This window comes from Lepeophtheirus salmonis, chromosome 10 (assembly GCF_016086655.4).
Source record: "Lepeophtheirus salmonis chromosome 10, UVic_Lsal_1.4, whole genome shotgun sequence".
Classification (NCBI taxonomy): Eukaryota; Metazoa; Arthropoda; class Copepoda; order Siphonostomatoida; family Caligidae; genus Lepeophtheirus; species Lepeophtheirus salmonis.
In genome coordinates this window covers 7611865-7683953 of record NC_052140.2, presented here as the reverse complement: position 1 = coordinate 7683953, position 72089 = coordinate 7611865, and the positions used below count along the sequence as shown (strand labels likewise).

The 72089-nt window shown below is 32.5% G+C and overlaps 5 protein-coding genes across 6 annotated transcripts; 1 reads left to right on the top strand and 4 right to left on the bottom strand.

Annotated features, from left to right (window-relative positions):
* Positions 1-3037: 3037 nt before the first annotated feature.
* On the bottom strand, positions 3038-4920 carry LOC121125315 (Golgi to ER traffic protein 4 homolog A). Its single transcript, XM_040720478.2, has 7 exons — positions 4874-4920; positions 4547-4822; positions 4322-4495; positions 4126-4269; positions 3838-4047; positions 3646-3768; positions 3038-3580 (listed from the first exon to the last, which is right to left on the bottom strand). The coding sequence occupies exons 2-7, from the start codon at positions 4660-4662 to the stop codon at positions 3364-3366; spliced, it is 984 nt and encodes a 327-aa protein (XP_040576412.1). The 5' UTR covers positions 4663-4822; positions 4874-4920; the 3' UTR covers positions 3038-3363.
* A 1352-nt stretch (positions 4921-6272) lies between these two features.
* On the top strand, positions 6273-8047 carry eIF2gamma (eukaryotic translation initiation factor 2 subunit gamma). Its single transcript, XM_040720287.2, has 2 exons — positions 6273-6941; positions 6997-8047. Exons 1-2 carry the CDS (start codon positions 6479-6481, stop codon positions 7926-7928), a joined length of 1395 nt encoding a protein of 464 aa, XP_040576221.1. The 5' UTR covers positions 6273-6478; the 3' UTR covers positions 7929-8047.
* LOC121125151 (uncharacterized) lies at positions 7943-9597 on the bottom strand. The gene is made up of 2 exons (XM_040720286.2): positions 9082-9597; positions 7943-9025 (listed from the first exon to the last, which is right to left on the bottom strand). The coding sequence occupies exons 1-2, from the start codon at positions 9567-9569 to the stop codon at positions 8023-8025; spliced, it is 1491 nt and encodes a 496-aa protein (XP_040576220.1). The 5' UTR covers positions 9570-9597; the 3' UTR covers positions 7943-8022.
* Positions 9598-10506: 909 nt separating this feature from the next.
* Positions 10507-13160, bottom strand: RsfS312 (ribosomal silencing factor RsfS-like protein, 312). Of its 2 annotated transcripts, none has more exons than XR_011782100.1 (4): positions 12739-13149; positions 11370-12603; positions 11054-11314; positions 10507-10997 (listed from the first exon to the last, which is right to left on the bottom strand). XR_011782100.1 is itself a non-coding variant. In XM_040720376.2 (4 exons), the coding sequence occupies exons 1-4, from the start codon at positions 13050-13052 to the stop codon at positions 10825-10827; spliced, it is 789 nt and encodes a 262-aa protein (XP_040576310.1). In that variant the 5' UTR covers positions 13053-13160; the 3' UTR covers positions 10507-10824. The 2 variants fall into 2 exon arrangements, 1 of the variants encoding a protein (XP_040576310.1); XM_040720376.2 differs by having other exon boundaries at positions 11370-11681; positions 13010-13160.
* A 6712-nt stretch (positions 13161-19872) lies between these two features.
* LOC121125281 (uncharacterized) lies at positions 19873-41304 on the bottom strand. The gene is made up of 4 exons (XM_040720441.2): positions 40879-41304; positions 28136-28222; positions 22177-22337; positions 19873-20358 (listed from the first exon to the last, which is right to left on the bottom strand). Exons 1-4 carry the CDS (start codon positions 41123-41125, stop codon positions 20011-20013), a joined length of 843 nt encoding a protein of 280 aa, XP_040576375.1. The 5' UTR covers positions 41126-41304; the 3' UTR covers positions 19873-20010.
* Between the last annotated feature and the right edge of the window lie 30785 nt (positions 41305-72089).

The window sequence follows — 72089 nt, the reverse complement described above, 5'->3', positions numbered from 1 at the left end:
TTTCCTTCTTGGATAAATATTATCACAAGTCCAAGGAATGAGGTTTGTCCAGGCAAAATTAATAATGAAATAAAATTTTAAATGAAACTTTTAAATGATTCGAAGAGCGAAATTGCAGGAAGTTTTTTTCGTTTTTAAGAAACTTAGTTACAAAGACAATTATAGTATCCTTTCTGGATTCTGGCAACCAAAATGGAGTTAATTTTTAAATTATAAGCTTGGTCTGGAACAGAAAGGATTCCTGAAGGGAAAGGGATATCCGACAAATCAAGAAATATACAAACTGAAATTGAGAGTGTACAAGGTGAGGAGAGCTTTGGTGCAATAATTGCAATTGACTTCTGCAAGGCGATTGAATTTGATACCATTTTACATCGACATATTTTGAGAGCAATAAATAAACTCTTTCCTTGAATTTTTTTAACCCAATGAGAGCTCATCTATTCAATGGTACGTCGACTATTGAATGAGGTGATTTGAAAAGTGATCCAATAGTCTTAAAGAAAAGTTATCGGCAGGATTGTCCTCCAGCTCTGCTACTTTTCGGTATAGGGATTAAAGATCTTGGGGATACCATCAGGAATAAGTTTGGGGGGTTTGAGTTTATTTTGGAAAGTCAAAACCTATTATTGATATGTATACTGACGATATACTTTGATATTGGAGGCATTGAAGTTTTAATGAACTACTTGAAGAAATATGAAAAGATGTCTGGTTTGAAGATTAACAACAAGAAGACCTGTAAAAATGGTGCGTAAATGGTATCTGATCAAAGGGCTTAGCTGATTTCTCTATCAAAAAAGAATGTGGATATTTTAGGAATTAAGTTGGAAAGTAAAGGAGCTTCTTATACAAACTGGACTGATCTAAACTTGGCTCATTAAGCTTTTTCATCGAAGCTACATAGATTCGATAAAAAGACCCATAAGTAATTTAGGAGGAGGGTTGTCTTTGCTCTCCAGAATTATTCAGAAAATTTATCAAAAGTATATACCTAATTGACCTTTTCAAGAAACTCAGAGTCTGAGGGGCATGCACCTATTTCGTCCCATCATGCCTACAATTGGTTAATGCTAGGAATTGATTTTATTAATGACAAAATCGATTAATTCTCTCATTCTTGGGGAACTGGATCATTTGGAAATGGGCACCAGTGTTTTTATCCTCTTCTACTATTGACATTGTGCGTCAGAATAGTAATAAAAAGTTTTTCTTTAAAAACCTCATAGACCACAAAAAAGTCGGAATGGACAGCTTTATCTAGGAATATAATCACGGTTCATGATCTTCACTATAATTCTTTCTACAGTAGAGGAAAGTTTTTCTTTCCACTGAAAAGAGCTGGAATTAACCATCCCACTCCAATTCCGTGGCACTTAAGGATGAATTTTACCTCACTCTAAAGAAAAGTTATATAAAATCTGTGATGGAAAGCGTTTTACAGCCCAATTTCAAATATCTTCGGGTTGTTTATTTTTTAATACTTCCTGTAGGGAATGTGGCAAAATGTTCAACACAGTTATGCATGGGTTTACGAGTTACCCGGTACTCCAGATATTGAGAAATTTTATCAGACTGAGCGTTGCTGGAATTACAGAAAAATTTATAACGCCTTTAATTTTATTTGGTCTCGCCAAAAATTCAAACTGTACCAACAAAAACGCAAGCTATGGAGTTTGCCTTATCAAGCTGTAAATACATTATTGCAAAGAATAGTTCACAGTAGTGGATTCTATCAGAGTCGAAGAAATCAGAGCTATTCTGGTCGCAGCCCCATATTCTGCCTTCTCCATTAGGATTCCAAGGGCGCATCAGTCATCATGGAACTATGCTGGGGACATATTACATTATTACCAACATTGTCCGATAAAAACTTTAAATTCTTCCGCCGTTTAATGCACAATTATAAGAAATTTTAAAGCTATTCCGGATCTATATAATAATTATTGTTTTATCCTTTTATCTGAATATTATGTATCTATTACTCATCCTTCTTTATGAAATTTTTAGCTATTTTGTGGCTTTTTTTTGTTTATTTATTTACTGTCGAATTTTATAGAATAAACTGGATTGATAACTAATATCATATATAGCAATTATTCAGGATGTTTGACTTTGGTTTAGGGAATCAATTTTAAATTAGAATAGTTAATTATATATATATATATATATTTGTATGTAACTTCTCTAAATAAATAAAGTCATTAAAAAAAAGACAATTTGGACTCGAGTTATGAATTTGATTCACTTTCAATAGTATTAACTCCGTTAACTATAATAAGGGTAAAGTGCATTTGTCAATTTATGTTCTTTTTGCAAGACGATCACGAGATAAAACTGTTTTTTGAATGTCTCATCTGATTGAAAAAAATATAGACACAACAATAATAATTCCCACATCCCAGAGTATTGTTATTAACAACTATCGTCATTGCTTTAACCTTATTTAAATAAGTTAAAAATACTTATAAATATATTAATTCATCAAATATTAGTAGGGATTTAATACAAAACTTTTTTGCTTCCATTTTTACAACAAATACGAAGTCATATTCTAACATAATTGTCAACTATATTTAAACTATTAGAAGATGTATTTTCTTCACATAAAGGACATCATTTACATCTAAAAAAGTATGTCAATACTAAACACTAAAAAAAGGAGTATTCCTCAATTCACCATGTAACTTGTTACAAGTGGCTAATAGTTTCAATGCATTATTGATTGTTATATATTGGTTTTTATTAATAATAATCATTAATTAATGGATTACAATGACCAAATATGATTTACAAATGATGATTTTTTTAATTTGATCGGAGAAATAGTCATTTAGATAGAGCACATTGTTCATCGAAAATGACAGAGTAATCCCTTTATGCATTAATAATAGCCATAGTTTGTGCGTATCATTCAAAAATCTTATTGAATGAGTATAAATTATACTGTATAAAATACCTTAATCAGTCATCAGCTATATCTAAACGTCATAAATATCTCAAGCTATAAACAATATTTAATTGATTGAAAATCAAATACAAATTTATGAATTTATTCAAACTAAATGTGCAAATACATTCTTGATTAACGAATTAATGTATTATATATATTATATATCACTAATTAAATAAATTAAAATTTGATTTGATGACTGATAGAAAAAGAAAAGGAAGGAAGTTCATCAAAATAATGAGGCTTAGGGCAAAACTTAAGAACTCATTGATGATTCTATGAGAAAAAAAAAAGTTTCATCAAATCCCCCAAATTCAGCGAATTTTTCACACAAATTTAGCTGAAATATCGATCTAACATTAATCATAATTGTTATGCAAAGGAAGAATGATAATTGAATTATAATTTATTCAATCTAAATCCTCCGTTTCCATTCGTCGTGATAGATTTGTATTATTGTGGGGCTGGTCTCTCGACTGTCCCTCATTTTCTGTGCTGTCATTTACTGCACTGAAAAATGAATCAAAAAGACCGGAAAATACGTCAGTGGGTAATTTCTTCTTGGGAGCTGGCACACCGAAGAATGTTTGACCGATTTTATCAAGATACTCCAAATAAGATGGATCCCTAAAAAAAAAAAAAAAAATAGGTTGCTTCGTCTATACTATTGAAGTTATAAGTTGAAACATTACCTCTCTAGTGATGTCTTGTATTTTTCGATTAAAATCATAAAAGTCGAAAGCGACTGCTTGTTCTCAATAGCAATGAGCAATAACCACACAAAATTCAGGAGTGGGTGTGCATAAGGAGGGCCCCTAGGGATGACAAGTAATGAGTCAAATTAGAAAATGTGACTACCCTTGTGTTGTTGTTTTTTTACATACTTTTTAATTCCAGGATGTTTTTCGACATAGGTGAGCAGTGCAAAAGCAGCAGTAACATGTTTACGAAGGCACAAAAACTGCAAAACTGTTCCAACAACAAACAAATCAATTTCTCGGGGGAAGCCTTGATGAAAATGGAATTCTGCAAGCATGGAACCACAACCACTTCCATCAGAGGAGTACAAAAAATGGTGACGCGACTCAGGATATCTGGGAGTGTGGAAGAGAGGGATCGAAAGAGGTGTATTGAGTTAATGAGTTGAGAGAGAGAGAGAAGGAAATAACTACCTTTTGATACTCCATAAAGAATGAGCAAAGAGTTGGTGAAGCCTTTGATGCCCATTGGGGTATCCTTCATTGGCAGACCATTGAATAGCCAAACTTAGAAATGTGTTTTTGTCTGGGCTCTCGGAAGGGATGCTTTTATACAAACTGAAAGGGGAGTAAAGAGAGGATCAACTAAGCTACGTGAGGAACCACATACGTGGATACGCGGACAAATATCCTTTCCTGGGGATCAATGTCCCCTTCCTGAAGGATCTGCATGTATAATTTGGATAAATCCACTCCGGAGCTCATTTGCTGCTCCTCAAAGAGTTTATTGGCGCCCTCGAACAGAATCTCCTCACACTCCACATATTTCTTGCCGGACAAAAGCCTAAAATTACAAATAATTAGTGCTCCAAGCCCCGGACGAAACGGATCTCACCGAAAATTAATGATCCGATACAACTGGTGCGCCTCATAGAAATTCCCTTCATCCAAAGAGGCTTTGAGCTTACTATGAAGTCGGCTCATACCTCGAACACGAGGCCCTTCACTCATTTTCCAAAGGAACTTCTCTCCACACTTTACCACCTCGAATTCCGGAAATCCTGATTTAGAATCACTCTCACTATTCCGCAATAGTCAAAATCCCTCCTTTAAGGCTTTAGTCAGTCTTTAATAATGTTTTTTTACTTTTTTACTTTTTTAGAATTAGAACCTAAAAGTGGAGTATGAATGCAGCTGCTTACTTATAGTAATTTTCTATTACCTTCTGCTTCTCTGCGCGCCGCTTCCTACGTAGAATAGCTTCTCTCAGATACGCTCGTCTCCGCCTTCCTCTGCTCGCCGCTCTGGATTTCTAGTTTTTCCTGGCTTGCTCGCGATTTAGCCTTATTCGTCTAGCTCATTTTTGCTGCCTATGTAACACCTAATCACACACTCTATGACCTATGTAATCATAATTAGAATTAGTAACGCACATCATAACGTAACCAATTAACAATTGAAAATGAGAACAACGCAACTTCTCTCTCGGCCTCACCGATATATTAGAGTCCAATTTTCAAATATTTTTTCTCATTTCAACCATGAATATACAATTTTAATTGCAAAATATTCAAATTTATGTTGTTTTTTTTTACAAATAATATGTTTTTAGATTCATATTAATGCAATTTTCATGAGGATTTCATAAAAGTAACCACACCCAAAATATCGTAATGTCCTGACGTTGTATCCGTACTATGAACGTTCAATCTAATCCGACTTATCTTCGTATCTCAAATAATATTTGAGTTATTATGTTTTAATTATTTAATTTGTATCTAATTAAAATACCAATCTAATAATAATAATCTGCTGAGTAAAACGGATAATTAGTGAATATACATATTTATGACATCAAGTAAATATTTCTTTTTAGTAAGTGATTTTTATTCGATCCAAAAAGAACTAACATGCCTATAGACCGTTTTCACTTACGTCAGCAATTGCAACAGAAGAACAGACGCCATTTTGGGGGCTATAAGTTGATATTTTTAATACATAAAATGGACACATTTCTAATAAATATTAATTAAATTTCATCAAATGGATTTATGAATGATAAAAAAAAAAAAAAAAAAAAAAAAAACTTGGCTACTACTTGATGGCAATGATTAACAGTGATATTTGAATATAATCTCAAAGTAATATGTTCTGAAAATCCCTGAAAATGGTTAGATTTGTACAATATATATTTTTTGAAGAATAGATTGGGGATGAGAAAAGTAGGATAATTAGAGAAAAGTAGGATAATTAGAGAAAAATATATTATTCATTCCATTGTTATAGTAAATTTTTGTCTACAATTAACACGGAAATAAGATTATGTAACGAAGTAATAACATATTTTAACATTCAAGTATATTTTATTTATTATAGAAATTACTTTTCCACTCAGAATGTTTGAGCTTTTTTTACAAAACGATAATTTTAAATTAACCAAGACAATAATTGAACCCAAGCCCTTCCAGATCCCAGCCCCTGTGGACGCCCCGATTATTGAAGGATCAAATTTTGATGGAGAGTCGGGATTATGTCCCTTTATTCCCTATTTTCCTTAATATGAATGAAAAAAGTGTTTGTTGCATTGTTTGTTATACATTTAGGCCCCCAAAATAGCTGACATGCAATTCAATGTCGGCCGTGGGTGATTTAATGAAGGGCCGGTGGAAAGTATTGTGGTAAGACTGAGAAGGGACGTGTCTCGAATGTAAGTGGCCATGAATAAATTGTAAGCAACTTAGGACTGAGCAGCACGTTAGATTTCCGGTTGGTCCTCTATTAATTGAAACTGTAGCGGAAAATAACAATAAGGGTCCGTAATTAAGAGATGACTGGAAGCTGCACGGTAACGACGGGCCAACCCCATTTGGCGAAGCAGGATTTGTCTAATTTGCAAATCGAGAGTTTGACTCCCCTGAGCCCGGAAGTGATCAGCCGACAAGCGACCATCAACATTGGGACGATTGGTCATGTGGCGCACGGAAAGTCGACGGTGGTGAAGGCACTGAGCGGTGTTCACACCGTTCGGTTCAAAAACGAGTTGGAGCGGAACATTACGATTAAGCTGGGTTATGCGAATGCCAAGATCTACAAATCCAGCGACCCCAAGTGTCAGCGGCCCGTGTGCTACACGTCCATGGGCTCCAACAAGGAGGACACTTTCAGCATGAACGGCTTCAAATACAATGTGGTGCGACATGTGAGCTTTGTGGACTGTCCCGGGCACGACATTCTCATGGCCACCATGTTGAACGGAGCTGCTGTCATGGATGCTGCCCTTCTACTCATCGGTAATTGGCCCTTATTGTCCTATTGACTCACTCATTGGCCCCTTTTTCATTTCAGCCGGGAATGAGGCCTGTCCTCAACCCCAGACCTCGGAGCATTTGGCAGCAATCGAAATTATGAAACTCAAACACATTCTCATCCTTCAAAACAAAGTTGACTTAATCAAGGAAGTTCAAGCAAAAGAGCAGCAAGATCAAATCCTTCGCTTCATCGAAGGGACCGTCGCAGAAGGCGCTCCCATCATTCCCATCTCTGCACAACTAAAGTATAACATTGAGGTGGTCTGTGAATACATTGAGAAAAAAATCCCAGTTCCATTGAGGGACTTCCTCTCCGAGCCTCACCTTATCATTATTCGTTCTTTTGATGTTAATAAACCTGGCTCAGAAGTCGAAGACTTAAAGGGAGGTGTTGCAGGAGGCTCTATTCTAAAGGGTGTGCTCAAAGTGGGGCAGGAGATTGAAGTACGACCCGGCTTGGTGTCGAGAGATTCTGAAGGAAAACTCACTTGCAAACCTATTAAATCTAAAATTGTATCCCTCTTTGCGGAGCAAAATGATTTAATGTACGCTGTTCCTGGAGGGCTCATTGGCGTGGGCACTAAAATTGATCCCACTCTCTGCAGAGCTGATCGAATGGTCGGTCAAGTTCTCGGAAGTGTGGGTGGCCTACCTGAGATATTCACTGAGCTCTTAGTTTCATATTATCTACTTAAACGACTCTTGGGTGTTCGTACAGAGGGAGACAAGAAGGGTGCTAGAGTAACCAAATTAAGCAAAACGGAAGTTCTTATGGTCAATATTGGCTCCCTTTCAACAGGAGGAAGAGTCATTGCTGTCAAAGCGGATATGGCTAAAATTGGATTGACTGCGCCGGTTTGTACAGCTATTGGAGAAAAAATTGCCCTTAGTCGAAGAGTTGAGAAACATTGGAGATTGATAGGGTGGGGGTGTATTCAACGCGGTGTGACTGTTAAACCTACTGATTAATACACAACAATATCTACATGCTTACTTCTCTTATATTATACCACATATTTATGGCTTGTTATGAAACGTAGAATTATTTTCTATTACATCTTTATTATGAATACAAGCAACTTAACGTCTCTTTGTTGTAAATTTCTTTGAATTCTTTTTTTGTACAGTTGGACCATTTTCGGTTAATTAAACTCTGGACTGGTGCCATAATTGTGTCTTTTGAACATTCATCATGTCTCACTCCAAAAGAATGCGCTATTTCATGCGTGATTATGGCCGCCATCCGTTCATAGCTATTACTAGACTCAGTTTTTTTAATCTTGAATGAAAGCAAAGAAAAGGCGTCTCTTTTATTAGATGAACAGATTGATCCAAGTCTTGATAGAGCGGGATGCACATCATCAAACTTCTTCCACGTAAATATGAATGCAATATTCCAATCACTGTCTCTTCTTGCTTCCTTTGCTGTAAAATCATTCAGATAACTGACGGCGGTTGAGTGTGTCACGAGCTCTTCTGGTATAAATTTAAAGAGTTTAACTTCTATTTTACATTTAACTAAATCTTGGAGTTGTGACTCTACTATTAAAAGGAGCTCCGTTGCAATGAGTGTGGATCTTTGTAGTACATTTGTAATTCCGTGACGACGCATAATTTTTAGCTGGAATGCTCTATCGAAGAATATAGCTACTTTCAATCGACAAGATTTTACCCCTCGATAAGGTAGTACAAATTGTATTGAGTGAGAGCTTAGTATACGTTGCAGGGCGAGATAATTACTGAGTCGTAATTTCAGATCCTTTTTAATTATTATTTCCCCATTACTTGTATGTATTCTCAAAGCAATACTACCGTTTCTCTTCATTGTATCTTGGTCCGATAAACTAATTTTTTTAATGAACCCATAACTTGAATTATTTTTGTTGAGCCATGAAAACATAAATGGATGGAGTGCTTTCTTAATTAACTTGAGCTTGTCTAAAGTCTTTATCTTTGCAATTTGTTGATCCCCTGTCGTCTGAGATAGAAAAATGCCTATTGATGAAACTGGCTTAATACTTGTTGTAATGTGTATCGAAGTGCATTTAATAATCTTCAGAGGAGATCTTAAATTATATTTTTTATTAACATAGTGTATCATTTCTTTTTAAATTTGACTTACGGTGTTGTAAACGATATCACATCTCCAGATAAGTCAATAGAGCCACGATCACTTGAGTTCAAGTTGCTAGTCTTCTCATACTTGTTTATTGAGCCATAAGGAAGTATTTCGCCCTCCTTGCAGGTTCTTATGAGATGGTTATCTTGATTAACTGAAGTCAAAAATCTACACTCGAGAGAAGTCGATAAATTATTCTTAAATTGATATTTGAACTCTCTTCCTTCTTCGGTTATCACAAGTCTAAAATCCTTGGGAAAAAGTCCTTTCGGAAATTTATAATGGGTTGAATTCTTCTTTCTAATTTTTTTTGGTAGTGAAATGTGTCTAGCTCTGATAAATTTCTTTCGAACAGTTCCCTTATGTCCATCTTTTTTTAGGGTGGATACATGATAACTTATCAAAAGTAATAATAGAGCGTGAAAACATAAGTTATTTAAAGTTGTCTTCATTATATCACTAATTTTTTTATTTAATCGATATGGACTCATAAATCAAGACGATACGATGCGTATCGTCTAAGGCTTCATTAATATGATCCTTTACTCATTTTGAAGAAAGTATGCATATTTTTATTCCTTAGTAAATTATAATATTTTTCTGTGGCGAAACTAACGAAAATCTGATTTCTTTTGATGTTTCTCGATTTTTTTAATAGAAAGAACATCAGCTTCGTAATTTCTAAATAGTTTCCATTACAGAAAATAGGCATAAAAACGCATTTACGAGAGATGCGATCCAAATCAGCTGTAAATTATTTAATAAATAATAATGCTCGTGTTTGCTTTTTAATCCATGACGGATTTATAACAAGCCAATTTGTTGTCAAGAGTTTCCTCTCAACAGCCCCTTGAAATTGTGTATTTGGTTGTTGCACTATTCTCTTACACTAAAAAAAAGGGTGAGATATTACAAGTTCTTTAGGCATCAAGGTGAAAAAAATAAATAAAAATACATGACTGATGACATGCTCTAGATCTCAGCTTCATTGGCAAAACATGAAGAAATACTATCACAAAGTTTATTAAATCCCTCTTATTCTTAAATATCTTTATAAAGCATGTTGAGAGGGGTGTATCGTTTTAAAGATTCCATTTAATTATTGGCAGCTTGGACAGCCAAAAGTTTGTGATTTCTGCGGTTGGGGGGAAAAACTGCCATTTTCAATCATTCTTCTGAAAAATCCATGTGTTACTACGCAATCACTCAGGGTTCAATAACCTACTAATTAAATTACCTCCAAAGGCAGTGATTCGGAAACAGGGGTTAACGAAGTTATCAAAAAATGTATTTTCTAAAAAACCAATCATAAAAAAAATATTTGACCCAAATATTCAGACAACATTAGATGCTCCCCCAAAGATTACACCTAGGAGCTCCACAGTGATCAAAAGATTGAAAATAACTGCTCAAAGGTATAATTATCAATATTTTTAACAAATTTATTTGACATATTAATGATCAGAGACACCAAGCGACCCTCATTGATTAAAGACTTATCTCAGGATATTATAAATCTCTCATTTACCTAGAATGATCAACCAAGGATGGCTTCATAAACATAAAATAACATAATTATTGTACGACTTACTATTATACTTTTACATTGTGCCATATAATTAATTAAAAGATATAGGGTCAATTAATAGTATTGTTTAATAGCTAGACATATCTAAAGTTTCGAAAGAATGAATTTATTGAGTATTAAAGTGGTAAGAAAACTACAAGACAATCCCAAGTGCATGGCTATGATGCTACATCATGAGGAGTAAAATCGCTAAGGGGAGAAACAACAAAAGAATCTTCTTGTTGGCGAGCAGCCATTGACTTTTCATCCAAAAATGGCCCAACTCCCCAGAGAGACTCCAAATCCATTTTAAGTCGTTCTTCATGCAAGAATAAATGAAGAGCAATGTTTCCTACAGAAAAGGATCACAGTCGTTCTCTATTTCATAGCATTATAATGATATACTACCTAAGTCCATGGCAAACCATGAAGCATCACCCCTTAATCCCTCAATGTTTGGTCCTGCGTCACCAGGAGACTTAAATTTGTAAAGCTTCTTGATATATTTGGACACTCCACTCATAACTCTTTTGGACTTGCACGTAATAATAATCAAATGCTCAAAAAAAGGAGAATGGCTACTGACATCAAGGACGCATACATCAAAACATTTCTCTTTTTTCAAGATGTTCACAAGCTCTTCTATATCAAACACTCCGCTTTGTCCTCCTATCAATTTTGCATAATTAAACACGTATAAATCATGATTCAAATGCCTACATACTCATTTCATTCTCTGAATATATTTTTTCCATAAGTGCACTTTTAATTTCATTTTTGGTACGAAAATCATCTGGTAATATCCCTTTATTCCTTCTTATGGCACGCTCTTCGTCAATATCATATATAATTTGTGAGTCCTCATCCTTGAAGGGTTCGAACTCTGATTTGAATGATTTTGAAGGCTCTTGTAGTTTCACATCAAAGTCTTTATATAGATCTTTGAGTAGTTTTTCGATATCTCCAGGGCTGTTGTCGGAATTTTGTGAACAGAGGAACTTGGACGATTTACATAATCGTCTGGTGCAAGGACTACCTGAAGAATAAGGAAGGAAAATAGTTGAGTATATTTTGTATTAATAAAAGAAACCAAGGAAGTAAAAATCAATCACTATCGGACCAATTATCTTCATCAACTTGATGAACCAAAGATGTCTCTGAATTCCCTTCACTTTTACGTCTACCCCACACAAATATATTTCTATCTAAGCCACCACTATAAATAGTACCACCATCTTTAGTAGAATATAAAGTACAAGTGGCAGAGTCAAAATGAGTATCTAGGACTTTGACTGACTCCCCGTCCTTTAAATCAACAATTTGTATGGCTCCATCACAACGAGGGAAAAATGCATAGTCTCCTTTACACTGCTGGCTCGTATTAAAAACGATTCTACATCCTTTAAGTGTTTCAACCTTGGGACAAGGTATTTTCATATTATAATAATCTAAAAGGCACCAAACTCGTATTCGTGAGTCTCTTCCTAAACTGACTAATCGAGAATTACTTTCGTCGAAGCCAAGACTCACAATGCAACCATTATGAGCCTGCACTTTAGACGAGGAGTCATGTTTCTTTTTCATTATTCTATTTTTGTCTAGAGCAACAAGGGAGCACCTCATTTTTCGAATATCCCATAGCTGAATGTGTCCATTCGTGTCCCCAAAGAAAATTTGATTTTTGTTATTATTCGAAAAACGAAGTGTGAACACATCTTTGCAGCGAATGCTCTGCGCATATGAACCAGATCGTAGATCCACAAGACGAACTTCTTCATTCATAGCTACGGCTACTAAGGGTCTATGACTAGAAATATCATGATCAGTAATGAAACCACTGAATTGAAATGCATCAGCGACAGAAAACTTATTCGTATCCCAGACATTGACAAACTTTGTTCCGGAGGTGACAAATAGTCCATTATCCTTAGGATACCATTTCACTCTTTTAGAAGAGCCTACAAAGCATCAAGCTCAATTAAATTACATTTCCCATCTTGAATCACTATTTTATCTTCAATTAATTGATATGAAAAAATATAAAAAAAGACGATATTTTTTTTTAAAGGAAAAGTCTTTTAATTGAGCTCAACCTTGTTTTTGGGCCACCACAACGTTTTTCAGATGCATGTCTCGAAGAAATACATGACCATCCCTGTGTGCACTGAGTAAAAATCGATCATCTGACAAGGACATGTCCAGGATGCCCTCGATTCCTTCGGATATTCTCTCTTTCAATACAAATCCTTCATCCATGAACTTGTCATAGTAAAGTCGACTCAAAACAAAAGGAGGTTTCCTCCCTATCTCTTGGTTGTAAAGATACTTGGCAAACATTTTCCCTTCATTAACCTACCTACCCACCTTTAGAAAATAATAGACTTCGTCGGACAATGGAACCGAGCATTCTTTAATTGAGATCTTTCTCCAAAATATCAAATCACAACACAATCAATTTTGTTATTGTTTCTCGTATTGCGTTGCTCTGACGTCACATAGAGAATACTTCTTAATATGCAATGACATCTGCTAAAAAAAGTATGCACAACCTCGATTAATAGAAGTCATTTCAATTTGCATTTAATTACTAATTAATAATTAGAGTATAATTTATTAAGGAGGTTTTATTGTGTATTGAATTCCATTGTTGATACAAATAAAAAAATTACGAACAATAATCAGGGATTCATTAATTGATAAATGATATAAATGATGTATTTCAACATAACAAATTGCGTGATTGGAGCTTGTTGTATTTAAACCTTAGCTAGGTAGACGAATTAAGTTCTATAAATATCTGGAGTGGCACCCAATTTACTGCGAAGCCTCATTGGTGGGTTTAATATCATTTTAAGGAAAAATAAAATGACAGGATTTTAGTCAATATGTAAAATTTATTTTATCCTTCAGTATATACTTTTTCTATATTTTTAGGTAACATGGCATGGTATCTCCTCTTAATCATGAAAATTTTAATACTAAAATATATTTTCCAATTAAAATATATACATAGACTGATTTTTAGACCTATCATTTTCAATAAAAATTGGCAAAACAATGACTTTTATTAGGCTAATTTATATAAATTATAATAATTATAAAATTGTACGATGAATTTAGTGATCGATTTTTGAAGGGTTTTGTACATGATGTTATAGTAAATATCTGAGGGATAACCCCTTAAATACGGTAAAATATAATCTTGTAAATCAAAATGGATTACTAAAATAGATTAATTATGTCTAATTTTTAATATATGTATTATTTTAACATTGAAAATCACACAGAAACACCCCAAATCCTCTCAAAGTAATATAAACAACATATTCTTAATGGAAAGTTTCAAAATACTGATATACATACAATAATTTAATTCCAAGGTTGTGCCTTGTTCTGATTCAGCGGCTCTATCGGTCACGGTTCTTTCATTTCGACGGTTCTGGTCTCGGTTCTTTCATTTCAACTGTTCCGGTATCGGTTTGTCATTTAAAAAATAAAGTGTCAACGTCAGATCGGGTGTGTACAAGATTAATAATAATGTAATTAAATCATAACGATGCTGATGTATTTTTATGTTAGTTGACAAAGGTCCACTAGTACACTATGAGATCGAGAAAAATGACAAATATGGCAATGACGAAGCAAAAGCTGCGTTTCGAAAATTCCTATAGCTCCCACCTAACATTAATGTAATCATCATTCCCTTTGTAATAAATTGGAGAGGAATTATATCAAAAAAAAATTTTACAATGCAGACTAAGGTCCTAAATATACAACCATTATTCATTCAAGTCATTCAGTTTAGAATCCTATCATTCTCCGATAAACTGGATGGACGGGCCCTTAAGAAAGTGCTTCCTTCAATTCTCCCATTACATCCCCAAGATTGTTTTTCTGAAATTGATGTTGTACTTTTATAATTAGGTTAATGACTAATACTATTTATTCTGAATCTGCTTAATGACTCAAATTTAACCTACCCATATACTAAGCATGGGATCGACATATAGGCATTTTTTGAAGCCACCCATCGTTTAGCTATCCTTAGTGTATTATACAACGTAATATTTTATATTTGAAGGCTTGTAGAAATTTACGCGAATATGTATTCATTAGCAAACTCGAGATCACCTATCATATTTAACTGATTCTCTGCGACCAAAACCCCTTTTCCGCGAGCGAATGGAGGTTGTATAACCCATCTTACGCGACTTTTTGACTTTATTGAGTGTTCCCTTATTATACTCTGGGTCTTTTGGCCTCTCATATGGAATAGGGCAAAAATACCTCAAGTGCGTTTAGATAGATTAGTTTTGGCAGGGCCAAATATACTCTCGCTGTGAAGGCGATCGAACATATTTTATTCTCAAGTGGTTCGATTAACCTGCTAAAGTATATTGGGATGAATTATTGACCCAAGGCTTCAACATTAAAACATCGTCTTTTTAGTTTTTGTTAATTATTTCTGTGTTTTATTAACAAACTTACGGAATACTTCCTGATTCAGTTGAATGCATTAGGCTATCATCTTTGCATCCAGGCATGCTTAAAGGTAACTTTCGTCTTCAGCTTTCGACGGGAATGCAAAAGATTTTGTACTCTTATCTTAGGATGTCCTACTAATTTGTTTTGTGAGATAAACCGTTTTCGGTATTGGTATATTAATCTGTTGATGTATACCAACATAAAAATAGTAACCGACATAATGCTAGCGACTTATAAGCAATATTACTTAAGCGCTTTCATTAATTCAGGCTTTTTTCTAAGTATAATTTTGTCTTCAGTTTTGACAGGAGTGCAAAATATTTTGTACTTATAATCACAGTATATCTTATATTGCGAAATTAATCTTTTCCACTACTAGTGTATTAATCTATCGACGTATACCAACTAATACATATAAATCTACATCCTGTCAGCGACTTATTAGCTACATTACGTAAAAGCTCAATTTATATTTAGGCTTTCTCTAGGTCTACTTTCGGTCCCCTATTAATAGCAACTACCGGTGTCTCCAACTCCTTATAACTCTACATGACTTGAGACATACGTTTTTTGGATTATTTCTGCAAATACTAGAAGGATACAATACACCCACCTTCTCATATTTCTTTTTGGGTTATAATACACCCATTAAATTTCCTGTGAGAGAGATCACGCTATATTGTTCCACCTTCACCTTTCATAATATTGGATTCCTGAAGTGAGGGCATATATCAATGGTTTTAATTCAACAGATTGCTCTGAGACAACCCTTCCTGTTCGAGAATTCGCTCCGAATCGCTTTAAACCCATTTAAATATGGTTTTTAATACTCCTAGTGGTGTGTTTATATACTTATATTATTGGACTATTATCACTTTAACTTTTTATAGTAATAGAGCCCTGAAATCCTCATCTTGAACTTTCTGGCCTCCCATTTCCAGTGAAATGGGACATGTATCAATGAATGTAATCTGTGCTAAGAGTGCTTTAGTACATTCTCCCAGACTCGTCCTGTGATATTTTGTCGTATTCCTATAGAAAATTAATGTTCTACTCCTCATATTAGGGATATTATATACTATGGTGACATAAAGTCCAACATCGGTTCTGGTCTTGAGTTTCACATTATGTACTCTTGCTCTTTGGTTTAAAATAATTAATTACTTCTTCCTGAATGCATATACCCATGAGTTATGCCCTCTTTACGTTACCGATGTCGGGGTTTAGTTTTTTCCGTCACTGCAGAACTATTCCTAGAATCTCTTATGTTGGTGCAATCAAAATTCCTTCCTTTCCTGGATGATTATACTGTAATATTGTAACACCTACAAGAAAACCTATGTCTTTACCCTACTTTACTCAGTAAATCTCTCAGCGTTTTTATGAAAGGACCCTTTTATAATGTGCGAGTTTTGGTTTAAAGGCCAAACCCAACTATCGTTTATGTATTATATCCTCTTTCATGCCAATTCTTTCCTCTACCTTTATATAGTGGCTTGGATTTAGAGGGGATTTCTTGTTTTTACGTGATTTATCTGCCCAGTAACGTCTGCTCGGCCTCCTAGTATTTAACCCTTGTAGCCTAATTTACATAAATAAGTTAGGTCCAAAATCTTTCTGTGCTTTTTTTGTTTGCTCACTTCTAAGTTGCCCTCTTTTCTTATGTAATAATTTATTTATGTATATATGTCTTGAGTTGCACTACTGTGTACGAAATAGATTTGTTGTGGGTTAGGTTGAGGGGATGCTGGGAATGCCTGTCCGTGGTGGGAAAATAAAGACCATAAGTCATGAATGACATAACTACCACAATGGAGTATCACATAAAATACTATGTAGGATTTTAATATTATGAAATAAATGGTTTTTCATTAGGAACGTTTCAATTCTTTCTTTCGTTACGGAAAAAAGACGCCATATTATTTTCTTCCATTGAGAGGTTCATAAGTATACATTTCATCATGGAGCAATATACACATTATCAGTGATTATAAATTATCCAAATTTATTATCAAAATAACCATTAAATTTTTTCATCGAAAAATCAAAATGAGTGATAAAGCTCATTTTTGGCTGTTATGTATTTAATATTTCCTTACATGTTTTTATCTTCTTGTATATTCGTCTATGTATTATAAGTACTGTGTTTTACGTGTTATAAATAGTCTCGTCTTTTGTAAATATATTAGAGTATAGTTAGAATACACATGAGCCTATAAACTTTGTAGTTTCATTCCTCCACGACATTCCTTCACCTCATTTCTCTCGGTCATCCTGGATCTCTCCTATTATAAATAAGCTTGTGTCTCTCCCTCGTCAAGACGCAACATTGGCTCAATGGCTTTGTAATTAGCAAAATATGCGGCCAAGATTCTGTAAATGGAAATCGCTATCACACAATGATAACTAATTTTTTTGGTCCCCAATTGCGAGATATGAACTTTGCAACATGTTTTTCAACAAGAAGGTGCCACTTGTTACACAGGAAACGTTATAATTGAAGAAAAAAAACCCCGAGTTATTGCAAAGCATATTTGGTGAGCGCGTTATTTCAAGAAGTGGACAAGTTGATTAACCGCCTAAATTGTGCAATGTAACGCCTTTAGATTATTTTCTTTGGGGTCACGCGAAGTCATTCGTTTACATCAATAAGCTTGCGACGTTAGAGAGAATATCGGTCGCAAAATTGTATTAATATCGATCAATTTATTGGAAAAAATAGGGGAAAATTGGGTTCAGCGATTGGACTTCTGTAAACATTCTTGTGGTGGTCATGCTAGAGAAATCAATTCTTATACATAATGTATATGTATATAATTTTTATTGAAAGAATAAATTTGGCAAAATCTTTAACTGTTTGTGTTTTATTTATCAATTTTTTTGAAGTGCTTTTAAATAAAAATCCCTTATATATGTAACTCATTTTTTACCCTTAAAAGAATCCCAAAATTAAAAATAGGAGTAATAAAACTTATGTAAAAGCCTTTTTTATGATTATATAGTATTTTATTGATATCTTATTCTGAACTCAATATACTGTCATTTTTAGGCTGAAAATGATTCCTTAGACCCTTATAACTTATTCATAATACATACTGACGAGAAAAATCATAGCTTATATTATGTACTATCAAATATCATAATATTTTTTTTACGATTTCAATGCTAATTTTATCTTGTCACACCCTGTAAAAGGAAGATCGAGACAATCAAAGGAAAATACTTTTAACTTGATCATTCATCTCAAGAGGTGCTCGAATTCGGGTTCTGAATTCAACGAGGGCAACGGAAAGATAATTCATCAAAAGAAAACTGAGATCAGTTTTAGATTCTGCGCCGATAAAATAAATTCATTTTTTGGCTTGAATTCATTTGTACAAAATGAGTGTTCCTCTGTGTAATCAATTCGTTTGTACAAAATGAGTGTTCCCCTGTGTAATCAATTCAATATATATAATAGTTAATAACTATTCTTTAAGTATTAATTAACAGTTAACAACAAGAACAACTAGCTAAAAAATGTTTTTTTTCTTCAAATTTTTCCTTTCTAAATCAGTAATTTTTTTCAATATAACATATACTCACAGGGGCGTCCGCCTATAGCCCCCACAGATTAAGGATTTTTTTCTTTTTTCTAGAAAATTTGAAATTTTTTAATTTTTTTTTTTCAAAATAATTAAATTTTTTATTTTTTTTCCAAAAAATTCAAAAATTGAATTTTTCAAAATCATTCCAAAAATCAAGACCCCTCCTCCCAAAAAAATATATATATATCATTCTGAAAACGCCCCTGACTTAATAGGGCTTGAGCAGACGAAAAATATTCTCCCCACCAACAAAGTTGAACGACGGTTATGTTTTTGTCCCTGTTTGTTAGTCAGTAGGAGTACAGCAAAAGTTACAAATGATTTTGATCAAACTTGATACGTAAATGGTATGATGAATGGTAAATGATATGTTCACAGTAACAATCCATTAGATTTTGAGAGATCAAGGACAAGGTAACCTAAAGTGTAAAAAATACAGAATCAACCATAACTTTTGAATAAATTAAGATACATTACTCAATTTGATTTTAGGGGGAGGTTTTGTGCTCTAACGAGTACTCCATATACGTTAAATATATTTCTTCCTTCTCTAGGAACAATTGAAACACGAACCTACGTACATTGAGTTCAAGAGAATAATTTCTCACCAGTGAGTTGTCTATTGGAGTACGTCGTTCCATCCGGTGCTTTTTATTTTTCAAACTTATCTGTAGGTGTGTGAAAAACTACGGGAATCAAAGCTCCAATTGAATGAAATATATTTTTCAACATTGAGCACATTACGATGATGGATCTGTTTAGACTATATATCTACATATTCTAGCCGAGTCTTAACTCACAAGTCCAAGTCTTTGAATATCTTTATCGACTCAAGTTCAACTACTTATTATTCAATGAAAAAATTGAAATGAGTTTCGAGTACTAGTCGATGAGTGAGGCTTAGCTTTTGAGTCCCAGTAAAGCCTTGAGTCTTTAATTGTGAGATCATTTCGAGTTACAAGTATCAAGCTCAAGTAATAACAGGGAATGGACTGAAGGAAAATGTTTGTAAGGCCCATATTAATAACCCATCCACAACTCTAAAAAGCCAACAGCTCACAACAAATATATATTTTTTTATGTTATGTGAAGTTCATTGAGATACATTGAATTTGTTGAACAATAAACGTATGATGGTTAGAATGACGTCAGAAACAGATTTATAATTGCTATATTATGGAAATTTAGAAGGTTCTATAAAAAAATAATTAAGAGACAAAATGAAAACAAAATACATAAAATAAAGTAATAGATAAATAAACAATTATTAATATATATTTTCGTTCTTGTGTTTTAGTAGTTTGACGATGAAGCCTGGATTTGATTATTTAAATCCATTAAGCCCATCATTTTAGCAAACTCTTCGATAGAGGGCTCTTTCGATGTAGAAGAAGCTTCAGATCTAATGGGTGAGGAAGCAACGTGACCTTTCCTTCTTCTTTGAGTCGTAGAACTCCTTTCATTCATTATTTCAAATACTTCGTCAGGAACATCCACATTCTTTACCTCATTGAACAGAGATGGATTAAAATAGTTATTAGGCTTTCGAGAAGAGCCCACTTGACCTCCTTCAATATTGATTGATATCATGCTTGCAAGCTCTCCAATCTTCGTGCCAACTGCATCCAATTTATCCAAAACCTGTTTAAAGATTAAAAAAGTAAATAAATAAGGGGGTGCCTTGTTAAATATATGAATAAAAACTCTATTGCGGAGCCTGTAAAAGAATAATGTTATTTAGCAATCTGTGTATTCTAGGTACAGGAATCTCATTATTTATTTTTCGTATTGGCTGTTCCTTTCATATTTTATATAAGTATGTTATTTTTGTACGATTTAAATAAAACTCTTGGTAATATCAGCTGCCTGTTTTATGATTTACGATTTTTAAAATAGCATTAGTTCAGGGAAACTATTATCATTAGACTTAAATTTATATATATTTATTTTATTATACATTTTTAAATCAATTTATACCAAAGAAAGGAGATCATGCTTACTTCAGAGGGATCAGTTTACACCCCAAGATCTATTAAAGAATGAACAAAATTATGAAAGAACACACATAACGATTCCTTTTCTTTTTCAAAGGACTAAATCCACTTGTTTTTTTCAATACAAAAATGACATCCCTTCGAAACAAAACATGAGAAGGTCCAAAATAAGTTTGCACATAGCCAACTCTGCCTAGCTATGATATTTATGATTAATTTTTTTTTGAGAATTGTAAACAGCTTAAAAAGGAGCTATTTCTAATTCAACCAATCAATGTTTAGAACATTGATTAGGTCAGGACAAAAAAAGCAGAAACATCGATTTTTATTATAACAAGGTAACGCCTTAAAAAGCAATAAGAAAACGAAAATATCTTGATCAACAAAGCCTATTAAACAATAACTTTATTGAATATTGCAACTCTTCCTTAAAAAGAAATAGAAAGTAATACTATTAATTAATCAATTGGCAAGCCGGGAGCGTCCGGAGGTGTTGGGCTGGAAGGGCTATAGCCCCTCCCCCCAAATATCCAAATTTCCATAAAATTGAGTTCCTCAGTTGTTTTTTTTACAATTATATACTTGAAATTTAATTTTTGAATTTTTTTCATAAAATTAAATATTTTGATTTTTTTTTTCAAAAAATTAAATTTTTTATGAATAGCTATGAATTTTTGATTTTTTTTTCTAAAAAGTTTAATATTTGAAATATAATTCCAACAAATTAATTTTGTTTGAACAGCTTTGGATTTATTAAATTTTTTCTCAAATATTTGAAATTTAATTTTTTAAATTTTTAGTGAATAGCTCTATATTTTGGATTTTTTTTCAACAAATTTTAATTTTTTTCAAAAAAAAATCCAAAAATTGAGTCCCCCAAAAAGATAATCCTACATACTTTCTGCTTATTCTAGATAGAGGAATATTTTTATGTTCTCTTTCGATTTTGCTGTTCTTGTTATCATATCATTACTAGGGTTGTGAGTTGTTTGTGGGTGAGTGAGCACGCCCACAATTACTATGTGGTTTATCCATAGAGATTAAATACATGTGAGCACGCCTGGAGTTTCTATTTGTCATCTCAGTTTCATTCTAGGAGCTAATTGCTGAATAAATAACAGTGGAAGAACGCATCAAAGTACGAGCACCAACTGTTCTTTTTCTTTCTTTCCTTCAGTTCTACTATATTGTTATAATTAATCTTCCTTTAATTGGTTAGATGGAGTTGGACTGATTAATTATAAGTAAACATGTAGTATTACATTTACTCCAACTAATCCAGGAATCTTGTGTGCAATTCAACTACATAAAGCATATTTTTTTCCTCTAGGAATCACCTGGGGGCGAGCAAGGCACATTGAGTTCTATATAATATTTTTTTATTTATATTCGGATAGCACGTATGATTACAAATTCCACACCGTGGATAAGGATATACAAAATGTTTGTAAAGTGTCAGACTTACTGGAAGATGAAAGAGGCACAATTTCTTGTCTTCATCCTCGGATCCTGGACATTGTGGAACTGTGTCACATAAATCATCTGACTTTATGCAACTCCATCGTCCATGTATATCCGGAGTTGGACAAAAGTACTGTCTGGTCCCATCAGGTAGAGGAGGACACTCTGAAAAGATCAATGGAGATACAGAAAATAAAATAATAAAAAATAATGTTTTTTTTCGAATAATTGTGTTTTGCATTACAGTTTTACAGTTTGATTAGGGTGCCGTTACTAACTCAAAATCATATGATTTCATTATAGTGGCGCCATCTATTTTTCAAACTGCAAACTTTGTATTCGACCTAATTTAAGGAAAAATGAGGAAAAAATATTTAAAAAATAAATTTCAAATATTAATTTAAAAAAAGGAATTACAAATATTAGTTTAAAAAAAGAAATTCAAAATATTAAATTCTTTGATTTTTTGTCTTCTTCAAAACCTACAACTATTCACAAAAAATTAAATTTTTTTAGAAAAAAAAAATCAAAAATTCATAGTCTCTCACTTAAAATTAAATCTTTTGGATTAAAGTTTAAAATATTTACCGTTATTCACATAAAATAAAAATTTTTGGAAAAAAAAAATCATAAATCCGTATTTAGTCACTAAAAATTACAGCTGTTCACAAAAATTTCTATTTGTTAGAAATTTTTTTCAAAAATCCACTGTTGTTCACAAAAAATAATAAAAAAAAATCTCATAAGTTTTACTCAAAAAATTAAATTTTGTAGAAAATAATTTAAAATTTAACATTTTTTTGTCAAAAAAATTTTTAAATTAAAAAAAAAAATCAAGTATTAAATTTTCTATTCCTTAAGTTGAGGGGAGAGGGGCTACAGACCCTCTGGCCCATCCCCTGTGGATGTCCCATTGTAGCAATCTTTATTATATCCTGTTCTTGCAGAAAAAAAAGAAAAGAAGTTTGCAAAATTAATTGATAGTTAACTAATTATGTCATGGGTATTTATCCAAATTCTGGACTTTAGTGTGTTTTAATTTGACGTCCGGATAGTTCAAGTCGGTTATCTTGGAAGCTTAAAAAACCAAGTCTTATAAGAATAAAAACTAGTGATGGGACACATAATCGGAATCAGAATTCGGAGAATCGGGTGTTTTTTTATGGAATCGGCATTGGAAAATAATGTTTTATTTGCGAAGCCGATTCTTATGTATTATTTTTCATTATTGGTATTAAACTATTTATTACTTTTTTAAGTTATGAAAAAAATGGCCCTGTTTCTCTTTACTTGAAAGTTTAGTATTTGATTTTTTTTTTCAAAAAATATAATTTTTGAAATTTAATTTTTCCAATTCTTTTTCCTGAAAATTTAGTTTTTCAATTTTTTTCCCTAAAAATTTAATTTTCTGTGAATAACTATCCATTTTTAAAAATTTTCTCCTAAAAATTTAATATTTAAATTATTTTTTCAAAAAAGAATATATTAGAAATGATTTTTTTTCCAAAAATATTAAAATTTTTGCAAGTAGTTTGGAATCTTTGGGTAAAGTTTTAAATATCAAATTGTGTATTGGAAATTTTTTAATTTTTCAAAAAAAAAAGAAAAAAAATCTGATTTTTTTTCAACTAAATGCCAAAAACCAAGCCCCCATATAATATAATCCACTGGACGCCCCTGAAAGCAGAATGGTATTATTTAACTATTATTTGAAATATTAAAAAATTGGAATTGCCATCGGAATTTTATTTGATTCGTCCCATCACTAATAAAAACTTTGTTTTCATTCAGATTAAAGGAATTGGTGAACTACTGCGTGTATGTGGAAATGTCGAAGTGGGACCAAAAATTGTTTTTTGGAAACCCAAATTGTTTCCCTACTCATATTTTCTACTATTCATATAAATATAACACAAAGATACATCATATCTAAAGCCACATATGTGGCTTGTCAACACAAAAGCAAATTAGCAGAATTTTTCTCAAAATGGAGCCTGGATTACAATTGTATTATTCAAGTAATTTATTATCGAACTCATTTCTTTGATGAAATTATTCTGATTAATCATTGGTAGTCCCTATAAATTATCAAAAAATCCTTGTCATAATGGAATAATAAGAAATTGATAGATATAATTCAAATGAGTCATAGCGGGGAAAAATAAATTTCTATCTTCAAACTAAGGACCACAAGTACAATTAACGTTCCGGAGTATTTTCTAATTATCCCAGAAATGTGAGTATACGGCCTACAATTGGTCGTAATAGATTCTTATAATATTATAATATTTATTATCTAATAATAATCTATATATATAAAATATCTTTTATATTAATAAACCAACGTTAAAACATTTAAAATAAAACACCTCATTTTTAGTGCTCAGCGAGTTACATTTAAAAAAAATATATATATGCACTACTTTAGGGCAAATTTTAACCTTTTTGTTTTGTTTTTGAGAGTCTACAGGCATAGACTTTACGTTATAATTTATCTATTTAAAAAATATCTATAAGTAGTCTTCTACATTCTTAAAACACAATTTGTTTGTCTGTCTCTCTGTGGACACCACAATTTTAAGTGTGTTCTTAATATCCTAGAACTCTGTAATTTATTTGAACCAAGAAATAACAATGTAGCAATGGGCTTGTCTAGCTAAGGCTCATATATATATATATATAATATACATGGGCGGGATTTTAAATCTGGAAAAATTAATGATTATGTATATTACAACTTATATCCTAGAATTGATTCAACCACACACTGCAACCTGGCCCTTAACCTGCCACAGGCGCTGATGATGAACTCTTAGCCTTGTTGGCCACTGCCTCAAGAATGGAAGTCCAAAATGGGTCAACTGTCTTATGTGCATGTTTGTTGGACTCTTCCTATGACGCGCCAGACATAGTAGTTCCCGAGTTTCAGATCGCTGTAGCTAAGAGACCACATTTCCTTTACCTAAAAGATGAAGGTATTAAAAATATTGCTTCTTAAAGAATTATTCCGGGTTGAATAATCCAATTCGGAAGAACCGCTGGAATTTTAAATTTTAACTATATCTGTTAACCTCTCTTAAGCATAATTATCTATGAAGTTATTTGCGTCCTTGGGCGTGCACCAAGCAAAAATGCATAAATAATGGCCCCTGACCATAAGAATTGTATTTGGTGGAGATCACAAGGATTTTGTATTATTACGTATATAGTTTTATAAGCTAAATCTAAAAGCACACTTTCATAAACATAGATCTCAGGGTTGCCAGAATATTGAGGTCTAAACTTGTTCCAGACATTGGAAAAAAATAACATAAATTCCCTGTTCCAAGGATGGATTTTAAGCATTTATTGCTTAACCTGAAAAGTGTTTTTTTAAATTTCCAAAACTATTATCATTATTCTAAAATTCTTAAAAAGAGAGTATCCTAATTTTTAAACTTTATATCTCACCCCGTATCAATCAAGGGCATAGGTAAAGAAATTACTCCGTTGTCGATCCTCAACCATACTTTGAGTCCAATAGGGACTTCCAATTATAACTCCCCAACAAATCCATCTTCTATCAGCAGTCACAATCGTATTTACACTTAATATATGTACTTGGATTTTTTCTCATCCAGAGTTAATGAATAATGATAACAGTTTTAGAGAAATAACCCAAAATACAATGTTCAGCTTGCCAACATCAACAAAAACTCAATTACTAAAAAAATATATAGGATTTACAATCCAATATACAAATTATTAGTGAGCGGCACTCAATTTAACGCCGCTCAATATTATTGAGCGAGAGTGGGAACGTCATCATTTTAGAAGAGTGATAAAATCCCTCGAATTTTCGCTCATTTAAATAAGTTTGTATTATTTTTTCTGTTTCTACATCTTATGAGATAACATCAAAAATTTTGATGTATAAAGAATAATTTTTGAGATTGCAAGGATTGACGGTTGAACATATATATCAAGATAAGCTAGAATCTTTTTTTTTCTCATGCTGTATCTGTTTTCGGTTGAACAGTTTGCCTCTCAAATAGCTCACCACCTTAAAAAAGATTCTGATGTCTGTTCCCTCCGACACAACACCAGCTCTTTTCTGTAAAAAAATGTTCCCACCTGAAATAAGAGTTCCGTCTATTTTCTGTAGGTAATCGAAATAAGATCTCAAAATCTAACTCAAGTATACGTTCAAAAACTTGAGAACCCTTTGTTCAAGCTCAAGTTAATTATTAGGCATAACTAGGAGATAGTGCACGAAACCTCGTAAATATATGTCCCCTAAGATAGTGGTTCCCATTTTATGGGGCCTAAGCACACCAAAACACAAATAAAAAATTTTCCCAAACCTATTTTAATTAAACCAATCATTTGGATAAGCTAGTGCAAATAATGTATAGTTATCAGAAATCGTTCGGCACACTTGAACATGCAATATGTTCAATACAAAAAAAAAAAAGAAGCTCAGCTACAGTATGTACATAATTAAAAACAAAAAAAAAAAAAAAAAAAAAAAAAAAAAATTGTTTGAATTAATCATACTAAGAAACAACATTCATGAAATATAAAAGGTATCCATCCTAATTTAATTAAAATGCCCTCATTTTAAGTTATTTAATGTAAAAAAAAAAAAAAATTACAAGGGACTTTAAGTTAAGGAAGACCCAAAAAAGCCTGAAAAAATAAGCTTGGTTTTTGAATTTTTTTTCGGAAAAAAATTTGAAAAATTAAATTTCAAATATTTTGAAAAAAATTTCAAAAATTCACAGCTATTCACAAAAAAATTAAATTTTATAATTTTTTTTTCAAATATCCACATTTGTTCACAAAAAATTTAAGAATCCAATTTCAAATATTAATTTAATTAGAAAATAAATCAAAAATCTACAAATATTAAAAAATAATAAATTTTAGAAAAAAAATTCAAAATCAACGTCTGTGTACAAGAAAATATTTTTTTTTTTGGAAAAAAGAAATTTAAAATATAAAATTAAAAAAAAAAAATTCAGATAATATTTTTTTTTTTTATTGGAAAAAAATTTGAAAAATTACATTAAATTTCAAATATCCTTGTAAAAAGCAAAAAATCCCTTAATTTGGAGGGGAGACGCTACATCCTCTCCAGGCCAACCCTTGAGGACGCCCCGGATGAAAATACATTACTATGATGTATTCTGAGGGCTAAACTTCATAGAGTGAAACTTTCGCAGTGCGAATCTTGCGAATCTTCTGAGCACCCTTTAAGGATATATGATGTAAAAAAATGAATTGAGATTTTCTACTTTTCTCAAATTTTGTTCAATATTACATTTATGTTAACTGACAACACAGTTTGGACAATCAGTATTCAACTACTCTGATATATGAGAGTAATATCGATTAAAAATGATGTTTATTATATGAGATTGGTAAAACTCTATCTGTATTTAAATAATTTCCTCCCCCTAACCCTTTCTCTCATATCGTTGCCCAGGAGCAACACTTCAGAATATATATATATATATAAGGATTACCTGCAAGAACTATTCGGTTAATATGTGTTTAGGAGTATATATTCATGCTTTTTAGTATCGTAAATACAGGAGTTTACCAGTTTCACGTTTGTTTCAATCCCTTCAGTTTCAATAATCTTTATATAATTCTGTCTAGGAAATTGTAAGTAAATTATTTACTAATAGAATATTTATAAAAATTGTATTTTATGATATTAAGTGCTTAATAGCATTCTTAATTAGTAATAAATGCATTCAAACATAAATTTTATTCATATTGTGTTAATTTAAAAAAAATAATTATATATATATTTTTTTTCTTGGGAGTATGTTTCTTATACTCAAAACATTAATATTTTTTTTTATAATTTGCCTATTCTTAATTTATGAGAAAAAGGGTTAAAAACAAACTATAAAAATCCACATCAAATATTTATTTGCATAAAAAAATAAATATTAATAAAACTTGTTCCTCACCTGTTTTCCTTAGGTAATTGTAGTTTTTAAATAAGGGATTTACGTGATGAACATATCGCTTGGACTTGAATTGAGCATTTTCTAACACTATAAATAAAATAAAAAAACGTTTAGTTAACCAAATAACTCAAAAATGGACTTTGTATCTGAGTAACATTAATGATGAAATATACAAAATGTTTTTTAAAAAGTTGTACGACAATGAAACATTGTGTTTTTATCCATTAAGTAAACAATTAGAGTTCTTTCGTTTTTTTTTGTGTGGACTAATGACAATTTTATTCAGTAAGCAAAGTGTATAATAATGTATGTATGTCTGAATGTATGAAAAAAGTAACTGGACACACTGTATATAAATCTCCCTGATGTATATCAGAAACATATTTTAATCTAAAAAAATAAAAATATACTTATATTAATGAAATATTGCAGACTTGTGCATGTAGCATCGAGCGTGTATACAGGATGCACTGTATTTAATGCTCCCTTACGTATATTATATACATATTTTTGATCAAATAAATAACAATTTATTCGTATTAATGAAATATTGCAGGCGGGTGCCTATAGTATCGAATATGTAGTGCACTGTTTCATTTTGTGTTTGTTATTGCTCTCTTATGTACTATAAAATTAGAGTTGACATTTTTGTAATGCAGAGCGTGAGGAGTCACAGGCCTGCTCTTTTACACCATTTATTCCAAACTGATTTGAAATTAATAAATCTGAGCTGTAGTATTCGAGTCCGTATTTGGGCTCGGGGTATTTTTTCATTAAATATGATTCGTGTCAGAGTAGTCATCATGTAGACTCACTACTATGAGAACTCGGAACCCTTTCAACTCAGAATTGCAGTCATTAGCTCTTTGACCTTTGAGTTATTCTTAAATGTCTCTCATTTTCACCAAGGATACTTTGTGAGAAATTTACACTCAGTCTTTTTACATGCATGGCTACGTATAAGTTAAGAAAATGAAATAATGATGCATGTACTTCATGTGTGATGCATCAACATAAAAACAATCTTGAACAAAAATCAAGAGAATATCTTAAGATATTTTCTTACTATGTGTATACATATAGCACAAAATTTCGTAGACATATTTGAGTCCATTATAGACTTATTATTCAAATTTTTGGGATGATTTAAGAAACCAAAGAATTGGAACTATAGTTTAGAATCCATATTTGATGCAATAAACTTATATTGGGGGCCATATTGCCTCTCAAATAAAATCTTTCAATTTATCATTCTTATATTGTGACGATCAGTTCTGGGTAATTTAAGTGGAATTTGCGGCGCCTCGAAAGGTTTAATAAGAATGATTTGCTGATAGACTTGGATAATAATTTGTAAAATAATTTTAGCTCGTTTTTATGGCGGGCCACATGTCCTCTTTTCACTACTTACAGGGAGCAACCACAGACTCATTAATATAAAATTCGTGTTTTTTAATACAAAATGGTTAGAATCAATAATTAATACACATTTTTACATAATTTTTTATTTAATCCGAGTTGTTGTACTCAATTCTGGATTCTGAACCTGGTACTCTAGTGCTTGACTTGGACTCCGAACTAGATATGTTATCAAATAAAGAATATTCGACACTCGTAGTTAAGGGTCATATCATATTTCGCTTAGTATTAATGAAAAAAGTGGTTTTATTGTTATAAAACTTAGTGATTTGGGCCTCCAAAATGGACAATTACAAAAAGAGATCAAGTGAAACCTTCTATGGAAATTTCCTACGAGAGGATTTTAAATATTAGTAAGGGATGGATCAATGGGACACATAATATCTTATGTTTGGCACTGTTTTCGTCGACACAAATATATGAAGGAGGCAAAATGTGATGTGATCCGACTTCAAATTGGTAAAAGAACATTTTCTTGGTTGAATTTAGCCAAAAGTTTAACTACTTTTTAAAATGATTTGATGTGTACTTATGATTAAAAAATGATTCGATCATAGTCTGACAAAATTTGAAAATCTATGATACTGAATCTGAGCACTTATAATTTTACACTTCAACAAGTTATTAATAAATTAATTAACAATAGAATTTCAACAGAATTAATATTATAAATAGGTGTGTGTCGGATCTCTCTTAATCATCAATGTAACTGCCCTTAGTGATGGCTTCCAGGTGGCGACAGAATGCCTGGCACACACAGGAGATGTAGTCCTCTGTCATGGCATCCCAATGCTGGCTGACAGTGGCTTTAAGAGCTTTGGTCCTGGTCCAATTTTGGCTTTTTTTCATAGAGCCATTTTTTCTCTCCACCGTTTCGGACATGCTGACGGTGTAGAAGGTGGTCCTGGAGACGCCCAACTTCCTGGAGTGTGTGAATGTAAATTCGTCAATCACGTTCAAGGGTCATATTTTCGACTTGGCCGTAAGCTGAAGAGTAGCACAGTTTTTTCTTGTATAACTAATTTCTTATGTTTTAATGTATCGCAATATGAATTAATTTCAATCACTGAATCCTATTTAATTATTGAATTATTAAGTGTTCAGATTTCAATGGAACACCCAGTATATTATTTTTAACATCTCTACTCGGAATAATCAAGATTTCCTTTTGAGGGAGGGGGGGCGAGGATTTTTTCTTCGAATTTCCCCGACTTCAATATGAAATGATTCTTTTTTTTAGAAAATAAAATGATGCAGGTCTGACATTTTTTCTTTCCCAAAAATTGCCCTAAATAAATATTAAGATCTTATTTATAGAATGACTTTTTAAAAAAAGGTATATTATTTATTTACATTTTTGTTTAAAAAATGTCATGAAATGACATATACTATAAAGGAAGACATTTGATTTATTTTATAGTTATTATATAAATAATCCAAATTTTCGGTCGAGATGCACTCAGACTTGAAAAAGGTGTACTCGAATACAGAGCTCTGGCATGGATATAAACGTATACTCAAACCAATATTAAATAACGGCATAAGAGGTTATACATAGCATGACCTCAGGAAGAGATTACAGTCTTTGACCCCTCTTCCCCTGTCTGTTTTTGTGCAAAACTTGATTCTCACCTCGGATTGGACATCTTAAATTTGTATTCCCCCTCCCCTGTTATTAATTCACTTAAATTGATTGTTGTATTTTTATAATTAATATCCCACCAATTTAATTAAATTGATTTTCTTCTTGCAGCCTTAGCCTTCAATGATTGAATAATGTTCTGGTACTCCTCAGGCCTTTCATTCCTCCTGAGCCTTGTTGTGACCTTTTTGCTTCTTTAAATGGGGGACAATTTACATAATACACGTCGATCAATTTGTATTCTGTGCTTCCTTATTGAGTGAATCATGAATATACAACTCAAACCCCATTTGTGATAAGTTTAGCTATATTTTGTATTCAATATGTTCTCCTTCACAAACAATAACAGTCTCAACACGCTGGCAAACAGATTAACAGCTCTTGACGATAAATGCCATGCTCATGGCGTACCACGCAGTCATGATTGCAACCGGGAGTCAATCAAAATATGGATGAGAGGTGCTGCAGACATTATTCTCCAAAACTTCCCAAACTACAAAGTCTAGGGGGTTGAGATAAGGACTGAAGTCAACCATATTGTTGCTGCATGAGTTTTTGATTCTTTTTGGCGGCTGGATGGGGCTGTCACATTCGAGAGACATTGGATAAAAACAAAAATGTTTTATGTCTGTTTCAGCTGTAGTTTGGTTGAGTAATAAAACTTTGTAATTAAATGCTATTTCAAATTTTGGTTTCCCACTATGTATACTTTTGAAAATAGGAATAATATAAGTTTAACGTAAATGCTACATTTTGAGCAAGAACGGTTAGACTCAGTTGCACCCATTTGACTTAAATTTAAACTAGGACACTATGAGTGCCCTACATTTATTCTGTCTTAAATTTAAGTCGAGTCTTCAAACACCAAACATAGACATTGAAGGAATAAACGTTTTACATTTAGAAACGTCGAAAATGATATTTCAATTATGTATGTAGAAATCTATAAATGTTTTTTGTCTATCTGAAATTGATTTCTTTTTCTTTATATAATATATATCCATAAAAAATGAAGGAATATTTTATAGGTAGAATTTATATTCTTTAATTTTTTAAGAAATGCTGAAAGTATTGTAATTTAAAAAAATCTAGAATAAAAGTTAAATTAATAAATACGTAATAAAGATACAATTTTTGCTACATAAAATGGACAAATTTTCATAAATCTAGTCTTAACTCCATCAAATGGCTTTATGAATTTAATAAGACTTAGCACTTGGATTACCGGGTGGTCCATTGAAATCTGACCACTTACTAATTGAATAATTAATGAAGATTGAGTGATTGAAATTAATTTACACTTCGATATATTAAAGCTTAAGCTATTAGTTACAAAACAGAACAAACCAGAGATTACGTAAAAGTTGATAAAATGACTCTTCGTTATTGACGAATTTCTATTCGCGTTATCTAAGCATTTGGGCGTCTCCAGAATCCCCGTCTACTCTGTCAGCAAGTCCAAAACGTTGGAGAGGAAATAGGGCTCTGCAAAAAGGCCAAACTGTACCCAGAGGAGTTAAAGAAAAGAGTACAGACCAATCCCCTCAAAACTATGAGAGCCCAAGCGACAGATCTCGGAGTTTCACTCAGACTGTCCAGAGAGCTATAAAAAAGAGTGTGGAAAGAGCCTTGTGATGGTGGAGAGGCCACTTTTAACACCAAGCCTTTTGAACTCTTTTTTGACATTTTTGATCCCCTGACCCCCATCGGCATACACCCTCAAAAGTACCAATTTTGTAAAAACCCATACTTTTAATATATTCAAATATCAATGTTGAACATTTGCATTAAAAATGTTCATCCCTCATTCTATTCTTAGTCCAACAAAGACTTACTCCGCAAAAAATCTTCAGGTCTTTGATGACCACACACGAATTTTCAATCAGGATTTGAATATAATTAAATCTATTTATGAAAGAATATTCGCTACTTGTCATAATTAATTAATTATGAAAGTTGCTAAAGAAAATAAAATTCATTCTTCAGATTACCAATTCCAAAAAAACCGACAGCTAAAAAAACACAGGATTTACATCACTATCTATGCTGTAAATTAATTTAAAAATAACATATTAAAATAATTAATATGATTTTGAATATAATGGTAATATTTTCCGTGTATGATTGCTCTATTAAATTTAAAATGTTCTCTTAATTCATTCTTCTCCCCCTTCCTTCTGATATTAACAAGAATTTTAATTCAATCATATCCATGAGCAGTGATGAAAATCAAGGTTGTATTTTTTAGCTGGCCCGTTTTTTTTTAAAATTAGTAATCTGAAGAATGAATTTTCTTTTTCTTAGCAGTTGTCATTATTATTTAATTCCTGAGTAGTAAAGATCATTTCCTAAATAGATTCAATTATATTCCAAACCTGATTGAACGTTCCTGTGTCCTCATAACCCTAAGGATTTGTTGCAGAGTTATAATTGTACGTCTTTGTTAGGCTTAGGCTAGAATTGGCATGGATATTGGAGTAATTCTAGGAAATGTCTTTGTTTATATCCTTTTTTCCTTCCTCTGCTGTCAGAGCTGATTGTAGCTGATATAATGAAACATCATGAACATTATTCATTCATTATTAATCCATAACATTCTTCAAATTATCATGGTTACCATGTTGATTTTCGGTTTCTTTTTTTTTACATCCCCATTCTACACTGGATTTTCATTATTAATCATAAGTCTCCCTCCCGCCTTCTCCTCTCGCTCATTTTTTATTTGTTACAAAAATGACATCCTTACTTATTATTAGTTTGTTTAGGAACCGGAGAAGAGTGCCACCAACTTTCTGTACCTATTATTATTTATTAGTAGTTTTGAACAACGAGTTTATGTGACTAAAGTTTATATTAAAAAATAAATTATATATAATAATTAAACACTTTAGTCTATAGGCTAAAGTGTTCCCTGCTCGTCATGTCATATTATTAAAAAAAACTAAAAAATTGTCAAATTGTTAGTATCATTATTTTATTCTCGAGAAGAAAGAATCCAAGTATTGTTTAACTCCGGGTGGGTGTGCTCATGAAAAACAGATAGTAGCGCTAAAATTTAAAAAAATAACTTGGACTAGTTTTGAGGGTCTCTTTTATGACTCGAAACTCGCCAAAGTAACTTTAAACTGATTCTTGTTTCTATATTGATTTTTTTGCGTATAATACAGTTCTTACCATTTTTCGGATATGGATATATTAGGTCAAAATTGTGGTTCTGAACTAAAAAAAAAGAGGACTCGAAATTATTTTCATAAAAAAAAGATTAATAAACTTCATTATTTCGAATAAAATAAATTCGAAATAAAATTATAAAAGAAAGAAAAGGGGCCTGAACATTTATATTTGCCCTTGGCCCCACTCAGAATAAAAATTGCCTTAATATAGATATAAGGGTGGGGGATTAGGAGTTTTATCCGTTTAATTTTTAAGTAATATATTTACTTAGCAGGCTTATATCACAAATGTTGCAAATACCCCTCCTGAAATACAGCTATCATAATACAATCAGTCAGTAAAAAATCGCAAGAGATGCAGTTCTATCCATGCAATATCATTAAAATCTAAAAAAATCTCAACCTTCTATATACCTATTAATAAAAATTAGAAAGATTTAAAAGATCAAATGTGGCCCAGCTTACACAAAAGTAAGTTAGAATGACTTCCAACCTGAATTGAGTGGGAATGAGTACATTTGTATTCTTTAACGAATGATTATAGCCTATTTTTACCAATACGTTATTTTGAAATATCCTTTGTAGCCCCCAGAAATTGTACTTAAAGTAGCGTTTTTTTTAATTAAAATAAAAGCTTTAAACTATAGTTAACACTCTTGGGCATTTAAGTGTATGTGATTAAATGGTCTATAAATGAGCAAAATGTGGATATAAAATATTGGGTGACACATTTTTTTTAAATTTTTGTTCAAAATTGTTGTAATGTTGACTCACACCATATCTTTTAAAACAAAAAAGTCAAGTCTACTGCATATTTTTATTATAATTAAGTATTGCCATATATGCGTGTAAATAAGCTTAAACATTTATAAATCATGTCCCTAATTTGTTTGGTTTGACATTTAAAGAGAAAAAGAAAAAATAGACTAAAATTCTATTCTATTGAACATTAAAATATAATTCACTATAATTTTTTATAGCGTCCTTATTTTTCCATTTTTTTTTTACTCTTGACATATGCTGTATACCTATACTTTTGGTAAAATGAACACTTTTGCATAAAGAGAGATCCATAAACTATGTTTATGCATACAGTGTAACCCTTTGAAATGTTCACTTTTAAACTTTTTAAAGATAAAGTCAATAATATAATTAGGATATTTGAACAAATATCGGCAGAGATTAATATATAAGAGGTATTAATTAGAGATCTACAAATACCGTGTTTATATACAATTCCGATTCCTTATTAATATTATGTACGAGTGTTGTTTGAAAAGTCTGAGAAAGGGCACTACTGGCCTGTATCGAGGTTATGTTTAGTTATTAGCATCTCTTGAAAGAGCACACACCTACTTTCAGATCAGTCTATTTCTTTCTATTTGACATTCGTTAGAATCGAGGAAGAGCACGAAAAATGATTTTATGTGATGATTAAACATTACTTTCTGAAAGACAAACCACCTGAGGAGACTAAAAATAATTTTGATCAACATTATCGGGACTCTGCTTCTTCAATCAGAACAGCTTTTAAGTGTTTTCAAAATTTTCGGAGTGGCCATATGGCACTAGTGAGGCTGAACGTTCTGGAACCCCTGTTGATGTTACTACTACAGAAATAATTGATAAAATCCATCATATGGTGATGGATGACAGAAGAGTTGGAACGCCATTTCCATTAATTTTGCAACCACAACTACCGAGCTGTGAGCTTGTGATGGAAAGTGACTTTTTGTGGGGCAATCGTGGGATTTGGTCTTGAAGCTTTGTTTTCAAACGGTCCAATAACGATGGAGAAAAGCAATTTACCAGATATTCGATGAGGATTATTCCTTGCGAATCCAAAAGACAGTTGCCATAATCTTTCCGGCCGATTCCACGATTCAAACGAATGCCGAACAGAAAGAAACGACTGATCTGGCTAAAACTTTGTGTGTGTTATTCACAGAAATGCTATTAACTAAACACAACCTTGACAAACTTTGCACATAATTTTCAATCAATCCTCGTACATAATACTAATAAGAAATCGCAAGCGTTTATAAAGACAGTATTGGTAAATCTCTAATTCCTTCCACAGGGTTATATATATATATATTTTAGGAGGTTTTTCTTTTCAAAAAATCCAACAATCAGTTTTTTTTAAATATTTAAAAAATTATAGGAAAAATTAAATTTTTGCTAAAAAATTCATTAATTAAATCTCTGCTTATAAAATTTCAAAAATCTACATCTATTCTAAAAAAATAAATTTTTGAAAAAAATTCGAAAATTAAATTTTTGCAAAAAAGTACAAAATCCACAGTTTTCACAAAAAATAAAAGCATTTAAAAAAAATTCAAATATTTAATTTTGTAGAGAAAAATTTAATTTTCCAATTAAAAACAAATTCTTCATTTCTAGGCCAAATAGAGCAAACTGTGCCTTTATTAATGGCTTAAAGCTTCAACGATTAAAAATAATCATTTACTGATACATGTTAATGCCGTAAAAATAACATTAAAATGTGGAAACAGCAAAAGGGACAATTTCAAAGGGTACCACTGTTTTTGAAAAAGCATAACTACAAAAAAAATTTGCATTTGTTGGTTATATTTTTTTTTGTTAAAAATCAACCGATTAAAAATAAGTAAAGTTCAAAAATAAATTATTCACCTCTTTAAAGTTTTTGGTGATATTATGGAATATATTTGAGTACAAAATAGTAATTTATTTTGTAACTAATTTATAAAATGTCTTATAATAATAAAACTAATAATTGCGCTTAATATCTAAAATTAGAATGGTGCTCAAAATTATTTACCTCCCCTCTTAAACATAAAAGTAAAATAAACCCTTCTTTATAAGCCTTCACTAAGGGGGAAAATAGTTATTAGATGATTTGAAATCTACTAGAAATGTCTTTGCACTATAAAATAATTCACATCTCTAGCAGATAATATCCCTGTAATCACAGGCTACTTAGGTAAGTCCAAGGTTCTTAGTCTGGATTAAAAGACAAGGATAATTCCACTGCATTTTTCTATTTTCTTTTATAATATTTAAATTGTGATATATCAATGATAATAACTCATCCAGGATTTTAAGTCAATGACTTTTCCAAGATAGGGAGAAATGTGATAGTCCAGTTATCAGACCTACAGACCATAGAGGGATCAGGGCTGTGGATATGATTTTTTTTTTAAATACCGGTTGACTAAATTAAGATAATTTTTATAATTATTTATTTTTGGGATTAGGTATTTAATAGTTTTTTTTTTTATAATTTGAAATTATTATTATTATTTAACTAGGGGTGGTGCCCATCATTGCTTTGCGTTATATGCGTCGATGAACATACACACTTGGCTTTAATTTAATTAAAAAAACTAGTGATCGAACGATTAAAAAAAAAAATCAAATTTCGATGCAATTCTAGTAAAAATTCCCGCTGACGATTCTTTAGTATTTTAAATAATAGTTGAAAAATACCATTTTCCTATAAATGTCTAAGAATCACAATTGATAAAATGTAAATAATATTTACATTAAGTAAAAGAAGGACATTCCTCTGCCCAACGAGCTTTTTCCAAGGCGAATTTTCCAAGGACGATAAATTCCTCAGTAAATTTTCTTAGATCACTTTACATAACTTACTACCTTAAAATAACAATATCTGCACCGACTGCATGTGTTAAGAGGACTTCAGATTTCGAGCATTTATTATCATAAATTATTTTATGACAATACTAATAAAATCATAAGACTCAACCAACAAATTCACATGTTCGTTTTTTATATCTTGATGGATTTTTTAATATATATATTTTTTTATATCATAAAAAAAAGTATTAAATAGTCAAGTACCGTTAAAAATTAAAAATACTTATTAATCAGAATCGCAAATAAGCATTATTTCCCCGATGACGATTTAGAAAAAACACCCGATTCCCGATTTGATTAATAACCCCATCACTAAAAATAACTATCCAACAAATTCTCAGTTTTACTCTCAATTTTTCATGAGCACACTCACACGTATTTATTCAATATTTGAAGGTTCTCTCCTCAAAAAATTAAAATAATAATAATAATATCATGATAAAATGAAAAAATTGTATAGGTTGCCAATAGAAAAAAAACCTATCACACTAAAAAAACGCTTAGATTATACATTCCTAAATAAATTTCTTTCTTAAATGACACGCTGAGCTTAAGCTATATCTAAAGCTACACAGGCTCTTTACTAAATCTCTCCACTTCTTTATTTTATATATGCACTCGTCTTTTGTTTTTTAATACGAAACGCTGAGATTTAAGTACAGACGCTCCTAGTTAAAAATTAGTTATCAACAGACAAACAAACTTTTTCTTTAATACATGGATTAGTATTATTGTTGCACCCCTTGGTGTATACAAATCTGGGAGACAAGCAAAATAATCTAGGATGTGGTCTTAATTATGCAATTTGGGTACACTCTATAAGTTTGCCCACACGTCATACTTTCTCTTTCTATCTCGAATTGGAGACAGCGACAGTGGGAAGTTGAAATTCAATTCTTGCAACCTTTAAATACTAATGTAATAACTTTGCAAAGCAAAGACAATATTATTTCCATTGGAGTTGGAAGAGAGGGATCTCGATTTTGTCGATATACCTATTTGGACAATTAGCACTTTGTTGGAGGATCATAAAAGTCGATGAAAGGTCTCATTATGTGGAGTAGGATATGAGGTTTTTTTTTATCGAGTATTACAGGGGGGAGAATTTGTGTTCATTTCTAAGTAAAAAAAATGCTTTTCTATTTTTGAAAGTCTGTCAAAAATCGAAGATTTTTGATTTTTTTTAAAATCAATAAATTTGGGGGTTTGATTAGAAATTGAGAGTTATTTTTGTTCAAAGTAACTGAGTGACTGTTTTTGATGATGTTTAACAAAAATAATTTTCTCTAATCAATTCTTCTTATTTAAATTTGTTACTTTACGAAAACAAGGGGATTGTAGCACATTTTGGTTGACAACATACATTTTCAACATTAGAAACTTAAACTTGTAACTGAGATTTATCAGGGGTGTCGCTTGGTTTTTGGAATATTTGGATCTTTTATTCTCGAAAAACACGGCAATTCCCAGAAAATTAAATTTTTTCGAAAATAATTTAAAATATTACATTTTTTGAAAAAAACAAAAATAAAAAATTCATAGCTTTTCTATAAAATTTCAAATATTTAACTTTTTGGAAAAAAATTTCAAAAATCCACAGCTAATTACAAAAACAAATTAAGTTTTTCGAAAAAAAGTTCAAGAATCCACAGTTGTTCACAAAAATTTGAAAAATTATATTTTAAATATAAGAATTTTTGAAAAAAATTACAAATTTTAATTTTTTTTGAGAAAAATTTCAAATATCCACATTTATTCGGAGAAAATTAAAGTTTTTGTAAAGAAACAAAAATTTGTAAAATTAAATTTAATTTCTAATATAAAATTTTCTATTAAAAAGCAAAAAATTCCTTAATATTAGAGGGGGAGATTTACGTCCTCTCCAGACCACCTCCTGCTATACACAATATATAATAAACTAACCAACAAATTATCAATCCCATTTTCAGAAATCACATCTCGCATACGATAACATATTTTGAATAATATTTCCAATTCATATTTATTCTATAAAAAGGTATAGAATAACATCTAGGTCTAGCGATTTAAATATCCGAAGGTTACGAATGTAACATTTGTGAAATCAAGGAGGCAAATATTTGGAAAACAAATTTAACTAACAGATATAATTACTACATAATTTAACTTTAAATGACATAAACGACTTTAAACGGGTAGAAATACGTGAAAAAAAGTTATAATAAAAAATTCTGGAAAGCAATGATTACACAGGTTATGATTACTCCTTTTATACAAATGAATTCAAGTCAAAAAATGAATTTATCATTCAAGGCAGAATTCAAAAATGATCTCATTTTTTCGCTCAGTCATCTGAATTCTGAAATATCTGGAATTATAGTAATTCGACACCATAATTGTTTAGAGTCTATTTCTACGCTTAAAAATATCCCCAAATTAAAAGTAGGATTAATAAAACATCACATTTTCAGAGTGAAAAAAAAAAGCAACTCTTTTTTAGAGTATTTCAAAAGGGAAATATATTGAGTTTAAAAGAAGATAGAGTATCAATAAAAACACTTTTTAATTCTAAGTTACACTTTTATAAAATCTTATTTTTAATTTGGAAATTGTTTTAAGGGTAAAGCATGACTCTGAACGATAATAGTCCCGAATTACTATAAACCAGATATTTCAGAATTCAGATAACTGAGATCAGTTTTGGATTCTGCACACATAAATAAATTTGATCATTCTCTTCCATTCATTTGTACAAAATTCCCCTCCCCTCAAATTGTTCCCCTGGGTCATATACGAAAAAATTAGAGATGAGAGATACCTAATTAAGTACTATTAACAGAACTGAACATGGAATTTAAAAGATATTATTAATTAAAATATCGGTTTACCAGAGTTCTTCGCGCTCAATTTAGTAAAGTAAATGTCATGGAGTGCTTCCTTTAACACTGGTTTTAGAAGATTATTATACTTAAATATAGAGGACAATTGAGGTTGTTGACTCCGAGATGAGGATGGCCGTCCTTTGTTGAGGTGTAATGATTTGTAATTTTGGGAATCTGCAACTGTGTTATTGAGTGTGACGACACAAAATACAAATAGGATAATAAGTTTATCTATGAGATGATTGTATATCATGTCCTAATAGTTGCTATGATTAACTCTATGGTGAAATATGGTTTTGCTTTGAAGTAGTAGTCAAATAAAGGAACTTTGTTATGTAATATTGCGTGAGTAATTTTATTATGAAAAAAAATATATAATTGGTTGTATGTTTCACTTTGTTTTTGATGGATTGAACGTACATTAAAGACTACGAGGAGTTTGTGTGAATTCCTTGTCTTTTATGCTTCTCTTCTCCGCGTAAAGTCGCCAAAGAAGAAAAAGAAGGAAAAGCAAAGAGGAAGATAAATATATATTATAGGCTAAACACTCAAATACCGTTACCAATCAGAAACTATCATCATACTAGTATTACTGGACTATTCATTCATTCAGTCTAAATCACTGTTTCCCCAAAGTGGTCTATTTTAGCCCAAATATGAATTTGGAATTATATGATAAGTAAATGAGCACAGGTTAAAAAAATAGTGAATACAAAAAGGTACTCTTTTTTGTATTACTACTAGATTTTCCAATGCTGTCAAAGTCAAGGATGAAAATGATATGACCTACCGGTATGTTGAATAAAAAGAAAACTGAAATTAATCTTACAATCATAAGAATGTTTGGGAGAAGAGTGGGATAGCTGTCAGTTCATAACATTAGCTGCGAGCAGCTAATGTTATATAGAAAAGAGGGACAAATTCCACAAATTTAGCAATAATACAGGACAGAAAAAAACGATGCGCATCCTCAATTCTACTCTTAATCCAACAAGGACTTAAAACTCAAGAAAGAATCCTCAGCGTACCTCTATGTCTTCTAAGACCACACATAAATGTTCAATCCGGTTGAATCTATCAATGATAGATTCCACAGGGTACGCAAGCTATCTGAGAAGCAAAAATGTTTTTTTTTTCAATTCCAATTTTCTCTCCAACCAGTAATCAGATTCAAAAAGTAAAACCAGATTATGAAAGCTTGTTTGATTTCATTTAATAAAATCACTTCCAACCTCCATTCCAGTCTCCTTACGCGGCCGAAAGCATGATCACGCTTTCCCCACTTGGTCACTTGGTGAATCCTGGAATTCCATCTTGATCCGAGTGATAAGTTCGTCTTTGGTATTGCAGCAGTTCGGTTGGTTTGTCGTTTGATCGTGTCACACAAAAAAAATTCATTTTCGGTGAGTTTGGAGCCCAAAAGTCCGGCGAGATGAAGTGGTCAATATTGTCTTGGAGCCAATTGAGACTTTTTTTTCGATATGTGGCAGAGAGCCGAGTCCTGCTGCCACATGTAAGACCTCCTATTGGCAACAATGCCGATAGAGTAATCCCCTTGCACTTTAGAACGCCCAGGTAGGCATTAGTATTGACTCGAGTTCTTAGGGTAACATATGAGGAGGCATGACGTGGCCCTCAGAAGCTTTTATTAAAAAAATTACAAAAATCAACTGCTATAGACAAAAATTAAAATTATTAAATTTTTTAGAAAAAAAAATACAAAAATCTATGATTAATCTCAAAATAGAATATTTTTTTATAAAAGTGTTACTGACTACTGGTAAGAGTTACCTCATATTATTCTAGAATTATGTCTTGTTCTAGTGGTACTAGGCGTATTTGTGCTATGGTAACCTGTACAAACCCATCAAATGCCCACTATTTTTGTATGCTCATTTGAAAATGTAATCTTTTTTAAAAAATAATTTTAGTACCGTAATCGTCAGAGGGTAAATATTTACACTAAAATATTGAGAAAATAAAATACTATGTTGTGCATTAATACAATTTGTTATATCGAATTTCCTCCTAAATTGGCCCCTCTGTGACGTCTTCAAAATAGACAGTAAACAAAAGCAAAAAAATCAGTTATCGATACATCTTTTGACTATATGCTTTACGTTTATTTACTTCATCTCATAGCTTCTCGCAGGTAATTTCATGAAACGTCATAACGGCTCAACTCCTCTCTCCAATACATTCTTTAAATTGACATTCCTTTTTGGTTTCTTTTTTGTAGCATACTGGCATGTCATATTCTTTACAACAATACTAATTGAACTATGACGTCATAATTTATGTCACTTATCCTACTTTATGAGTTAAATCAAGAACTTTTTTTTTTTTTTAATATTCAGTCTTTGTATTCACTTTTCGACAACGCTAAAATTATATAAGATCAAACATACTAAAATTACTGTAATTATAAATATACTAATAGGTAGAAATATTGCTTTATGAAATTCATGTCAGGGGCATCCGCGGGATTATATGTATAATCATTTGGGAGAAGGGTATTTTTAAAATTTTTTAGAAAAAAAATTAAAACTTTTTGGAAGATAATTTGAAAAGTTAAATTCAAATTTTAACAAAAATTCCTTAATTCTTCGACGCCTCAGTATCTTAAGAATGGAGTAGAGAGCTAATAATAATAATGATTATTATATATATCTTTTTTTTTGAGGGATGGGGTGGAGGGAAGAGAAAATATATCACTTAAAAAAACCAATACGTATACCAAATATTTTAAACTAATAGTAACAATCCGTTATCGGATAAAAAACCAGGTTAAGTATTCAAATCGGCGTATTAAATAATTATATAAACAAAAACAGGAGAAACTAATTATTCAATATAAAAAGAACAAGGAGGATGGATACTACCCAAATGCGCCCACAAACTTATCTGGTAGGGTAACTTAGTAGATGTTTTGAGCGTCACATCTTGAGGGGAAACATTTTCCTGGAGGAAGGGTTTACATTCTTCAAGAATGGATCATCATCTCTGTCAGAATTAAGACTGCCAAGTATATTCCAGAACCCCGTTCAGATCATAAAATAATTGAAATTGAATTCTACTCCTTTTGGGAACTCTAAGTTTCAAAATATCACAATGGATTCTTGAAGAAGAAGTGTTTCAAAGGACCATGAAAACTAGACTAGTCGACTCTTTTGATTTAAATGTCTTTTCAATGCAAGCTATAAAAAAGTTTAACAGGATCATTATATTATCATTATGTAAATATGTTAGAGATACATGTTTCAAAATGATGTGGATGATATTTTGGATGATGAGTCCCTTTTTTTAATAAGCTACATGTTTGACTTAATTAATATTGATCGAATATCAGAAGATAATATGAAGAAAAGGGTGTTAAAAGAAAATAGTCTAATAAAGCCTCAGGTTCCGAAGGGAAGTGGGAGGTGTATTTTTTAATTCTTTTGGAAAGGAAATAACTCCCTTCTTATTAAAAGTGGGCAAATCTATGGAAAATTTGGGGAATTGCCAAAGTCAGTCTCTAAAGGTAGATTAATATTAATTACAAAGAAAGGGGATGGTTTAGATATCAATGATTGGAGACCCATAACAGTTTTAAACGAATCATATAGGGTCCTTTCGGGTGATATTGCCAGGCAAATAGAGCCGATTCTTAACAAAAGGATGGGAGCCCATCATAAAGGCTTTTTGAAAAACAGGAAGACTTCAGATATATCCCGCAACATTCACTGTTCGATAGAGTCATTGGGTTCGAATAATATTTTCGGTGAAATTATTGCAATTGACTTGAGCAAAACGTTAGATTCTATGCATCATCGACAAATCCTTCATTCTCTCAAACATATATTTCTCATTCAACGTTTTTTAACCCGTTGAAAGTGCTCCAATTTTTCTTAAAAGGAGCTGCAGACAGGGATCTCCGGTGGCTCCCTTTCTTTTTAATGCTAAGATTGAGGAATTTGCTTAAGATATTAGGCGCAAGAACTCTGGATTTGGAGTTAACATTGTGAAGAAAAAACATATTTTAGATATGTAGCAGGCCGTGCATAATTATTTACCGATTTTTGTTCAGAACATATCGCGGACAATAATGACATTTGAATGACTTGAGAAACAATTTATTCATACATTTTTAGAATAATAAAATAGTTTGTGATCAAATTTAATCAATGTAGCCACCATTTGACTCAATGACACTGGTCAGGCGACGTCTGAAGCTACCACAGACTTGCTGGATGTAATCGGCGTCCATGAAGGCCCAGGCCTTGTTGACAGCAGCCTTTAAGGCATTTATGTTCTTGTGTCGTTTTTTTCAGGCCTTGGTCTCCACGTGCGCCTAGATAGAGAAGTCTAGTGGGTTCAGATCTGGGCTCTGAGGGGGCCAGTAGTCCTTGGGCCAAAAGTTCATGTTGTCCTTCAGCTACTCCTGAGCTTTCTTGGAAGCGTGGGCTGGTGCTCCATCTTGTTGAAAAACCCAAGGAGAGTTGCCGACTATGGTTTTGATCCACGAAAGGACCTTGGACGCCAGAATCTTAACATAATCCTCTGCTGTTAATCTGAGCCAGTGGGGAACCATACCGACTTCATGGTCTTTACGTTGGATCTCCAAAGCTCACAACACGGTCATTTTGCCTGTTGAAAACAGGATCGACCGTAAAAGTTTTCTCATCTGACAAAATGATGATGCGTCCAGATGAGCTATTGATATCATTCAAGATTTTCTTAGCACGCTCAAGTCTGACTTCTCGCTGACGTTCAGTTAGCAGAGGGCGTTCAGTACGCCTCAGGGACTTTCCTCCAGCCCTTTTCAATGCGCTTGAAACAGTTGATGTCGACGTTCTCATCTTTCTGGCCATGTCGGCAATGGACCTGTTGGGAGTCCTCTTGAATTCTGCCTTTACGTACCTTGTTGAGACAGTGGGCTTCCTGCCAGCCCCAGGGGAATGCTTGACATCACCCCCAGCCTCCAAGCACTTGGAAACGTTGTAAATTGTCTTCAACGAGGCCCCAACCTGTTCCTTAATGTTGTTATGAGGCTCTCCCGCTCGGAGGAGGGCTGCAATTTCGATCCTCTTTGTTTCCTGATTGGACATGGTCTCACGTGTGGAAGTTGTTACGCTCTCACAGGGAGGATTTTTGTTTATTTTAACGATAAAAATACGAAACAATCAGATTGGTTGCCACAAAACCTCTTAAAAATTATATTTAAGTCATCGGTAAATAATTTTGCACGGCCCGGTATGCCGATCATATAACTATTCATCTGGAAGATAATTCGCAATCGCAGTTGAAGAAGAAGATTGAACTTTTACTTTCGTTCTTCGCAAAATACAAAAAACTCTCAGGTTTGGAATTAAATCAAAAGACAACACCAATCCTTCCATTGGGGTAGTTGACTCCATAGAAGGATTATGAAATTGAGGGATGCTCGGTTAAGGATACAATTAAGGTTCTTAGAATTGATTGGGAAAGACATGGCGAGTTGTTTCAAATAAAAACTATTTAGAAATGTGTATAAACCTTTGATTTATCCTGTAATTTAGAAAAGGAATGGAGTTCTGTCATTTCTAATAATAAAATCTTTGAATACATTATGATGGAAAGAGATTTATCTAATTCTCTTCTGTTTGACATATCTCCGTCCTGGGCTGACTCCCAAATAATTTTGTTGAAAGCTTCTACAACGTTTGACCCGGCTTCTATCCCAGACATTATTTGTCAGTTTTAAAAAAAGAAGACTTTTTGATCTTTTGATAGCCCAATTAGTCTCAAGATTGAGGCTCTTTTTCAAAGAAATTTTCGAGGGTTAATTCTGGAAAATTTTATTAGCCTCTGCTAAAAGTAGCATAAATCCTCTATACCTTGGCATTTAAAGATGTTACTTCAGACTCACATAGAACATAATGGAAAGCAAATTTGTCAAACAAATATCGATCTTCTTGACCAGCTGCAAAAATGGGAAAAGGTAATAATAAAGTAATCACTTTGGTTCAGCAGGATAGGAAATTCAAGGCTCAGCTCAAACTTTTGACAGGCTGTATTACTTCAACTCTCCCTGTAATGACTGTGGAAATTATTTTAACTCAGTTCTCCATGCATTTGCAAGATGCCCAGCATTGTTCTGGTCCTTGATATTTCTTCAATTTGAATATTGATCTCTTTTATTTGAATGACTACCTCCCTCAGTACTCGTTTGCATAAATTCTTTTTGGAATGCCCAAAGGGCAGGAAAGTGCAGAAACTAAGACTGTCTGCTTTGCTCTAGTCAGCACTAAAGCATACATAGCTAGAGCGGCCTCACTTCTGGGTGTCCAATAAGCTTTCACTTTCTGAGGAAAATTTTCATTGCATCTTCAGAAAGATACGCAGTCTTTTCTTGAAGGATCCCCCGTTACAAGGATAGGGAATAGACATTGTTCGAGATTTTTCCACCAATGGTCATGTAAGTTCTACACAACTCTTAAACGTTTAATAAGAAGATACCATATGATGAGGGCAAGAACATCGAAGACATAGTTTTTGTTTGTTTATCTGTTTTAATTTTATCATTTTCATATTTTGTAGTGGTGGACATTAGTATATTTAAAAAAATATATAAGTTGTCAATATTGAAGGGTTGGGCTTTGATCTAGGGGGTTAATTTTAAACTATAACGTTTAATTTTATCGCAATTCCTCTTGATGTATTGTATTATTATTTTAATTTTTATATAGTTGTATTAGATTTTAATAAGAGCCCAATTACAAAGAAACTGCTTGAATTACTATCGTTTGGACTTTAATTATAGATTCATTTGCTAGTGCATCCTTTTTGTTTTTTAATAATCCCATAGCTAATCTTGTTTTCAGATAAGCCTTTGTTGAGGTATATTTCCAGGATTTTTTTCAAATATTCAAAGTGTTCTCTGATTGTTGGATAGGATCCCAGGATATGACTCACACTTTTCTTTATTCGTTTGACACATCTCAAACAACTGAATCCATCCTCTTTGTCTGTTCTCAGATTCCCTCTGTTTGATGATTCCGTTCCTAACTTGTACTTGAGACGCCGTCAGCTCCTTATTAAAGATTTTTTTTATTAGAGGGGGAGGGATGGAGGGGGAGGGTGTAAAATCAAATTCAATTTTAGTCCAACTTTTTGGATGTAAAATGTTCTTTTAAGCACTCTGAAAAAAAAAAAAAAAAATCGAAGTTTGATTATCCAAAGTATTTTGACGGGCTACAAGTTTGTTTGCTTCAAAATGAAAAAAAAAGTTTATATTCTTTCTTATGTATCACTTGAGAAAATTTACGTTAATAAAACTTTTGAAATTCAGCAACATAACTTTAAAATTGGCACTTCTGAATCCCTTTACAAATGTAGAATATTTAAAAAAAAAAGTCATTTTCAAATAGCTATAGAGGTCAAAAACTCCATTTGAAGACTAAACACTTTACAAACATAATTTTTTCATAAAACTACAACAGAAGTTCGAATTAATAGGTCACCCTAAAAGTTGGACACCCTATTACACACACGCTAAAATATAAATTTAGAAGAAGGTGACCTTTTATATGACCTTAAAACTGTACTTTATATATGTAAATTTACACTTTAAACCCTAAGGTTGTTGTTGATTACATCAGTTCGTTTAAGTAGATGTAGAAAATACATTTGTCTTCCATTTAATAGTTTTTCCCTTAAAAGTTGATTTGTGTGGTTCTTGGTATTTTTGGTAAGTATTTCTGATAGTTTGACGCTTTTAAATGGGACACTGATTGTTTTTTATATTTTATGTAGACATTAATTCTTTTACTATATGAATGTTTAATTTTTTTAAATTATTAATGTCAGTTTTTGAATCAATGAAGACAAGGAAACAAAAAATTACAAAAATGAACAAGAGAGTTATTAATAGCTTTCTTTCTTCATAATTTATAGAAAGAGCAGTGATCAATCTTCTTACGAAAAAACAAAGTTAATTCAAATTAATTGAGCAATGAGACATGAGACTAAACCTCACTAATTTGAAGCCAAATGTTGACAAATTACTATCAAAATTGTAATTTTATTTTGATAATGAGAATTCATTCATTCCAATTTGAACATTGATTTTCTGTTTTTTCATTAATTTTCAAAAAACTCTAATATTTTAATTGCAATTTTTGAAACTTTTTTCCCAAAAATTTATTTTTTGTGAACAACTGTGGATTTTCGAAATTTTGTTCCAAAAAATTTAATTGTTTGAGAATAGCTACATACTTTTTTTCGGAAAAAAAATATTATTCTAGATTAAATTTTCCAAATTTTTTGGATTTCATAAAAAAAAATTATTATTTGAATTATAATTTTTCAAGTTTTTTCTCCAAAAATTAAAAAAAATAAATAGTCAATATAGTGGTGGAGGATAGATTTTATTTAAAATCCGTGTTCCCCATGGAACACTAAACCAAGTTTTGGATCGTGGGAAGCATGGGTCCAATTGTCAAATTTACATTAAAATCAGCATTTTCGTTTGGCATGGTTGAGTTATGGAGATATAAGCTGGTCTTTACCTATATTGAGTATGTCGTCAAAGAGCCACCCACTGTTGACAACTCTTTCTCCTCACTCAAGAGAAATAACCATTATTCCTTCCATATGGATGGCTTGTTTATATATAATGGATCTTGCTGAGGTATTGGTTGAGTTTTTAATGCAAAAAAAAAAAAATATATTGACTATTGCATTATTTTCAGTTGATCCCTCTTTTCATTCAGCAGACACGTTAGCAGACATCTAAGATATTAATATATATTTTATTAGTATCTCATTCTCATCAGACTCTTCATCACTGATACTATTGATCTCTTGAGGTATTGTCTTTTAACTAATTCTTGCCACGTACATGACTTACTGTATTTATGCTATCAAGGCTTCTATTTTGAACATTTCTGGTTGACTTGACAGTGTTGACACGAGCCAATTACCTGCAGTTCCATTGTTTCTGTACCATCTTCGCCAATTTCTTAATTAATTGCCGCACAGAGGATATAGGAAGAAGAGATCCTCTGAATTCTCAATCGCCAAGGCAAAGAAAGTGGAGTATTAATTTTTCCACGGCTGATTTGTTAGTGACGAGGGAGGTCGTATCCATTCGATATCGGAACCTCCTTTGTCTTTAAGAAGTGAAAGGGCTCCCAATAATGTTTTAGGATCCCTGTTATAACCTAAAATCCCCCGTACAGTGCAGCACCTTTTAAAAATTGATGCACCACTGTTTAGCCTCTGAACTTTTGCCATCTTCAATGTGACCCTAATTGGTTCTGAGGTAATTGTCCAAATGTTGTTCACCAAGTCTTTTGCTGCTCACAAAAAATTATTTTTTTTTTGTGGAAAAAATTCAATATACCATAGTTATTTAAATAAAAATTTTTTAAAAAACTATTTCACTTGCAATATTTATGAGTACAACATTTGGTGTTATGGATAACTATCTAACATAATAAGAGATTATTGGAGCGATGGATTTTGATCGAATTAATATTAATAATCTCTTTTTAATCCGAAATTAGTTTTTTTGATGATAAATTGTTTGTAGAAATGGAAAACATGTTTGTTTATCCACTTTGATAAAATAGATCGATTAGTGTAATATATGTATATGTTTATTGTTATTATTTAGGATACGTCTTACATCCTTTTGATTAAAGAATTTATGTGTGATACGCGTGTACTGATATAGAAGTCTCTCATGATTATTCCAGATTATATCCGAGATAGCACCTGGTGTAGTTAATAGTTTTAGAAGAATATTAAAGAGGATAGACCCGTGGATTCATAGGAACGCAACAAGATGTCGAATGAAGAGAAGGCTACCAAGGGATCCATTGTGAGAAGATTCCGATGGGCCCAGAAAAGATGATTTGAGTTCAATTTGAAATATTTAAAAAAAATATTAGTTCAAGAAATTTGGAGCTCTCATAGAATCAATCGAACTTTAATAGTTATAAAAAATCAAGTTGCTAAATATAAAACGTAAGAAGTTTTGAATCTGTACTGAATTATCCTCGGAATAGAATAAGAGGAAAATAATTTAACAACAATGTGAGAAAAGCTCCTTGAAATTGAATCTCGAGTAGATTTGAATTTGGAAAGACGTTCAAACAATTGAGCATGCCCGTCAGTAATGAGTGTAAGGCATCCGAATATTCAGGCTTAATTACACAAACAAATGGAAGAAAATAATAAACGCACAGACTTTCTAAAATGGATTGAGACCTGAGGTAATTATTTGAAGTTGACTCATTTGTAGAAAAAGACCAGAGAAGAGCAGATTGCAATATTATGGACATGTTGCTCGTCAAAGTACGCCACCTGGTTGAAATTCCACAAACAAAATACTAACAAAATATTTACTAGTAATATTACATATTAAATTTACTCCCTCCATTCATTCAGCAGACACGTTAGCAGACATCTAAGATATTAATAGATATTTTATTAGTATCTCATTCTCATCAGACTCTTCATCACTGATATTATTGATCTCCTGACCATCATTTCCATCCCTCGAGGCATTGTCTTTTAACTAATTCTTGCCACGTACATGACTTACTGTATTTATGCTATCAAGGCTTCTATTTTGAACATTTCTGGTTGACTTGACAGTGTTGACACGAGCCAATTACCTGCAGTTCCATTGTTTCTGTACCATCTTCCCCAATTTCTTAATTAATTGCCGCACAGAGGATATAGGAAGAAGAGATCCTCTGAATTCTCAATCGCCAAGGCACAGAAAGTGCAGTATTTATTTTTCCACGGCTGATTTGTTAGTGACGAGTGAGGTCGTAATCGTTTTAAAGTAATTTAATATGTATGTGAATATTTAACAGATAAAAAGCAAATTGCGGCAGCAAGATATAAAATAGTCAGACGAAAACAAGCTAATTTTGAGGATATTGATAAGTTTTATTGTGATTTAAAGATTTTGGAGGATGAGGCAGAAATTTATGAAATGTAATCAGAAGATTGGTTGCCCTCTCTGGTCACATGTGGAGTCAAAATCTTACGTAAGATTATTTAAGAACGTGATCGAAGATCTAGCTGTTGATGACGGTTTAGTATTGAAAGGAACTCGAATTATCGTCCCTAAAGCGTGTCAAAGAAACATTCTTGCTAAACTACATTTGTTGCATCAAGGAAATGACTAAGACCAAAAGAAGATTGAGAGAGTCAATTTTCGTGTCTGGAATGAAATTAATATGATTATTGAAAACTTTGACACTTTTCAAAGAAAATCACCTTCAAAATACCAAGAGAGTTTGAAACCTGGTGATATACCACACCTAATATTTGAATCTATGTCTACAGGTTTGTTTATGTTAAATGAAAAATCTCATCTGGTATGTGTGGATGTATTATCAGGATACACTTTAGTTGAAGAATATAAAAAATACACAAATACGGAGAAAATTATTGAGACATTTTCAAATTTGTTTGCTAAGTTTGGATATCCGAAAAGCCTGAGATAAAATCAAGGCACAGTCTTTTCGTCCCATATGTTCCAAGAATTTTTTTAAAAAGAATGGTAACATTTGGTCTTCCTCTATTCCTTATAATCCTCAAAGCAACGGAATAGCAGAGGCAGTCGTAAAATATATGAAGAACCTCCTTACTAAATGTGAAACCAAAACAATTGATTGGGAAGAATTTAGAGACGGGTTATTAGAGTACAGAAATACATATCGTGAGTGTGAATACTCTCCCAATCAAATAGTCCATGGACAGAACCTATGGGGTTAAATCCCAGCACATATTAGTGCACTAAAGAAATTAGTTCATGACGTCCCAAATAAATGTGGAGTTCGGATAGAGATTCCTGCAACAAAATTATGGGACAAGGTTTAAAGAATTATTAAAAGAAAAAATCAAACTTACTCAATACGCCTGGAAAATGATCGTATTTATTTGAGGAATAGGAAATTCCTAGAAATCGCAAATACAACTGAAACATCGTCAAATCCTATTGAATCCCACAAGAAAAGAAGACTCCGAGAGAAACAAAATACAAGAGGCATATTTCAATTTAACTAATTTTTCTTTTTTTTTTTAAAAATCTTTTGTGCATATTTTATTGAGAATTGAACTGATGCACACGAAAGAAAACGATTTCAAGAGAAGGGAGATTGTAATATATGTTGATTGTTATTATTTGATATATGTGGCGAGTCAATTAGAAATAAAGCTTGAGTAAAAATCAAGTTATTGAGAAATTCCCTTTTATTTATTTACTTAATACATATTAACGGCCAAATAGTTTATAGACATATTTGTTCCATTATGGGATCTATGTTCAAATTTGAGGAATAGGATGAAATACTCAAGAATATTAGTTGTAGTTTAGAGTCTTCCATTTATTAATGTGACTCTTATTGGCCCGTTTTAACCTTTTGAATATAATTGGTCATATTCATAGCCTCAGATATTTATTAAAACGGAGTTGTCATAAAAATAAAGCAAGTTAATCCGATCCAGCTTTACTCCCAGAGCAACAACATTATTATTTCTTATTAGCTCGGCATTATACACTATATTATATAATACGATTAATAGACGCTATTATTATTACATTTCCAAACGTTATAAGTTATGTCCGTCAACATTTTCTCCGTCTCCTATTTGATATTCTAACTTTTCATTATGGCATGCCACTTTGTTGTGTGGACAGGGAAGAACATTTGTAGGGATCAGTCCTTAAAAATGATGACAATTTCTATAGATTCTCACGAATTGTATGTTCTTTGACATTTTTCTTTAATAAACGAACAAGACAAGAAGATTTCTTTATTAAATAGAAGTATCTGAAGCATGTGTACCAAATTACTTTATATTTCTGAATGGTCGTTTACATACTCATTATTGGGCAAATTACACTGAGGACAAATGGATCTATTGATAATCCCTCAAACAACCCTTTCAATGTGAGTGACGGGAAGGTATCAAGATATTTCTTGAAAACCTCATAAATTAGCGTGGCGTTTTTATTCCTAGAATATTACCTACTCATTTGGACTTAAAGGCTGTTGGTTTTCCAAGACATTGGAGTAAATACATCTTCTACCAGAAATATATTCAGTCATAACAGAATTTTGGTTATGAAAGATATTGAATTGAAAAAATACATTTATAAAGTAGTGGAAGAAAGCGTAATAGACAAATATGAATTATGGAAAGTCAGAGTGATTTTTGCTATACATTTTACCGTCATTCGAAAACTTTGTCGTCCTTATTTAGGGAGTCCATCTTAAAGAAAATCCTTAGGCAATTGGACATTAAAAATTGATAGTTCCATAAAACTCATTTCGATTGTGTTCAAACGGAAAGAAAAGACTACAATACTCGAGACAGCTAGGCCAGACATCATAAGAATTAAGTTTAATTGTTGACAATGGACTTCTTTTCGGAGGCTAAGTCCATACCATCTATTCAAAGAGACAAGCCTCACTTCTTATATTAATAGTAAATCTATTTATTTGCTGTTGAGGATGAAGGAGCAGGGGCATATATCATATACATGAAGGATGAAGTGGAACAAGTAAATTTATATATTTATTGTAGTTTTTTAAAATATTTATATATTCTTAAGTTCTTTATACTTATTATAGTAAACTTGCAAGAAAGATTATAATTGTACTGCATCTCTTCATACCATGAAATAATGGATTATAATTCAATATAACAACTGCGATTTGGGATTTCTTTCAATAAAATCATATCATTATTATGGGCCTTTTAGCATACATTGTAATGCTGGGGAAAGTAGATAAAATCTGTGTTCATTTTCTAGTAGAGTTTTTCCAAATTTTCTGCCTATTGTGGCTTTGGAAAGATTTCTAAATCTTTTCAAAATGAGCAAAGTGCAGATTGTATTGATTACTTAATTGAAATAGTAAATAATACGTTTCCAAATTGTCTGCAAAAAAAAAAGATGGAGTTGAATGGTTCAATTGAAATATATATATATATATATATCTGAATACTTTAGGGAGATAAAAGGAATAAAAGAATTTATTTTCTCATCTGATCATCCTAGAATTGTAAGAATGAATGAGTGGTGATTAAATCATTAAGGCTTTTAAAGAATAGCATTTTATCCAAGGAATTAACCTTATTTCGATTCTTGAAAATTATTTATGGGAAGAAGCTCTTTTAATAGAAGAAAAGAAAGGATATCTAGAAAGAAATATAGCTCCTCTGATCAATTGTGAAAAAAATATTTATTTAAGGACTTAACGAGCACTCTTCAAGTGCCTTCTAACCGCATCAATCACGTCTACCTCAAGTCCTCTTTTAATCTTAAATATGTTTCGTACCTCAAGCCCTTTTCCTATTTTGAATTTGTTTCCTAACTCAAGTCCTCCAATATTTAATCAGCTTCCTTCCTCATCATTATCAAGAGTTAGACAATGACGTTTCCATTGTATTGGGGTTTCCTCATATAAATGATATCCAAATCAAAACAAGCAAAAATGTAGATGGTGTAAATTTTGCATACACATTTAAAACAGTCATGTGAAAAAATTATATGGAAACACATTAATAAATAGTTGAATCCCTGTTATCTTGATCCTGATGTTTTTTATTTTATTTACATACATAGGGAATTCCTAATGCTCAATAATCATAAACTATATTCCATATTAATTTTCTTCTTTGATTAAGAAAATATCAATGATTTACGTAGGCTGATATATTTTTCTGGCCTAGGCTACACTAAGTGTTGATACTTCCTTTGGCAAGTTTGAAATTTTTGTAGCTTAATCGTACTCAGAATGTTTTGACGTACGCCCATCATTTGTGTTGTTTACAGTGACTTGAAAAAATTAATTTGTCAAAAAAATGGAATTAAGTCATGAACATTTCCGTGCGATCATTTCACACAAATTTCGACGTCGATTATCACGATAAGAGTCCATCGATGAACTTAATCTTTGTATGGAGATGAAGCACCATCCTATAGCAAGCTGGTTTAATGAATTCAATCATGGCCGACGCTCGCTCAAAGACAAATTCTGTGAAGGTCGTCCAAAAGTGGCAGTTGTGCCATAGAACATTGATGCTGTGCGTGAAGTGATAATGCAAGATCGTCCTCTGACATACCGTGAGATAGAAGCATCCTTGGGCATTTCGTCCGCCAGCATACATTCAATATTGTATGTACACCTGGCTGTAAAAAAATGTTTGTTCTACTTGAATCCCGCACAATTTGGCAATCGCTCAAAAGAAGGCTCGTGTCGATTGGTGCAAAGAAATGTTGGAAAAATACGCTCGCGGAACTTCAACAGACGTTTATAAGATTGTCACAGGTGACGAATCATGGATCTATGCGGTTGAGCCCGAAACAAAACAACAATCGACCGTGTGGGTCTTCGAAGACGATCCAAATCTAACGAAAGTCGTACGTGGAAGAAGCACTTTGAAGCAAATGGTCTCCTGTTTCTTCGACAAAACTGGCCATGTGGTGACTGTTCCACTTGAGCATCGTAGAACAGTCAATTCTAAGTGGTTCATCACAATTTGTTTGCCTGAAGTCTTTGGAGAAATTCGAAAAATGAACAAGTGAAGAGGAATCATTGTCCACCATAACAATGCGAGCTCTCACACATCGGCACTCTCAATCGGAGTGGAAAAAGAGCTTCGGAAATTGGTTTGAGTGGATGTACAAGTGTATAAACCATGCTTTGGAATACTTTGAAAAACAATAAGACCATTTTTGATGATAAATATTCGCATTTACATATAAAGCAGCCTAGGTATATCTAATATAAATTTAATTGAGTTTTTAGTTAAGAACGCATCACACCAAAGGGATGATTAAGAAGAGGTATAACCCAATAAGATCTTAAGTATCAGCATTCACTTCTTTAAATGACTAAAATAAAGGAACTTTAAAGTCAACTTCTGGACGTCCCATCTATTTTCTTCCTCTCTGCCTTTTTACTTCATTCCGTCATTAATATTGACAGTTATGTGTAATTCATTTATAACAGGAGTGAAGAAAAAAAAAACCTTCCTTCAAAAATAAAAATATGATATAATGAATGATCTAAAATTGAGGACGTCAAGGAAATAATGAATGCAGAAACATCCTCTAGGCTGCTTCAATAAACACTTATTACATGCTTAGAATTAAGGAATCAGCAGCGTCTTTTTCATCCTTGAAATAGTCATTTGTGGCATAGATCCTAACTCATACTTGATATTCCTCTCAATAATAATACTATTATATTCGTCAAACACTAGAGGACATATTTGAAGTTAATGGATTCAGCAGAGGATTCATTGGGAAAAGGGGGACGAAAAACGTCAAGACTTTCGTTTTATTATTTTTATTTCAAGTTGTGAGTCGAAATAGACAATAGAAAAAGAGCTTCTCACTCTTTAATATCTACTTACGACCCTCAAATGATTTAGAGAATGTGTTCCTTAAATAAAGATTTCCAAAGAAGGTGTTTTATTGATAATTAGCTGCTCAAACGCTCTCTTCATTATTAAATCCTAGCATCGATTCGCAAAAAGAACTACGTTATCAAAAACTATAGTAAATTAAAGTAAAATAAATAAATTGTGATTTGTTCTTAATCTTGATTCATGTTCAATATAAGATAATTTGGCAAAAGGAAATTAAATTAGGGACCCCATATGTTTATTTTATTGTGATCGTCATTTTTTGTAATCTTTAAGTAGGAATAAGGGGGCCTCTGTAGGGCTAATCAAAATAATTCATAAAAAGAAATGGAAGGTAATTAGTTGAAGAATATAAATCCACTCCACACTTTTTGAGAATAAGTACTTCAAGTGTCATTTCTAGTTGACTCAACGCATATGTGTGATGCGCGTGAACTGATATAGAAGTCTCCGACGATTAATCCAAGATTATATCCGTGGTAGAGTCGGATAACAAAATTAGGAATGATATATTTGTTTAAAAATCATACTTTTTCATAATGAAAATAGGGGAAACTTTTGCAAGAATGAAATGGAGTACAACAGTGAGGCTTTATCGCAGACTTCTCTACTGAAATATCTTTATTGATTATAAATCCTTTCCTTTTGCAGCTACCTTGGCCTCCAACCTGGCCCTAAATGTGCCAAAGTACTTCTTGATGAAGGCCTCAGACTTGGCCCCTCACCGCTGATCGACAGAGGCCTTGAAGTCCTCCAAATTACTGTGAGAGGTAGCATAGGCTCCCTTCTCGACTACACCCAAAATTGTATAGTCGGGGGGATAGTCTGCGGATGAGGGTGGCCAAATTATGCAATTATATTTTGACCGATTCCTGGCCTTAACCCGGTTGGCTTTGGTTTCTATTGGAAGTAGTTGTTGCCGATGTCGTCGTACATAAAATGCCATCCTCAAATCCTTCATATATCTCCTTTCAGTCCAGCCACTAACATTGAAAGCCTTTGCTAGTAGCCTCATCAACTTGATAAGGCTATGCAACTTGGTCGGAATGTCCACGTTCTCCATGATACCAATCTTCTAGCGTCTCTACCAATGCAATGGGACCTTTCAAGGCTCTGACCTGAAGCCACGATACTGTTAATCTTTTAAACAAGACTCAACCTTCATACTCTCCTCAACACTCACTAGGGGGTGGAACGAATCAGACACCCATTTCTTTTCCACCTCCATGTTGACAACTGTTGATTTTTGAACGTTTTATTTTATTGTTCATTAACCAGAAATGTCCCTACTTCCAATAACCTAATTTTATAAATATTCAGCCTACAGTAATCCATATTAATTCAAAGTGAAGTCCACCAATGTACCTCGCAAACTGTACATAGACTGTTAAGTACAAAACAAGAAGGGCTCACGAAGATTTTAACCCTTTATCGATAACACAAAACGTCTGCATTACAGGGAAGTCGTAGTTACAAATTACATTTTCTTCTTCTGTTAAATGACCAATTAAATGGGGATCGATTAAGTGGGATGTAAATCGGTCATGAGAAATCCATTCACCGGTTCAGGAGAAATATGTATACGATATCGTCTCGATACATCAAGAGTCTTTATCAACAAGTCGAAAAAGGATGAAACAAAGAGGTTTACTCCTTCTGCAAGGATCGTACGGAGTCCTCCTTCACTCTCTTTTATGAAAGTTGGAACACTTTCTCTAATTGCTATAATGCTTATTCATAATGATAATCCATACGGGGAATAATTGTTCCGTTCCAAGAACGTTCCAGGATGTCAAAGATGTTAAAAGGCATCAAAGTCTTAAAAAGTCACTGTTCTCCTTGTGTGTAAAAATTATTTTTCAAACTAAATGATAATACTCACAAAAATAACTTATTTTACTAAAGATTCAAAATTGAATGGTGAGGTATAAAAAGGATGATTGATTTAATTAGGAATGTAGATAATGTTTTTAAAAATTTATAAAAGTATCGCATGTCTAATTCTATAGTTTAATATTTACTCTGATTTACAATTATATACCTATCAATGCAGTAAAAACAGAAGATACCCAATCATTGTGGATGTGAAAATGGTCTACATCCTCGTGATTGTAAATCGCAAAGGAAGGTATATAAAGGTAATTTTGATAGATGGCATATCTGGTGACAGAGATCACTATCAAAGCTATTGTTCCTCCTTGCTCGTTAATACATTTGAATTTCCATAGTAAGGTGAAATATTCTTTGTACAAATCCATAGATTTGGACAAATTTTATGCCCGTCAAGAGCAATAACAGTGGCTACAAATACCTTTTTATCAAGAGTGATTCTGTAGAGTGTTTTTATAACTTTCCAAGGACAAAAAAAAAAATTCCACTCCATGAAGATGGAGTATTAAAAAAAGATCCGCTGTGATCGAACTCTATTGTGCATGACACTCTGCCCTGACAACATCAGACTCCTGATGTCCCCAAGAAGCATCGTCTACAACATTACCACGAGGTACAAGTACGGGTATGCTCTGCAGGTCCAAGCAAAGGCCCAAGAGTAACAGAAAGAGGACCCCAGGCTTTTGCTGTGTTTAAGAGGTCCATCAATGTTAACCCATGCAAATCCATATCCATCCTTTTCCAATAACACTGAGTCCACTGCAGTACCATTTCTAGAGCAATCTTTGAGAACTTAGGATACAAGAACTACGTCAACAAAGAGGCTAGGTTTCAAGAAGATCCTGTTGTCCTTGAGGACATTCACTATTCTTATCAGATGAGAAGATAAGAAGAGAATAAACCAAAATGACATATATAATATATAATTTTGACATATAAATAACCTTCTGAAGTAACCATGTTGTTCAGGCCGTGATGGTCCAGGCTCTGTATGTCTATTAATTGATAATCGGGGGTTATTGCTCATTGGTACCTAAGTTCCCGATTGTTTTTATGTTGACTCACCACAATGACTACATTTGAAAGAATAGATCAGAAAATTCAAGAAAATAAAGGCGTTTGATGCCCCCTAACTAATACTCTTCAACGCTCAACCCCTACAACAAATCCATTTAAAGTTAATGCACAAAAATCCAATCATGAAATAATTCCCCATTTTTTTAATATTTTTTGACAATTTTTCATTGCAATTGCAATAAAATTGAGGTATTCTTTTAACTCATTTCGAATGTCAAAACAAATCAATACTTACTCACCAAAATTTTCTCTTCTATGATATTCAAGAAAGTATACAACATTGTTATTGGAATGGCTCCACTCTCAAACAAGAAGGATCCTCTTTTTGCCTCTAGGAAGTGAAATATTTTTGAATTTGAATTTAATTTCCCTTCTATATATATATATATATATTATAAATATACAATTGTTCGTTTGACTTTTGGCTGGCTCAGAATAACGCAACTAACAAGGATTGTAAGTGTTTTTGGTATGTAAAAAAGAAAGGAAACCGAAAATTAACATGGTAACCCTGACATTTTGAAGAATGTTTGGGAGGAGAGCAGCTTAGCTATCATGATGTTTCATTAAATTAGCTGCGAGCAATTGTGAGATGCAGGAAGTAAACACTAGTAAGACTCCGTATCAAGAAAAGAAATAGGCGTGCATTACTCTGTATTCCATCCTCATTTCTACTCTGAGTCTAATAAGAACTTACACATTATGCAAATTTTGAAAAGTAAATAGTGATTTTTTTAACAATGTTCTGATGATCAATGTTGTAAAACACATAATTACCTATTGATTCTGAAGACGCCATCATGAGCTCACAGTACGAGAAGAGGATTGAAATGGTAGCGTTCCTCCGCGCGGGATTGTCTCATAAGGCCATCTGGGACCAGACTGGGGCCTCGAGGAAGACGATATAAATTGTCTTCATGCGATTGATGGTCGACCGCCTGAAGTCAGCCTTCAAGAAAAGAAGAATTCCTCAATTGCTGACATAGTCAGGAAGATGAACAAGTCGTCATGAGCGTTCTCCAGGACTCTAAAAAAGGCTGGAGAAAAGTCTCTGCAGTGTATTCAGCGGCCTTTGTTAACAGAACAGCAGAAAAAAGTCCGTGTGGAATGTGTAAAAAAGATCCTGAACTCCTTTAAGGGAACCTGTGGACTATTTGTGATCTTTCCTGATGAGAAGACCTTTATTGTTGACCCTGTCTTCAACTTGTAGAATGAACGAGTAGTGACATTTGGAGATGTAGCAGAGGAGTACTCATATGTCTCCACCACTAAACACCCTACTTCAGTACTGATGTTAAGGCTGGTTGCATTCAACGGGAAGGTCATGGGTCCTGTGTGGTTCCCTTTAGGGTACAGGCTGAAAGCTGATGAGTAAGTCAAAATTATGGATACCAAAGTTCTCCCATGGATCAAATCCATTTATAGTCATTCTCTTTGGGTGTTCCAACAACGTGGATCACCTGATAACAAATAAAAAAACAAAACAAAGAGTGGCTCCATGCCCACATGCAATTCTTGGTTTAAGACTTCTGGCCTCTTACAGAGCCCCGATCTCAACCACCTAGACTATTCTATCTGCCTTAAAGGCCTCCAACAACTAGGCTTGGGCCTCCATGTGTGCCATGCACATCCGGAGGGTCTTCAGTAGCTTCCATCCACATATGGATAGCTCATCATCAATTCTGAGGACGGATACATGTTCTTTGGTGTTGCATTAACAGTTTTTCGTATTAATCAACTTATTTCCTAATTAACCCAGGATCCTGCTTACATTTCAATACTTTCTGTGTTAAAATGGGTAAATAATAACGCTTGGTCCGGTATATGGATTATCCTAATAAATATTATCCTCTGTTACTTCTCTGGGGTGCTTATCTTCTCAAGAGACTTCACTTTCTATGTATGTTCCTAATTTATTATATTCTATCTGTATCCAACTTTTGAGAAGACTTTTTAATTCATTAGATTGGGAGTTATTAAGACACTCTGGAATTAATTAAACAGGTTTCAAGGAATGTTTTTCTATGTTCTTATTATTCATTTACCCCAAGGATGAATACGAAAAAGAGAAATGGATGTCTATTCTGTATGAAACATGTCTTGCTTGATATTAATTTAGAAATATAGTATATCCTCTACCATCTAAAAATATAAATATTACTGGAAATTAACCAGGGAAGAAGGAAAAGAAAAGAAGAAAATCGGGTTCTTTTATATTTTGCCATATTTCTTTCATAAGAGAGAGAAAAAAAGACAACCTTTCTAACAATAAATTTCAGCATGTTTTGATAAAAGTTCCAAAAACAAGGAGGATCTTTAGTTTAATTTGAATAGCTACAAGAAAGTTTACGTGGCTCTTTTCATTCCTAGGTAAGTTCATCGGGAAGAAAGTTCAACCCGAAGGGGAAAAAAATTACTGTAATATAATAATATATTTGTATGTTCGTTGATAAAAACGTTGATAAGGGTATTTATTTTAAAAGCGAAGACATACTTAAATTATAAAATAAAATATGTTCAGAATTCTGTGTAAAGCACTAAAGGATTTTATGTAAGGCTTTATTCTGATCAGACCAGATTCCTGGGCAAGAAATAAAAGAAAAAGAAAGACAAAAGACAAATTATTGTAAGAAAAAGAGGACTGGCGAGATAGTCTTAGTATGTATCTTCATTATTATGGTTGAAAGTCTCAATTTTATTTTGAAATAAAATAATCCGAAATACAGTATATAATACGGGCACGTACCACGGTGAATATATATACTAAATTATATCATAACGCGTTTACCTCGGCCAACAGGCTGTACAGGTGGACAGATGGTCCCTAAGGGGCAAACCTATCCCCATTATTGTCCTGAGTATCAAGGACCCCTTTTAATATTCTAGGATACTCTCCCAGCACACAGATTGTAAAAGTGAACCACTAGTCCAAAAGGTGGATCATTACCTACCACCACCACCACTATCCTGAGTATCAGATCCCCTCCGAGTATATTATAATACAACCCACTCCACGGGTAATGTTAGTTAACTGATTGTACACAAGGAATATCAAAATCTACACATCCGCTATCCTGAGTATCAAGGACCCATTCTAATATCCTATAACATCCCGGCCCACGGGATGTGCCCCTAAGTCACTGGTCTCATAGGTGGATCATTATCCACTGCCACCACTTCCCTGAGCATCAAGGACCACTGTTGATATCCCAATTTAGATATTCCCGTTCATCTTCATTTTACCCCATGACAACACTGGAAGGTTATGAAGCGTGGTATTTAAGATCGGCCATTGAATAATTTTGTTCTCCGGATACGAATTGTTGATAGAATACCCATTTCTTGTGATCAACCAGTGTTCTTTCTATGTTTTTCACTTCTGGCCTTTTCTGGTCTATAATTCCCCACATCTTGAATATATACTACTCTGTGGTTATATCACACTCTTTGGATAAATGTAAGCCCTCAAGGCCTACCTTAATCGGATGGCCATACATTGTTTGGTATGAAGTTTGTACAATACCAGAGTGAAAGCGGTGATTCTTGCCATACTAAAAAAAACACTTTCCATCAGCTAGCGTACTTGTCCTGCTGTCACGTATCCACATCAGAATAATGTATTGAATGTCTCAATTTGTTCTCTTATATTATTTCTGAGATTGTGAGTGATGTGGATTTACATAAACGAGTTCACTTGCACAACCTGTGGGCCGAAGTCTATGATAGACTATTAGAATGGGTCCATAATTCTCAATGAAGCGGTGGCAGTGGCCGATGACCCACCTTTTCGACCAGCAGTACTCTTGTACAACCCATAAGCTCGGGTGTATAATAGGATATTGAAAGGAGTCCTTGATGATGAAGAAAGCGGTGGCAGTGGGTAATGATCTGCCTCTTAAACCTGTGGTTCTTTTGCACAACTCGTGGGCAGGGTGTATTATAGGATAGTAAAAGGGGTCCTTGATGCTCAGGGAAGCGGTAACGGTTGGTGGTAATACACCTTTTGGACCAGTGGTTCCCTTGCCCAACCCGTGGGCCGGAGCTTATCATATGATTTTAAAAGGGGTCCTTGATACTTGGAATAGCGGCAGCGATGTATTTTTAGGTACCTTCTGGACAAGCAGCTAACTAACGTAACCCGTGGGATGGGGTGTAGTATAATATATTCAATGGGATTTTTAATAATCAGGATAATGGTTGCGATTTGATCGTCCTGTAAAACCTGTTAGCCAAGGTATACTTTGCAAAATAAAACTTGTGACAATTTCGTATCATACCATAGTTTGATTGTTTGAATACAATATAATTTTCAATCAAAATCTACTAGATCCGCTATATCTATCACTTCAATATAATGGGCCGCATTGCCAATTTAAATATTTAAATGGGCTGGAGAACCTATTAAGTTAAATTTATCGAAAAAGGGCGAAATAAAACAAAACTATTAAATACAAATTTATTTCAATTTGAGGCCAAATATAAGTAAAGGCAAATTTAATTTTTCAAACCCAAACTGATTAAAAAGCTAAACTGGCAACCCTGTTAGAGTCTCAGAAAATACGAAATAATGTCAAATATTTGTCAATGCTTGTACGTATTATGAGTATTCGGCACGTTTTGATGATATTGTGACAAAATTGCTAAAAAAATACCACTTGAAGTGAGAATGAGTTTTGGGCCACGCCTAAACATTAGGCAGTATATTGGACAGGATTTTTATTTTCAAAAACTGTTATATTATTATTTAATTAGTGGAGTATAAAGGAATCACTAGTACGTGTACTCATCAAGGACAGAGAGTAACAGTGAGGGTTTAATCGGGAGTTATACGTTACTTGTTGTTCTTGATGAAATGTGTTACTCTTATTTTGAGGCATCCCTGCTGAAGGAATATGATACTCTTAATTTGAGGTGTCCCTGTTGTCACCTGATAAGAAGAGAACTAGGAGAACACGTGTTATTTACCCTGATCATAGGATACTATATTTATATTAATGTTGCTCTAGTGAATTAATAGTTATGTATTTATAACACTTATGTTTAATTATAAGTTTAATATCTTTATTTAGTTAATAGTATAATAATAATATATTTTTATATGATCTATTTATATTACCGACAATAATCTTAATATATATATATATATTCAAGAGGATTTTTATTCAGTATGGAAGATCGACATCGGAGTAATTCCAGCCGATATGTCCTTGCTATATACAGAGTGATCTATTTTATTTATTTCAGACATTTTTTGCTACATATCATGTCTTGCTGGCATATCATCCACCTCATTTCCAGTGACATTACTATAAGCTCTTACTCTGCCTTGGGAAAGAAGGTCCTACGACCTCATACGAAGTGATGTAATGAAACGTGATGACTGCCTAACATAACTAAGAAATTATTTAATCTAAATTAATAAACCTAAGTGTATCTGTATGAATCAAGCGTGTATAAAGGATGCATTGATGTATATAATGGTCATATTTTTGATCAAAGAAACAACAAGGAATTGAACAACGTAGCTAAACGTACTTATTGTTCTCTTGACCTCAATGTGTGTTGGTTGACGCCCCGATCATTCCTTGAGAAGGAATAAAATATATACATAATCAATTTTATAAACACAGTTTGTAGTTGTATGAATGAAATAGCGCATGCATTTTTCAAGTAGCATCGAAAGTGCATAAAGAAGTCATTGTTTTTTTAGTGAGCACTCTAGAGTCATCAAATTATATATTAAAAAAAATATCATGCTGTTAATATGATTCTTTCATTCTTGAGGAGAGAACTCAAATGAATTAAATATAAGTGTTATGTAGTTACATTTTTTGTGTGCTTATGAAAAAAAAATAGCTACACTTAGGATTTCTTTGGCAGTTATTTACTATATTATTAAAGCATAAATTTTCTTTTAGCCGACGCCATTATTCTCTGTATCAATAATATTTAACGATCGTCAATTGTGATTCATTCGCCGATTTCTTATTCATCTGTTATTGATATCTCTCATAAACAAAATAACAAATGTATGCATGGAAATGTCACATTTTAGGATGTAGAAGAAGGACGTAAAGTTTAAATATTTCTTGAAAATGGTTGTTTCTATTCTCTGGTACTCTTAGAAACATAAAGAAACAAAACTCCTTGTTTTAATTAGTTGAACCACAAAGGATTTCTAGTTGGCAAGATTAATATTTAAAAATGTCTTCTATTTCTTCATTGAGTAATGAAGCACAATATGTATCGATCATCCCAAGATAAAATTCCAAATTAGTAGATAGAGAGTTTTTCAGAAAACTTTTTCTTTCTTCATGGCTATTGGGAAATCCACAGTTCAGAGACTATATGCTCATAATTTGGAAAACGTGTTCACACAGAACAAACATAAGTTTATTAAAAATCCATTCAATAACTCACTTAATCATCAAAAAGAGAAGATATCTGGCATTTTCTGAAGAACCTAATGATGAATCATGGTATTTTTGTACGAGGAAGAATTGCATCTCATGGAATAGGAAAGTTGTACATATATATAACATGTACAATAAGATCAAATCGGCATTTGAGTGTGCTGATGATTTTGTTATAATGCAGATGTCTGATGGCATCTGGTTGTTTTTTTGCCAGTAGAAATGTAGTTATATCAACAAACTTTAGTGAAGTTTGGTTATCATGGCGACAGCTGCTCATAAAGAAGATTGTATTTAGAGAGAAGATACGGCCTTGCGCCGTGACCATGATTTTTGTCCACAATAATATGGAAATTTCAAATTGGGAGGTCAAAGCTTACTCCTCCTTCTGGGCCTGGATCCAGGCTGTGATTAATGATGAAGTCAGACATATCAAATGAGCTCTTTTTTTAACATTAATACTAGATTAGGTTTGCCCGGTGTTTCCCAGGATATTAAGAAATTAAAATTAATTAAGAACTCTTCTGTTTAATATATAACAAAAAATAAAGACCGTAAACTTTTAAGAATGATTCTCATGTTGATTTTATGCGTATGAGATGTATTATGTGTGTCAGAAGACCGAACTTCTTAGCAGTGAGTTACTGGAGCAAAATACAGTTTAAACTATTCCTCTACCGCGTGTCTAGGCACCAAGAAACCTTCTTTAATATGCTATAATTAAAGTTGATAATCCTGTAAAGAAAAACGTGTTCAAGGAGAACCGGGGGAATACATATGGTATCATTGTTTAAAATACTGATGTGATAATCATCTGCCTGCTTTATTATGATTTTTGAGGGTATAACGAATGTATTTATTAGCAAAATGTGTAATAAAGATATACTACGTATAATTGACTTAGACGTTTTTTATCTCTTACAGTAGATTTGAAAACGTCATACTCAATGCTACTCAATGCAATTGTAATTCATTAAGAACCATATTTTCAGAATAATAACAAATGAAACGACAATGTAGAGTATTTCAAAATATATTTGAAGTTCCAAGTTTTATAAAAGAAGGCTTGAATTAAATATAATCAACATAATAAAAAATAAACCATCATATATTTATTTTAAATATACAAAATTAAACAATTGTAATCATATAACTAATAATAACAATAAATTATAAATACAGAATATTGAAATAATAGATTGATCCAAATTATATTTTCTTGTTTTGACATCGGAATTCAGTTAAATATATCATAACTTTAGGTTGCAAAACACCAGCTAGACGTGGAGTTTAATCAAAAATATCATAACCCCTTTTTCCTCACGGGGAAGTTGTTATATACAATTGGGCAAAGGATAGATATATTTCTACCGCTTGTATAACAAAATACTATTATCATGAAGGATACACGCAATTGCTAATTATAATGCTACACCCAATGCAACTAGCCCTGTTGTTGTGACCATTTAAGTAGTTGTTTTTGCCTTTTATGAGTTTTCTGAGCTAATCCTGAAGTGATAAAAAAGTAATATTTATTGACTATGTAATATTGGGAACCCTAATGATAATACCCATGTCTTTAAGTGAAGAAACTAGTATCAGACAAACTAGTTGTGAACCATCCAAAGCTACTACCCCCGTTGTTGTGACCATTTAAGCAGTTGTTTTTGCCATTTAATGAGTTGTGTATCATCATTCTTGATATTTTTAGCTAAAATAGAATCATATTTTATAATTAGATTTGAAAAGAATGAATACTTACTGTTAGAAAAAAAATATCCTTCCCTTCGACTTTTTCTTTGATTTTGGAGATGACATCATTACCAACATCCTCCATTAATAAATGATGGTTCCTCGGAAAGGACGGGCTTACCAGTGTATTTCTTCATAAATTTTTTTGAACGTAGGATGATTAGCAATGGATAAGGTTATATTACATGCAATAAGCATCTTTGTGAGATCAAAGTTAAAGTCTGACTTGATGTATTCATCGTTAACTTGATTTTATAGATGATTATCCATACTCTTGTTATGAGATGAGGATAATGAGTGGCGTGTAATTCTAGACTGGGGATTAAAGGCACATTTATATCGAGAAATCCACCAAGCCATCTGTTTCTCGTCCGGTAAGTATTTCCAAATTCCTGGACCTCCATTTCCAGAAATCCAGACAGAAGGCGACGTTATTTTAGGCATTTTATTCAGTTCTCTATCGACTATCAGTATCTAATATTATATTAATATTGAATAATAAAGGCGGTAATTGATAACGTTCTTGATAGAGAAAGATGTTTATTATTTGAATCAATGATACCATCAGTAAGCATATTCCCCCTTCTCCTCGAACACTTTTGTATCATAACAAAAATTATCAAGCTCAGCTATAATACACCCCAGTACACGGGTTTTGCAGATAGACTTCTGGGTCCGAGTGAAACTAAAATTCTCTGTCGTCCCTTCCCCGAACATCAAGAAACCCTCCTAAAATACCAAAATACACCCCAGGCATCAGGCTGTACAGTTGAAGAGTGGGGCCAAAATACAGTTTAAACTCTACTACCACTGCATTTCTATGCACCAAGTGCCCTTCTCATATGCTAGAATACACCCCGCCCACTGTTTGTTAATATTAGCTTCTAGTCCCTGAGGCTGGTTAAATTCTTTTAACGCCGCTTCCCTGAGCCTCATAGAACCCTTTTATATAGAAAATACAACCAGTCTTCTGGTAGTACAGATGAAGGGATCAAAAATGACTTTGAAGGACAAAAAGAAAAGACTGTTATCAGAACCGTTTCTGGAGCCATAAGAACCTACATGAAAAATTTCAGAAAAATCCATCCATTTGTGTGGCTGTGATTGAAATACGTACACATACATAAATTCATATTTAATGTATAAATGTTCAATTGAAGTCGATTTTCGCTTAAATTGCCCGCAGATTGTGGCCTCAGGCATAATTTAAAGATTTTTGGAAAATACATCGATTTAATCTTAACCCCCTGTATAATGTATATACAATAGACCAATTTGATTCTCAACTTTTTTCAAATTTCGATTACGAATAGTGTGGAAAAGTTGTCATATGGTTAGAAAATACCCTATGCAAAATTTCATTGCCCTCATGAGATGTCATCTTTAGGAAGCACATCCCCTTCAAAGTTTGAAAGGTGAGAAGAGTTCTTAATTTTGTCAATAAGGATTAAAATAGAGCATGAATCATTAATTAATTAATTATGATTTTATTAATATTTTTTATAGGTTAGAATGATGTCCTTTTTTCTGAAGATATCATATTAATCAAATCGAGCGAATAACAAAAAAAAAAAAAAATATCCTTCCTCTCTCAAAATTAAAAAAAAAGAGAAAGAATGCGCGTTATACACAGATCATCAAATTTGTTTACTTTGACTCTTTTTTTTTTGTTCTATAAGTCAATTTTAGAAAAAAAAACTTTTGTTTTACTTTTTATTGTGTAAAGCAATGTGTATCAAAATTATTTTTTGCAAAATGACTAAAAACGTATTCTTAGTATCTATATTTACTTAGTAAAGAGTTTTCGCCTTTTTTCATAAATTGATTGAGATGTGCCATGTGACTACGTAGGACAATACAATTTTAAAAGATGATTTTCATAGCGTATGAAAACTTTTCCACACTACCTGTAATCGAAATTCGAAAAAAGTTGAAAATCAAGCCGGTCTAATATACAATCATGTTTGTATCAAGCTGAAAACGATAAATATTTCAGAATATCAACTTTTATTCGTTATTGGAAGACTGCGTATCCTGAATATGTTAACATGGGATGGCGGAGTGATATATTTTTTTTTTTCCTCAATGTTCTTTTAATTGGTTAGATGGATATACACTGATTAAGTATTAGTAAACATTATAATATTACAATTACTCCATCTAACCTAGGAATCTTCTTATGATTATTCTCAAGAATTGGCATCATTGTTCAGAGAATCTATAGAAAATAATCTTTCAATTTATTGGATAGTTGATATTAACAACAGTATTAAGGTATCCTTATACCATGTCCAAAGTGAGCGCAGAGATAACAGTACAAGGGTTGAATAAGCCTCATATTACCAAGAATCTGTTACATTTATAACTATGGACTTTTCTGAAGCTAAATCAATTCTCATACTCGTCAATTAGAAAATAAATATTTCATTTCTATTTATAAAGTTAACCTTTTTGCTGTTGTGAATAAGTGATTAGGATAATTATATATAGATATATATGTTCAATCAGAGAGAGAGAGAGCAGGTTGATTTGGAATTATAATGTTTTCAGTCTTTGTAATCATGTTCTAAAATAATTTCAAGAAACTATTGAGAAAGACTCAAATCGTGTGGCATTTTTATTGTACAATAATACTTTAATATGAAAGTTAAAATAGTATAAAAAGTTTTTCCAATTTTTCCAATTGATTTTTGTTTACAGATGCCGGTATAAAAAAATTGTAACATGATTACTTTTGTAGCATACAATGTGTCTCTGTAAATTAGGAACGAATTTTCCCAAGCTCAACTTTATCAAGATTCTCAAAAAGTAGAAGTCGTAAGAGGGGCCACACTTAGTCTTCGCCTTGGCCTCTGCCATGTCTTGAAGGACTTCCAGGCCTTTTTTACCTTTTCCTCCATCTTGTCAGCCCACTCTTTCTCTATGGCAAACTTTAGGGCATCCATATTAATATGACAGGTGGCAAAGGCCTTCTTCTCGATGGAATCGCAGATCCCATAGTCAAGAAGGTTGAAATCTGGTGAGGACAGACGCCTCATTGACCACACCCAGAAGTTTGTAAAGTTACAATTTTGAGTTTTTTTGCCCTTTTGGCTCCCAGGCTTCCTTTACAAAGAATTTGAAAAATTAAATTTGAAATATTTGATTTTAAAAAAAGGAGAAGATTGAATAGGGTATTTCCATTATAATTCAACATATACCATGGTTGAATTATGTGAAAAAAATATTTAAAAATGGCAGGTTTGCAGTTAAATTTACACTTTAAAAAAAAAAAAAAAAAATTTAAAATAGGCCAACCGGTTAGCAAGATTTTTAAAAATCTCTACCACTAGGTGGCGCTCACATATTGAAAACTTTAATAACCTATTTTAGAGGAATACTTATGATAGGAGTATGTTTTTGGTATCCAATTATATGCTTTTGTGTGGTCAGGAGGTTGAATTTGATGTTATAATCAGTCTAAAACTAAGGGAAAACAATGATTTTCAATGTTTTAATGTTTCAAGAGGCATATCTCATGAGGGCCCAGTTTGAGGATGAAGGATTGCACAAAATTTTGAAAAAAAAAATTTTTGATTTCTTCAAGAGCTCCATATTCCATAAAAAAATATATTTATGTTCTTTTCTTCCTTCAACTTTAATTCAACCATGCAAATTTAA

Bases quoted from the DNA above. Each gene is read 5' to 3' on its own strand.
- LOC121125315 (XM_040720478.2), bottom strand. From the start codon at position 4,662: ATGAGTGAAGGGCCTCGTGTTCGAGGTATGAGCCGACTTCATAGTAAG. The intron at 4,270-4,321 runs GTATGTGGTTCC...CTCCCCTTTCAG, and splicing joins ATATTTGTCCGCGTATCCAC to TTTGTATAAAAGCATCCCTT. The intron at 4,048-4,125 runs GTAGTTATTTCC...CCACACTCCCAG, and splicing joins TCTTTATGGAGTATCAAAAG to ATATCCTGAGTCGCGTCACC.
- eIF2gamma (XM_040720287.2), top strand. From the start codon at position 6,479: ATGACTGGAAGCTGCACGGTAACGACGGGCCAACCCCATTTGGCGAAG. The intron at 6,942-6,996 runs GTAATTGGCCCT...TTTTCATTTCAG, and splicing joins TGCTGCCCTTCTACTCATCG to CCGGGAATGAGGCCTGTCCT.
- LOC121125151 (XM_040720286.2), bottom strand. From the start codon at position 9,569: ATGAGTCCATATCGATTAAATAAAAAAATTAGTGATATAATGAAGACA. The intron at 9,026-9,081 runs GTAAGTCAAATT...ATATAATTTAAG, and splicing joins GTGATATCGTTTACAACACC to ATCTCCTCTGAAGATTATTA.
- RsfS312 (XM_040720376.2), bottom strand. From the start codon at position 13,052: ATGCTCGGTTCCATTGTCCGACGAAGTCTATTATTTTCTAAAG. The intron at 11,315-11,369 runs GTATGTAGGCAT...CAAAATTGATAG, and splicing joins ATATTCAGAGAATGAAATGA to GAGGACAAAGCGGAGTGTTT. The intron at 10,998-11,053 runs GTAGTATATCAT...CCTTTTCTGTAG, and splicing joins ATGGTTTGCCATGGACTTAG to GAAACATTGCTCTTCATTTA.
- LOC121125281 (XM_040720441.2), bottom strand. From the start codon at position 41,125: ATGATATACAATCATCTCATAGATAAACTTATTATCCTATTTGTATTT. The intron at 28,223-40,878 runs GTAAACCGATAT...TTTTATTTATAG, and splicing joins ATTGAGCGCGAAGAACTCTG to TGTTAGAAAATGCTCAATTC. The intron at 20,359-22,176 runs GTAAGTCTGACA...ATCTTTAAACAG, and splicing joins TGTGCCTCTTTCATCTTCCA to GTTTTGGATAAATTGGATGC.